This window comes from Chrysemys picta, chromosome 1 (genome assembly GCF_011386835.1).
Source record: "Chrysemys picta bellii isolate R12L10 chromosome 1, ASM1138683v2, whole genome shotgun sequence".
Lineage (NCBI taxonomy): Eukaryota > Metazoa > Chordata > Testudines > Emydidae > Chrysemys > Chrysemys picta.
The window spans coordinates 95,408,970-95,478,675 of NC_088791.1; the positions used below are offsets into that span (position 1 = coordinate 95,408,970).

The 69,706-nt window shown below is 53.6% G+C and overlaps 3 protein-coding genes across 3 annotated transcripts; 2 read left to right on the forward strand and 1 right to left on the reverse strand.

Moving 5' to 3' along the window:
• Positions 1–2,678: 2,678 nt before the first annotated feature.
• On the reverse strand, positions 2,679–35,449 carry CYTH4 (cytohesin 4). Its single transcript, XM_005302457.4, has 13 exons — positions 35,296–35,449; positions 27,212–27,294; positions 23,224–23,288; positions 22,652–22,718; positions 20,390–20,508; positions 19,795–19,875; positions 18,664–18,776; positions 15,919–16,067; positions 8,492–8,603; positions 8,067–8,143; positions 7,605–7,676; positions 4,411–4,565; positions 2,679–3,864 (listed from the first exon to the last, which is right to left on the reverse strand). Exons 1-13 carry the CDS (start codon positions 35,312–35,314, stop codon positions 3,792–3,794), a joined length of 1,185 nt encoding a protein of 394 aa, XP_005302514.1. The 5' UTR covers positions 35,315–35,449; the 3' UTR covers positions 2,679–3,791.
• Positions 35,450–45,478: 10,029 nt separating this feature from the next.
• Positions 45,479–55,185, forward strand: RAC2 (Rac family small GTPase 2). Its single transcript, XM_005302456.4, has 7 exons — positions 45,479–45,676; positions 48,580–48,651; positions 50,472–50,589; positions 51,834–51,896; positions 52,699–52,858; positions 54,114–54,246; positions 54,944–55,185. Exons 1-6 carry the CDS (start codon positions 45,642–45,644, stop codon positions 54,242–54,244), a joined length of 579 nt encoding a protein of 192 aa, XP_005302513.1. The 5' UTR covers positions 45,479–45,641; the 3' UTR covers positions 54,245–54,246; positions 54,944–55,185.
• A 3,450-nt stretch (positions 55,186–58,635) lies between these two features.
• On the forward strand, positions 58,636–64,582 carry SSTR3 (somatostatin receptor 3). The gene is made up of 2 exons (XM_005302455.4): positions 58,636–59,185; positions 62,528–64,582. The coding sequence occupies exon 2, from the start codon at positions 62,565–62,567 to the stop codon at positions 63,792–63,794; it is 1,230 nt and encodes a 409-aa protein (XP_005302512.1). The 5' UTR covers positions 58,636–59,185; positions 62,528–62,564; the 3' UTR covers positions 63,795–64,582.
• The last annotated feature ends 5,124 nt before the right edge of the window (positions 64,583–69,706 follow it).

The following is a 69,706-nucleotide window of genomic DNA, read 5'->3' on the forward strand; positions in this document are numbered from 1 at the left end:
GGGCGCCTATGGTGCTGTCCATTCAGGAACCTCGGCCCGGTGCTCCCCCCACCTCCGGGAGCCAGCCTCCCCTGGGGGGTGGGGAAAGCCGCTCAGACCCTGTGACATTCAGGAATGGGAGGGGTGCGTGGCTCATAGTACGACTGAGCACCACCCTCAACCCCTGCCCCAGGCAGATCCTCCCCTTTCCCCCTGTGCTGCACCCCTTCCCCTAAAATGCAGATTCTTCCACTTCAAAAACAAAAAGCACCCACCTCCCTGCCAAAGGAGAAACTCATTTGTTTTCGGCAGTACGGGGCATATGACACATAGTTGAGCAGTGCTGATTCCACCCAGTAGGGGGCTAACATGTGACAGCAGCACTGAGATACTGCAGCGAGGGGCACTCTAGCAAGGCCTCAGAGAGAAATGCACCAGTCAGCTCATTAGACTGGGGGACAAACCACCCCTGGTGACAAGCTGCAGAACAAAATTTGGTTCAGAATCCAACCCCCCCACGATCTCAGGCATGGCTGGGCTTGAGGATCCAATGTGTCCTTTTTATAGCCATAGGTGCAAATGACATTTGGATCTGGAGCAGAAGGTTAACCCGGAATAGTTTTGGGCCCATCCATCTGTCCAGCTCTCTCATAAGCGTCCCTGCACCTTCCTCTGTGCTGTGCTTTTAGTGTGCTTGCTATATATACACTTCTCTAAGTTGAAGTGCCTGAAACCCCTGGCTTCCCTCCCAGCTGCCACCTCCCTTGCTTGCAAATGATTTCTAGAAAGCCATTTAAAATGTATTATCCTTCCAAGGAGGAGCCGATAAACAGGCTTGGGAGGGGCAGGCGCCGGAGGCACAATGCAGTGAGCTGCCATATTTCCTGGCTTTGCGTTGTTCTCCTCCTGGCCTTTTACCAAGATCGATGGCCATTTATTATGAAAATAAATTACCAGCTGTGTGCAGGAGGCCTTGATGGGAGGGGACAAGTGTCAGCCTTTCCTCTGTGTGGGTCTGCTTGTATGGGTATGTGTGTGCGTCACCCGGTGCCGCTGGTGACGAGAGAGCGGAGCGTTTTTGCTAGCCATCAATCTGTCAAATTTACTATCTAATGGCGTGTGTGCGCGTGCTGTGATTTCTAGCAGCGAGACGCAGGAGGATGGGTGTCTGTGGCCAGTGAGACACAGCAAATGTCCAGTGTCTGGCTGTTGGAGCCACACAAATCATTCATGTAGTGAGTTTGTGGGTGCTGTGAGTGTGTGTGCCAACAGTGTGCTGATTTGGGGTTGGGGGAACTCGAGTTTTGGCTGTCCAGCATGAGGCATCCCCGGCCAGGGGGCCAATATTGACATTTGTGCCCATTCTGTGTGTGCACAGGGCTGGGTTGGGCTCTCGGTAGGCATGTGTTCAGGCAGGGTGTGTGGGTAGCGGGTGTGCCCGTCTAGTGAACTTAGTGCGCCTTGTGTTGTCAGTGGGTGGCATGCACTAGGTGAGTGGTGTAGTGGCGCTGTGCTGGGTAGAGCGGATGGTGCATGAACGACTTGGGAGATGAGATTTTTACACTGGAGCCTTGGAAGGATGACAAACTCTGCCCCCGTCCTCCCCTCCTCAACCCCCTGGAGAAGGGAAACCCACTACCTCCATTCCTGTCTCGCTGGATGAGTTGGATGGAAGAGTTGAATAACTGCCTACTCCATCGCCTTTCGTGTTACCCACCCATTGCCCTTCTCGCCCTCCTCCACCCCGAAATAATCCTGCTCTGGCGCGCATGGGGGGCAATCCAAGGGGAACTGCAGAAGCTAACCAAAGGAGGACTGAGATAAGAGCCCTGCACGAGATTTCTGCACTGGACTCTGGGTCCATGCCCCCGGGAGGAAGGGCAGAACCTGAACTGGAGCCCTGTGGCCCCTGGAGTGGAATATGGCAGGTCTTGGGGCACAAGGCCTGAAAACGATCCGCAGAATCTCTTCTTCTGGGCAAGGCTGGGAAGCTGGTGGCATCTTTTAAAATTCACAGAGGATTTTTGGAGAAGTTCCCAGCTGAGGGCAAGATTCTAAGCCCCTCCCTCCTACCCCACCCCACCCCTGCCCCCCATGATCCAGCCTTCCCCCACTGGAGCCCCTACAGATGAGAGACTCGGAGGTTCAATCCCGGAGACATTAATAAAAGAAACCAGACAAAAACCTTCACGTTCCTTCTCGTGGGTGAGCGCGTGCTTCGACTCCGAGATACAGTCCCTGACTCTTGAAATTAATTCCCCATCCCTGGTGCATCGGCAAAATAACTAATCTGGCAGCGCTGGGCTTGCTGCAGATTTCCTGGTGGACAGAGCCCCCTGCAGGAGGAAAGGGGGAGGAAGGAAGGCACAGCAAGGAGCCAGGGAGAGGTCAGAAAACGGGGTTGGTAGGAGAGAGGAAGAGATGCAGGGGCCCTGCAAACTACAGGGTTGGGAGCATGTATGATTCTAACCTGCAATTCCCCTCCTACCTACCATCCCCCGGCTTGTAGGGACCTCTCCCAGTGGGCATCATTGTCTTCCATGGCTCCCTGCCACTTCTCCCCTGGCCTGTTACCATGCTCACCGCACCCCTCCCGCCTGCATCCAGCTACTCAGTGCCTTTTCGTGTCCCGATACTGCGCTGAATCATCACCCTGGGCGTGCAGCTTTCTAAAGAAGGCAATGTGACATCCTTTGATATCGTCTGTGCAATTCTTATCTTTTAATGATCATTCCACCCTGCGGCTTGTTTGGGGTTTTTACACAAGAGACCAGAGTTCAAAACCCTAGGGCACTGTATGTGCTGGGCATTCCCTGCTCTCCCTGCTTCTGGCCTGAAACGGTGCAGCTGAGTGACCCCTGGGAGCGCTGCAGGCTGGGAGAAGACCCTGAAGATCCACACTAAGGCTTCTCTCCAGAGCCTCAGCCCCTCACAGAAACCTGTTTGCCAGGCCCTGAGTATGAGAGACTTGGGAGGTAGAAGAGCAAAGTGGTTACCCTGGCCCAACAGTACAGTACCAAAGGACACCATTTCTCCTTGTCCCCACGAAACCATCTTGGCTTCCTGCAACCCATTGTCAATGTACACATATATACACATTGGGGACTCCAAACTATTAATGCTGTCTTCAGGGGCACAGTGTGGGGGACCCTGGAATGACTTGGTGCAGAGAGGGCTCCCCGGTGCACGGGGTCATGTCCCTTGGGCTCTGGTTTCACACTGGGGTTCTTAACCCCAGTGACGACCTCTTCATGGTCACAGGCCTCTCACTTCTCAGGTTTACTTGCGTAGAAGAGCTGCAGCTGGTTCTTGAAGTCTGCTGCTGGCCTGTGGACAATCCCAGGGGGAGGAAACCTTTGGGATTCCCCCAGAAGAGCCCACAGGCCCGCTGCCCAGCTCAGTGGCTGGGGAGGAAGTCTGAGAAACCAGACGTCTGCAGGACTGTCCTGGCCAAGTCTGGGGGCTGGAGACCCCTGCAGCCTGTCCAACGTGAGGAGGCCAGTGTGAGGTGTACATAAGGCTATGTCTTGTCATAGAGCCTCTGTCAGTTCAAGTGCGGGAGAGGCTGTGCCCATTGTCCCGGCCTCCAGATCCACGTCCGCATCAACCTACTCCCCTTCAGAATTGAACTCCCGGATTGGAAAGGGAGGAGCCAAATGGGGCTTGTCAGCCTGTCAGTCACCTTCTGACCAGTCAGGAGGTAGGGGAAGGTGCTGCTCCTGAGCGTCCTTTGCTGGTAGAGCCCAGTGGGGGAGGATATGGCCCAGTGATTAAAGATCATCTGGGCAGCAACGAGTGGGCCGGCAGCTGGCTCAGTTTTTGCTGGCGATCTTTTTCTTACGGGCTGAGACCAAGTCATAGAAGGGATCCTGGGTGATGCTGGTCCTGGATAGAGGAGGAACGAGAGAGAGATTCAGGGCTGGGAAACGACATGGAAAGCCACAAGGGTCTCTCTGAACCTGCAAACAATGGACCGCCTCCCTCCCCCGAACAGGGGATCTGCAGGCCCCTCAGCAGCACCCGGCGCCTCCAACTAGTGTAGAGTCAGGCTTTGCAGGCCAGAGGAGGAGCCTGAAGATTCACTGCAAGGGCCTCCAGGCCCTAGATGGCTAATGCACTGGAGCCATAGGGGTGGAGAGGCGAGGGGGTCAGTGATGTCCACAGGGTGTGAACATTTATCTCCCCAGGGGCGATGCCCCTCTGCTCCCTTGCATGTGAAATAGCTGCTGCCCAAGTGCCCCAAAGAGGCAAGGTGAGGCCTCCAGCTCTGCATGCTGGCAGAGCATTGCCATTCACCTCTCTGCCCGCCGGCACACCACAGGCAGCTCTGGCCTCTGCTAGTGCCATGTCTCCCCTGACCTGAGCTCATTCCACCCCATTTCACCCTGCCTGGGGGAGTCCTCTCGTCTCCCTCAGGGCCCGTCCCCTCACCGTATCGCCTCAATCCACAGGTTGCGCTCCTCTGGCGTGGCTGCCGAGATCTTGTAGGACTGGTGCTTGCCTTCTACCACCTTCCCATCCCCGTCTGTCTTGCAGGCTTTGATCTTCTGCCCCTTGCAGTTGGGATTGAAGAGCTCGAAGCAGTTCTGCAGGGAGAGACGTGGAGGGAGTCAGGCAGTAAGTCCATTGTTCCAGGGGCCCAGCTTTGGGAGGTCACACTAAGGGAGTTTGCAGAGGTGGCAGTGGGCTTCTCTGTTCCTGAACTGGGGCCAGGACTTTGCCTGTCATGCTCTGGGGATCTCAGCACTGTTGAGTTAGATGCCAGTAGCTCAGACTTCAAAGTAAAAACCACAACACTCTGCACTCAGTGACTCCTGCACCATTGTGACCACCAAACCATGCTTTACAGAGAGAGAGAACAATGGCCGAGACTCTGGAAAACACCCTGTGGTTTGTGCTGCACCCCAAGCAGCCTACCAGAGACAGTTATACAGGAACACTGCCTAACAGCTTTTGGGCACCTCTGACAGGACAGCATCACCTGTCATACTGCAACCAGCTATGCACAAGGGACAGACAGAAAGGGGGGCAGGTTGAGGTAAGCTTTCTTGGGGAACCTCTCTAACAGCACAGCGCTATTTCTTACTCATAGATTTTAAGTCCAGAAGGGACCATCATGATCATCAATTCTGACCTCCTGCACATTGCAGGCCACAGAACTTTGCTCACCCACTCCTGTAATGGACCCCTAACCTCTGGCTGAGTTACTGGAGTCCCCAAGTCATGCTTTAAAGACTTCAAGTTACAGAAAATCCACCATTTACACTAGTTTAAACCTGCAAGTCACCCCTGCCCTATGCTGCAGAGGAAGGTGAAAAACCCCCAAGGTCTCTGCCAATCTGACCCGGGGGAAAATTCCTTCCTGACCCCAAATATGGAGATCAGTTGGACACTGAGCAAGGCCCACCAGGCAGACACCCGTGAAAGAATCCACTGTAGTAGCTCAGAGCCCTCCCCATCTAGTGTCCCATCACCATCCATTGGAGTTATTTGCTGCTAGCAGTCGCAGATTGGCTACATGCCATTGTAGACAGTCCCGTCATACCATCCCCCCTGCCCCCTAAAGCACAGTCTTGAAGCCAGTTAGGTTTTTGCCCCCACTGTTCCCCTTGGATGGCTGTTCCAGAACGTCACTCCTCTGATGGTAAGAAACCTTCATCTAATTTCAAGCCTAAACTTGCCGCAGACCAGTTTATACACTTCCTCCAAAGTAGCACAGTATGGTGTGGCACAAACTCCTGATGAAGGAACCAAATCTAGAGCTGGGCAGAGAAAGGTCGTTTCGTTTTATGGAGGATTCCAATATTTCAAAATCTGGTTCCATTCAAACTCAGTACAAAACCGAAACATTTCAGCAGTGCCCATGAAAGGGAAAGCCCGGGGTCCCTAACTCTGAAACAGTCTGCCCACCAAGTGAGCTGGAGAGGTGCTGGGTGGGTGAGCTGGCAGGATGCCAGGCAGGTTTTGAAAGCTGCCTGGTTTCTGGAGGAACTCTGTCCATATTGAACCATCGCCACAGGATGTTTCAATTTCAACTAATTGGCAAATTCCCATGAAAAACTTCACTGGAATTTTTCCACCCAGCTCTAACAGAACCATAACTTCCTGGCCTGAAGTCAAGACCCCTGTGCCTTGAGCAATCAGGTCTTGTTCCAGCCCCTGCTCCAGTGGACCCAGAGCTGCTATAGAGAGGGACAGGACTGCTAATAGGCAACTCAAATGTACTGAGTTTGATACTGATCTTCCACCAGTGCAACCCAAGTAAAGGGCCATTGACTAATGTATAACTACTGGTCTATAGCAGCGTAACAAAGACTAGAACTGCAACCTCCAGGACAACCTCAGCAGAGAGGCCAAGCACTGAGCAGGCTATGGGGAATGAACTCCCCCTGCCACCCATAGGGGCAGCCCCTCCTAGACAGACCTGAAGCACATCAGCAGGGCTAAGGTGTGTGGAAAGTTTATCCTGCCGCTGCCCATGCTGTGCCTGCCCCTGTCTTGGAGGTAAAGGGAGGGTTTGGTCTCTGCAGCTGTTGATCCCGTGTTTCTCACCTGCACACATGTGGCGCTTTAAAGAGAATCTGCCTGGGGCTGAGTCCCGGGGTGGGGTAGTTCAGACACTCCGCCTTCCTAGGGTTACCATACGTCCGGATTTTCCCGGACATGTCCGGCTTTTTGGACTCCAAATCCCCGTCCGGGGGGAAATCCCAAAAAGCCGGACATGTCCGGGAAAATCGGACATCTGGCCGGGGGCTCGGGGGCCTGGCCGGCGGTGCCGGGCCGGGGGCTCGGCCGGCGGTGCTCGGGGGGGCCCGGGGCCGGGCGGCTCGGCCGGCGGCTCGGGTGCCGGGCCGGGGGCTCGGCCGGCGGTGCTCGGGGGGGGGGGCCGGGGCCGGGCGGCTCGGCCGGCGGCTCGGGTGCCGGGTGCCGGGCCGGGGGCTCGGCCGGCGGTGCTCGGGGGGGGCCCGGGGCCGGGCGGCTCGGCCGGCGGTGCTCGGGGGGGGGGCCGGGGCCGGGCGGCTCGGCCGGCGGTGCCGGGGGGGGGGGCCCGGGGCCGGGCGGCTCGGCCGGCGGCTCGGGTGCCGGGTGCCGGGCCGGGGGCTCGGCCGGCGGTGCTGGGGGGGCCCGGTGCCGGACCGGGCCGGGGGGCTCGGCCGGCGGCTCGTGTGCCGGGTGCCGGGCCGGGTGCCGGCGGTGCTCGGGGGTGCCGGGTGCCGGGCCGGGAGCTCGGCCGGCGGTGCCGGGCCGGGCCGGGGGCTCGGGGGACGGGCTGGGGACCTGCGGTGCCGGGGGTGGGCCGCGCCTCCTCCCCCCCCCCCACACCCCCCCCCCTCACACCCCCCCCCCTTACCTGCTTCAGGCTTCCCGCGACTCAAATGTTCGCGGGAAGCAGGGGAGGGGGCGGAGACTTTGGGGAGGGGGCGGGGTTGGGGCGGGGCTGGGGGCGGGGCTGGGGCCCCTTTAAAGTGTCCTCCTTTTGGAGGCACTAAATATGGTAACCCTACGCCTTCCAAGACAGCAGAGTGCTGCCTGGGACAATGCTGCTGAGCGGGGCAGGAGGAGATAAACCTGCTAGCGTCTCTGACGACACATGCTTGTCGCAGTACCAAACGGTGGAGACTTACTGGCTTTTTGGGGTCTTCCACTTTCCGAACCGATAGATTCTCCAGGGGGATGATCCCCAGAGGTTCTTTATCCTGGAAGCCAACGAGAAGCAGGTATGAGGGTCTGACATGCTCCCAGCACCCAGACCAATGAAGTGTTGCTCCCCATTGCCCTGGCATGCACCCCAGCGCATTATGGCAAAGCAGGCTCCCAACACAAACACACTAGCAAATCAAAGGGGAGCTTGGTGCCCATGGCTATAGCTGGCCAGAGTTCTGCCTGACAGAACGTATCATATGGTTGATTCTAATCAGTCTGGAATGGCAGCTGTGGGTCATAGCTTGGGGCGGGGGGTGGGAATGGTAGGGCTCAGTCTGACTGCAGTCCAGGGATGACAGAGTGGCGTGTATCCCCATCCCTCATTACCCCTGGAAAATATAGAGCCCCTGGGAGAGAACTCCTTGACTGAAGTGCAGCCTTACCGTGGTGTATTCAAAGTAGTACAGGCAGTTGTCAGTCAGAATGAACCAACGGCGCTTCCAGGTCTTCACCCGGCCTCCTAGGGGCAGCAAGATTCAAAATGTGTCAGTCCCTGACAGCTCCCCCTCACAATCACCCCCTGAAGATTAGTGCCCAGGGATATAACCTCCACCCCATGCTGAACGCACCCCCGGAGCTGGCACAGCTCAGAACTGGGGGGAGGGGAGGCATCCTTCTCAGCAGACTGGCTTTGGGAGGTGCAGGCGTGGGCTGGTTAGAGAACAGCCGGTAAGTTTGAACACCAGGGGTCAGGCTCAACCCGCGGCAGCAGAAGGAAGGGCGGCTGCTGCAGACCTCCACAGGGTTGCATAGGAAACTCTTGGGGTGATGCTCATGGTGGTGAGCTGCACAAGGAGGCGCTTCGTACCCAGTTTAAGGAGCCAGCCCTCACGGCTGGGGTTGAAGAAAGTATGCGTGAGGTCATTGCCATCATCCTCCGGGATGGAAAATGGCTCGTTCTTGATGCTCTCGAACAGATTCTGCCCCAGAGAAAGAGGGAGAGAAATGAAAACGCTGGCATAGGGTGACCTGATTTAACTCACTGACATTCCCTACATATGGATGGACAGGGGTTGAGGCTACGTGGTACCCCTTAATGCTCATCTCACAGGGACAAAATGGGAGTGGTATGTGTGCGTTCAACATCCCTGTGCCGAAACAGGCCCTAGTTACATGTGCACGCACACACACTCAATGGAGAACACTCCTGTAAGTGAGCAATCAGGTGTGGGTACACACACACACGCACACGTATGCCCATGCGGACAGCATGCTATTTTGCACGGCCACGCACAAGCGCAGAGGGTAGCAATGAGAAGCAGACACACCTACATGTGAGCTACCAGGCACACCCCAGTACATTGCACAGCTGTGGGAGGGGATTCTGGTTTCTCGTCCTGTACGGGTATGACATTGTGCTACTTGACATCGCTTATTACGCAAAGTTCTGAGTAAAAGGTTCCTGCAATTTCCTCCAAACAACTGTCAGGAAGCTGAGCCCTTTCCACTGAGGGAGGAGTGGGGCTGAGGGGTGCTACATCAAGCCAGGGCTGCTGCTGGAGTCGGTGGGTGGATGTCGTGAGCAGGACAGAGTCGATACAGGGTTCTGAATGCCAAACAATCACTGTGGCCTGTACGAGCCCCCTGATGCCAACCGGCAAAGGGCGTGTGGTTATGTAACAATAAATCCCAGCAGGCCTGACAAACTCACTACACCCAACACACAGCTGTCAGAATATTTAGCCAAACACTGTCTTGTAAGGTATCATATGAAAACTGGTGCCACGCTGGTCATGAAGATCATTGTGTGATGTATGTATGGGTTGTGTATAAAGAGTTGTGTATGGGCGCTGGCAATATGTTCTTATGCTATGTTGTGGAGGCAGCTGATGAGCAAGCCTGCCTTGGAGAAAGGAATGTGGCTTTACCTGTCAGCATGGATCACGCTCTGAGACAACAGCATGGCTTGATCACAAGCAAAGGCCAAGGAAAGTACATTTGCATCCAAAGTGAGCGAGCCACCCAGAAAGCAAATTGACCAGAGGATGAGGAGCGGGCTTGTCGCCTGCACCCCGAAGAACAAGCAGCCGAGGAGAGGAGCCGTGGGGTTACTTTTCGGAGAATACATTTCAAAGGTTTTTTGGAGTATAAAAAGAAGCAAGGGGACTCCTTTGTTATCCATCACTTAGGGGACCCTGTGAATGGTGGGTCCTCCTGCCGGAGGGGCTGGGGGTGCTGATAGCTTGATGGAGGTGTGAAAGCTGCTGAGGCAGATGGCTGCTTGCTAAGGTTAAGTTTGAGTCACTAGAAAACGTGTGCTTTTTGTGTTGTTTGTAACCATCTCTTTTCCTCCTGCTTCGGGTCTCTTCAGTCTCTGTTCTGTGTTCAGACACTTGGGCTTGGCTTTAAAATTTTATTAAGATGATGTTAAAAAAAATTGACAGGTTTCAGAGTAGCAGCCGTGTTAGTCTGTATCCGCAAAAAGAACAGGAGTCCTTGTGGCACCTTAGAGACTAACAAATTTATTAGAGCATAAGCTTTCGTGGACTACAGCCCACTTCTTCGGATGCATATAGAGTGAAACATATATTGAGGAGATATATATACACACATACAGAGAGCATGAACAAGTGGGAGTTGTCTTACTGTATATGTATATATGTGTGTATATATATCTCCTCAATATATGTTTCACTCTATATGCATCCGAAGAAGTGGGCTGTAGTCCACGAAAGCTTATGCTCTAATAAATTTGTTAGTCTCTAAGGTGCCACAAGGACTCCTGTTCTTTTTTTAAAAAAATTGTGAACAGAGTTTGAGCATAGAAATTTCTAGTTATCAGGGAATAACATACAGATTATCGAGGGTGCAAAGTTTGGTTTAAGATTAGGTGGCATGAGGAATACATAATCTGCAATATGCCCGATTGGGGGTAAAAGGTTGATGGGTCAAAGTACGGACATTGAGATATGAGGGTATGAAGTTCATAGAGTGCTTGTGTTCGGGTGTGGAGTATAATGAGTGGATATGATGATGAGGATTGATTGACCCTCATTTGGTGAGATTTAATGTTTAGGGAGTTTATGGTTCCAGTTCATATGATCCAACGGAGAAGGTCACTTGGTCCCTTTCTCGTAGTGGAAGAATGATGTCATTCTGGCTCACGCCTCCTGGTACTGTCGGTGGCCGGTGATGTGCTCGATGTAGATGTCCCTGGACCATCGGATGGCGTCTGAGACCATGCGGCGCCGCATGAGACGTGCGTAGTGTCGACTTATCCTGCAGGTCCACAGCACACGCTCGTTGCAGGGGTCCCAGGCGCCCAGGGCTCCGACAATCAGGGCGTCCATCTGCACCTCATAGCCCTTTGCTCTCAGGGTGTCAGCCAGGGGGGCGTACTTTTCCAACTTACGAGCTCGGGCTTCGCAAAATGCCGGAGTCCTGTTCTCAAAGGAGACCGTGACGTCGACGAGGATGATCTTTTTCTGGGCCTCGTCGGTGACGACCACGTCAGGTCGTAACTGGCTGTCGGTACTGGGGATGGTGCAGTTCATGGAGATCTCCCCGAGGTGTGGCGCAATGGCTTTCACCAGGCGGTTCTGGATGGCGTTGTGGCGCAGCTGCCAGGCTCTGGAGTGGGGTTTGCAGCTGCACAGGACGTGGGGCAGGGTCTCGTTGGGGTAGCTGCACTTCCTGCAATGCTTGTCTCGGTTCCTGTGGTGGACGGCTCCGTTGAGCGGGACGCAGTTGAGCCGGGCACGGTGGATGAACCGCCAGTTGGCGAAACGGGTGAAGCTGCCCCCGTCGAGGAAGTGGTTGCTGGCGTCCCACTTGCTGGTCAACTCAAAGGCTTTACCCTGGTCCGGTTTACGCTTCAGGGTTTCCGCGTACAGCGAGCGGATGGCGGCCTTCAGAGTCCTCTCCAGCAAGCCCCTGGCCGTCGGGGTAACGACGGTGTTGTCGTCGGACCTGATCTGCGGCACCCAGATTCCCAGCTCCTGGCGCTCCTCGCACCACTCCCAGCGGTAGCCGATGCGCTTCCCCAGGCGACGTGTGGTGTTGCGAGTCTGGAGCCCAACAGCTCTGCCTTACTCTTGGGTAGTTCCAAATCCCTGACAAGGTCATTCAGTTCACCTTGTCTTATGAGGTGTGGTTCTGAGGAGGAGGATGGGAGAAAACGTGGGTCCTGTGACATTGATGGTTCAGGACCAGAAGTTTTATCCTCTTCCTCGTCTGACTCAAGTGAGAATGATTCTGGTGCATCAGGAACCGGCAGTCCTTCTCCGTGGGGTACTGGGCGTATAGCTGATGGAATGTTTGGATAATGCACGGTCCACTTTTTCTTCTTTGACACACCTTTCCCAACTGGAGGCACCATGCAGAAGTAACAATTGCTGGTATGATCTGGTGGCTCTCTCCAAATCATTGGCACTGCAAAAGGCATAGATTTCCTTTTCCTGTTCAATCACTGGCGAAGATTTGTTGCACAAGTGTTGCAGCATATGTGTGGGGCCCACCTCTTGCCCTGATCTCCAATTTTGCAGCCAAAATAGAGGTGATAGGCTTTCTTAACCATAGTGGCTATACTGCGCTTTTGTGATGCAAAAGTCACTTCACCACAAACATAGCAGAAGTTATCTGCACTGTTCACACAAGTACGAGGCATCTCTGCTCACTTTGGCTAAACAGAAATGTGTCCCTTTGCAAAATCAAACACTGACAAATAAGAGAGCAGGACACTGTATGATTTCTAGAGCTGATATAGGGCAATTTGTTCAGCAGAGTGATGTAAGCTTCGTTATGATTGCATCATCCATGACTTCTAGGAATAACATGATGCAATTCATATCATGCATGACGCAATACCAGCTTCAGATTGCATCATTCATTGTTTTGCCTAAAAAGCAAGTACTGTCCAAACCCAGTCATAGATTTATTCATAGATCCAGTCAAAGATGTATTTTAGTCATTTCTGGTTTAAATTGAGATCCCTTCCCTTTATAACTCACTTATCCTCCGCCATTCCCAAGTCAAGGGTCGTATATACTGACCCAATAGCATATCTTGAAAACTAGAGCCAATCAACAATTGTAAGCAGCATTTTCGTTCTCAGTGACCCAGAATTAGTAAAGTTTGACTACATTTATTTCAGAAGCATTTTGGCTGTAGAGCCGTGTAATACGCCGCTGCATCTCAGTGCTGTGTATTAAGGTGAAGAATGTGTCCTTGGTGAGCCAGCTGGCTGGTGTGGATTCTGTCTCTTTGGAGGCACCAGCTGACGTGGTATTTCTGTGGGCATCCAGGGCTGGGACTTGTTGCTGCAGAGGAACATTTTTCCTGGGGGGCTTGAGAACGGGTTCACTGAATGTTACCAGCAAGGACAGGTTAAGACTGGCAGCGTCTTGAGGAGTTTGTTGGTGAGGTGGACAGACAGGGGGGGGGTAACACAGTGGTTTAGAGTTCTGGGCGCCCCAAGAAAGAGTTACAATTGTGGCACTGGGCAGGGCCCCTCTCCACAGGCTAAACCTGAGCAGGAGACACTAGACCAGTGGTTCTCAGACTTTTGCTCTGGTGACCCCTTTCACACAGCAAGCCTCTGAGTGCGACCCCCCCCCTTATCAATTAAAAACACTTGTTTATATATTTAACACCATTATAAATGCTGGCTGCAAAGCGGGGTTTGGGGTGGAGGCTGACAGCTCGTGACCCCCCCATGTAATAACCTCGCGACCCCCTGAGGGGTCCCGACCCCCAGTTTGAGAACCCCTGCACTAAACCTTCCCCGCAGGGCATTGTGTGAGAAGGGAGGAGCTGTCATGCTGCCTTCCCTGAGGCGCAGCCATGCGGTGGCTGGTCTCCACAGCTCTGGGAATTGCACGGGAGAAGCAGGGTATGCACACACTGCTTTGCGGCTGCCAATGCAGGCCAGCGGCAGCATTTGGTCTCTTAGGGCCAGACTTTCTGCCCCCATTTAGGCCCCTGAACAAGGGCCACGGGGTGCTGCTCTGCTCTTTTGGAAACCTGGCCGTTAAGGCTCTTCCTTGCCCAAGCCTAACGATTCCCTTTCGTAAGTACAGATCCCCGTCTGGTCTGAGTACTGATACTGCCAAGTGAGCCAGAGGGTGAACCTGCAGGGGGTGCCACCGGGATCCTCAGCAGAGGGAGGCCTAGCGAGAGGGAGAATGGCCCCCGGGCAATACAGGAATTCACCAGGTAAAATAAATCCCTTGAGACTTTCCGAGGCTGAGGCCAGGGGCACAAGGCCATTCGGGATCAGAGAAACCTGAGCTACAAATAGCACGACGTGTGCAGAAAGAGACGCCAGAGTCCTTCTTTGAGCAAACGCCCCTCAGCGAAGACACATGGCAATCGCAGAGCCAGGCTCTGAGACCCTTATTCACGTCAGCACCTTATGCCGCGAGTCGTTCCCCGGGAGTCAATGGGGATGTTCCTGGGTGCTACTCAGTGTGAGTAAGGGGGTCAGAATTTGGCCCACAATGACATCATCATCATCATCATCATCATCATCAGCAGCAGCAGCAGCAGCAGCATCTTGATGCCCCAGATGTACACACACCATGCCCAGAACAGCTTACAGACAAAGGCTGGGGTTAAGGGAGTCAGGTGCCCAGCTCTCTTGGCAGGTTGCTGGGCGTTGGGTGCCTCGCTCCATTAGGCCCATTAAAAGACCCAGCCCGACAAAGGCAGACATCCCCACACACAGATACACACTCGCAGACACGCACACCACCCACACATCCCCAACAGACACACCCACCGCTAACCACACTCGCAAAGGCGCATGCAACCCTCACAGATTCGTTCTCTCTCTCTGTTACATACACACACCCACACACCGCACACTCTCCGCCCCACACTCTCCTGGTCTGCAGCACACCCTGGCCAGCAAGGTCACATTGGCAGGCTCTCTCCAATGTACCTTCCCTGTCCCCTGGCCAAAGCACATGCTCTCATCTTCCAGACACCCATACCCCGCTCCTGGAGCACCCCTGCTACCCCAGTATGGGAGAGTCCACTTATTCCACCTTCCTCAGTAGCTGGGTCACTAGGGTTGCCAACTTTCTACTCGCACAAAACCGAACACCTTTGCCCTGACCCTCCTCTGAGGCCAGTCCTTCCCCACCACTCCTTCGAGGCCCCGCCCCTGCTCACTCCACCCCCCACTCTGTCGCTCGCTCTTCCCACCCTCACTCACTCACTCACTCATTTTCACAGCCTGACTCAGGGGGTTGGGGGTGTGGGAGGGGGTGAGGGCACTGGCTGGGGGTGTGGGCTCCAGGGTGGGGCCGGGGATGAGGGATTTGGGGTGCAGGAAGGGGATCCGTGCTGGGGGATGGAACCGAGGGGTTCGGATTCAGAGTATGGGAGGGGGCTCTGGGCTGAGGCAGGGGGTTGGGGTATGGGAGAGGGTACTGGCTCTCGGCTGGGGATGTGGGTTCTGGGGTGGGGCCAGAAATGAAGGGTTCAGGGTGCGGTAGGGGGCTCTGGGTTGGGGCAGGGAGGTGGGGTGCAGGGGTGAGGGCTCCAGCTGGGGGTGCAGACTCTGTGGTGGGGCTGGGGATGAGGGGTTTGGGGTGCAGGAGAGTACTTCAGGCTGGGATCGAGGGGTTTGGAGGGCAGGAGCGGGATCAGGGTTGGGGCAGCGGGGCGGGGTGTGGGGTGGATGAGGGCGGCAGGCTCCGGGCGACACTTACCTCAGGCAGCTCCCGGAAGCAGCGGCATGTCCTCCCTACATCTCCTATGTGGAGGCGCAGCCAGGCGGCTCTGTGCGCTGCCCTGTCTGCAGGCGCCGCCCCCGCAGATCCCATTGGCCGCGTGGTTCCCGGCCAACGGGAGCTGTGGAGCTGGTGCTTGGAGTGAGGGCAGCGTGCAGAGTCCCCTGGCTGCCCCTACGCCTAGGAGCCGGGGTGGGACATACTGGCTGCTTCTGGGAGCCGCGCAGAGCCACGGTAGACAGGGAGTCTGCCTTGTCTGGCTGTGCTGCCAACCGGACTTTTAATGGTTCTGGTAAAAAAACAGACACCTGATAAGCTTGTGGGGTGATATACCTTGGGCCTAGCAGGCCTTTGTCTCCTTGCACTGTCAGAGCCACGGAGGAGGGAGGAATACTTGGACTTTCCCACTCATGGGGACCATGGATGCTCCAGGAAGGGACCGCCCAGAAATCAGTGCGATGCCTCAGGGAGACGTATCGATGATGCCTTTGGCTGGGTCGGGTATTTCTCCCAGCTCAGCACCCGGCAGCAGGCCAGGCGAGCGGGCAGGAGCACTTACCCGCAGGAGCTCTTCAGGCAGGTCCCCTCCATTGTTGATGCCTCGGTTCATGGCCACGAACCTCTCGAAGGGGGGCTTGTCCTTCACGTTGGGGTTGTGCAGGCTGGTGTTCAGCATGATGACGGAGAAGGAGAGCACGTAGCACGTATCTGCCAGCAAGCGAGAGAGTGCAGAGGGGTGTGGGTGACTGGCAGCATCGCCACGCCAGACACCCCTGCAGGGGGAACCGTGCCCCTGGGGTTCTGGGGGGAGGTGGGTGGGAGGTTTCCCTGTTCCCATTGAGGCTCTAGAAAGGTTCCCCCTGCAGTGGGAGGAGGCTGTCTCCCTTTGCTGGCCCTCGGATTGCCTGTTCCTTTGGGCTCCAGTACTGAGCGCTTGGATCCCATGGAGTCCTTGGAAAGCGGGGGAGGGTGCTCACCCCACTGGGGTCTGATGGCTGGTACACGGGGCCTGTCAAGGGCCAGCATCGTGCATGTGGAGGGAACACAAGTCCCAGGTGGAGGGGGTGACATTTATTTGCCTCCTTAACCTTGCGCCATTATGTGACGGCGCTGATTTAAGACAGGTGGCTGTCGATGCTCATAGACATTACGGTCAGAAGGGACCATTGTGATCACGAGTGGTTCTCAACTTGCAGCCATCAGCACACAGCTGTGGGTCATGTGACATCCTCAGGGCCATACAGATAGTATTGGATGCGGCCCACAATGGTAAATCGGTTGAGAACCACTGTCTGACCTCCGGCACAGATGCTGATTTAGGACAGCATCGCGGCGGGAGGACACAGTCGCTGGGACACAGTTTTTGTGCCCATCACAACCCACATGAAATGCTGGAACGTGAAGCATGACAGGTGGGAGCTAGGAATACACGGACAGAGGGGTGGCCTGGGCCTATCATTCCAGAGAGTGGAGCTGTGGGCCGGAGACACAAGCCTGATGGTGGTGACAGGCTTTTTCACTGCTGGGACAGGATGGTTGGGTTGGCATTACAATGGCTCAGCTATCTGAGTGCAGATCACTGACAGCACTGCCACTGTTAGATGACCAGGAGCCACTATCCTAAGGTGTCGGGTGCTGATAGGGCTTCTGGAGCCAACTGCCTGAAGAGGGACAGTGATGATGGAGAGTGACACGAGGGGAAAGGAAGGAGAGTGGCAAGAAGGAGGAGAAGAGGAGATTGGCCAGGGGAAAGAAGGAAGAAGAGATCAGAGATAATGGGGAGGAAAAGGGAAATCAAGACAACAAGCGGCAACTCCTTTTGTAGGTAAGAGACTAGAAACTTGGGCTAGATCATAGAATCATAGAAGATTAGGTTTGGAAGAGACCTCAGGAGATTATCTAGTCCAACCCCCTGCTCAAAGCAGGACAAACACCAACTAAAGCATCCCAGTCAGGGTTTTGTCAAGCTGGGCCTTAAAAACCTCTAAGGATGGAGATTCCACCACCTCCCTAGGTAACCCATTCCAGTGCTTCACTGCCCTCCTAGTGAAATAGTGTTTCCTAATCTCCAACCTAGACCTCCCGCACTGCAACTTGAGACCATTGCTCCTTGTTCTGTCATCTGCCACCACTGAGAACAGCCGAGCTCCATCCTCTTTGGAACCCCCCTTCAGATAGTTGAAGCAGGGCCGGCTCTAATGTTTTTGCCACCCCAAGCACACACCAAAAAAAAAAAAAAAAAAAGCCGTGATCGGCAGCAATTCGGAGGCAGGTCCTTCGCTCCGAGAGGGAGTGACAGCCCCACCGCCGAATTGCCGCCGAACAGCTGGACCTGCTGCCCCCCTCTTCATTGGCCACCCTAGGCACCTGCTTGCTACGCTGGTGCCTGGAGCCGGCCCTGAGTTGAAGGCTGCTATCAAATCCCCCCTCACTCTTCTCTTCTGCAGAATAAATAACCCCAGTTCCCTCAGCCTCTCCTCATAAGTCATGTGCCCCAGCCCCTAAACATTTTCATTGCCTTCCACTGGACTCTCTCCAATTTGTCCACATCCTTTCTGTAGTGGGGGGGGCCCCAAAACTGGACACAATACTCCAGATGTGGCCTGACCAGTGCCGAATAGAGGGGAATAATCACTTCCCTCAATCTACTAATGCAGCCCAATATGTGGTTAGCCTTCTTGGCAACAAGGGCACACTGTTGACTCATATCCAGCTTCTCATTCACTGTAATCCCCTTGTCCTTTTCTGCAGAACTGCCACTTAACCAGTCGGTCCCCAGGCTGTAGCAGTGCATGGGATTCTTCCGTCCTAAGTGCAGGACTCTGCACTTGTCCTTGTTGAACCTCATCCGATTTCTTTTGGCCCAATCCTCCAATTTGTCTAGGTCACTCTGGACCCTATCCCTACCTCCAATGTATCTACCACTCCCCCCAGCTTAGTGTCATCCACGAACTTGCTAAGGGTGAAATCCATCCCACCATCTAGATCATTAATGATCCCCAGATGGGGTCAATCCATGTAGACTCCACTGGCTTTCCCGCAGTTGAGTGGGTTCACACCAGCTGTGGACATGGCCCAGTGGGTTTCTGTCAGTGAAATGGAGATCAGCATTGTCCCTTGTCTCTAGAAAAACCACCTACAGGTAGGAACTGGCAGAAGTGATATGGGACCAGGGCCAAATCACCTGACCTAAGGGAAGCTAAAGCTGGAGGCGCTGCCTCTACTGTTCAAACACTACATTTTGTGAGTGGTGGATCATGCAAACATCTGGCAGCTCATTCCCACTCCCCTCCTCTGCAGCTACCTGTCGACTGGAAGACTCCCGGGTTACACTGGCAGTACCAGTTGGCGAAGGCCTCCATCATCCGATCAATCTTCTGGGCCTCCCCGGGCAGCCGGAAGCTCCACAGGAACTGCCTGCAAGGACACCGGGCCCGTGGGCGAGTCATGCAATGGCCAGGCAGGCTTCATGCCCCTAATGCCCAGGGGTGCCCTCCTTCCTCCCATGGACGTGCGGGTGTCCTCCCTCCACACAGGGAAGGCAACAGGACGTCCTTATGTGTAACAGGGTCCCCTTTCTTCCCAAGACGGGTGCGATGGGACACCCAGCCTAGGACCCAGGCAGCTTTCCCCTCAGCACCCAATGAGACACCCAGCCTGGGAAACAGGGAACCCTCCCTCAGCTCCTAGGGCAACAACTAGACACCATCCCTCAGAAACGGGGACCTTCCCCAAAACAAGAGAGCAGGACAGGACACCTGCTCCAAAGCCCGGGGCCTCTCTGCCCACCACATGGGCGTCCAGCAGGACGCAGTCTTAGCAAACGGGGACCCCTCTCCCCAGTGCACAGCCTCAAACGAGATGCCTCCCCCAAGGACACAGGCTCCCTCTGCTGCTAGTGCACAAGAGCCCGACGAGAAGCCCGCATGGGCAATGTGAGAGCTCAATGAGATGCCCTTGAAACGGGGGGGGGAGGGTGTGTCTCTCTCCCACAGCACACGGACACTACCCAGGTGGACACCTCTGGAAATAGCAGGTCCTCTCCCCCCCAAGCTGGGACACCCCAGGAGGAAGGAGGGGGGCCAATCTATGAAAGAGTAGGATGCACTCCTATGACATATAGGTGATTCTTCCCTAACACAGGGAACTGCAGCAAGATGCCCCCCAGGGAAACGGGGGTCACGCTCCCCAACGCACCGCACTGCAATGGGACACCGCCCTGGGAAGTGGCTTCCCTGCATTGGTGCAGTCGGACACTCAAGTATGAAAATGGGGGCGGGGGTCCCCTCCCAGATGAATGCTTGGGAAGCTCTGTCCTGGCTCTGAGCTGTCTCCCTAGCCCCGTGCCCTCTGGCATGCGTTCACTTGCCTTTTTCAGCCAGGCTGAGCACCCACTCCCAGGCCTCTGCTGCGCTCTGTCCGGATGCTCACTCACCTTAGTGCCTGCACCAGGTTGAGGTTGGCGAACGGGTGGCATTCCACAAAGGCCTGAAGGATCTGCAGGTTCACTGGGTCCCTGGTAGAGGAAACAGGGCCGAGTGGGAGGGTGTGGGGAGAGAAGGAGACTGTGACTCGGTGCTTTATGATGCAGCCTTACTATGTGACCTAGAGCAGAGCTGGGCTCAGACCCCTCAGAGCTTTGATTCCCCCAGGAACATCTCTGCACACCCCCTCTCCCTGCTTTCCAAATCTAGCTCCGTTTCCCCCCATGAAAAGACACCAGGACCTTTGGCAAGGTTGTTACACTGATGCCTTGTGTGCACCGGGGGTTCGCCCCAAGTACAGCCATCAGCAACCAGTGCAGCTGCCCCAGTGCTAACCCCTTGCACCTGCAGGGTAACCAGCCGGAAGCGGAGCAAGACACGGCTTATCTCCCTTTGAAGCAGGGCCGAGCTCCCCCAGTGCAAGTAGCAGCTCTGCCTGTCTATGCTAGGGGCTGCTACAGTTCAGCTGCACTGGCGGCTGAAATTGGGTTTAACCCCCACTGTAGACAAGGCCTAAGAGAGTTAGATCAGCTAGGGGAGGCTCACCTCTCTCCCAGGTAATCCCCGATGGCTGTCTTGTTCAGGCCTTCTCCCTTGTAGAGGAACCTGGCGATCTCTCGCAAGTCTGAGGTCAGCACCTTGTGCTCGGTCAAGTACTGGATCCCCTGGGGGAAGAGCACACCCAGGCTATGAGTGAGGACATTCTGGTGGGCCAGGGAAGGGCAATTTAATGGGGGTCCAGCCCGACCATCTCGGGACATCATGTTTCCCCAGCTCTGCAGGCCTCCTCCCAAATCCAGCTACTCCCCCTGCCCCTCGGACCGCAGCTGGGGAGCACACAGCCAGACTTGCCATCTTAATCCCTCCCCTCATGTTCCACAAAGGAGCTAACGCTGTACCTATCCTGGTCTGGCCCGGGACACCTACTGTCGGGGAGCTGCCAGGTTCCTGAGCAGAGCTGTGCGGAGAACAGAAATTCCGTTTCAAGCAGGATTTTGCGATTTCAAAGTTTTCTTTGTTTCGATCCAACGGAACCCGAAAATTTCAAAATTCTCCACGGAAGAAAATGACACCTCCCCCTCTCCCCCCAAATTCATTTTGGGCTGAGCAAAATGCTTTGTGCCCACAAAATTGGTTTGGTTCCGTTCTGACTTTTAAAAAAAAGGCATATTCTATTATAATGTACAGCGTCGTGCACAGTTTAAAACATTCCGAAAGGAAACATCCTTTCGAAAGGAAACATGGAAACGTTCCATTCTGAATGTGTCCAAATGGGGTGTTTCAACACTATCAGAACTCCCCTCCCTTCCCCCCACTACGCCTTTTTTTCTCTGAAGCAGAATTTCGATGAAATCGACATGATTTTGTGATGCGTTTTGATTTCAACAGAGCTGTGTTTTCCAATGGAAAATAGCTCCCTCTAAGTTTTTCCAACCAGCTCTATCCCAAAGTCACACCCACTGCCCTCCTCCCGCCCCATCACCCCTGGGCGGAGTCTGCACTCTCAATGGGTGCAACCCCCTCTGCGCACAGGGACCAGCACAAAGACCAGGCATCACTAAAGTCCCACTTAGGGCCTCAAAACAGGGCTTGATTTAACTCTACATAAGAGACCGCAAGGGGCCGGATTGCCAGGTGGGATGTAAATAGAAAGAAGTCCTAATGCTGGTTTGCTGATGCTCTGGAGTGAATGTCACCCAGACTGTTCTCCCCCTTTGGTGGGCTGGTGGGTATTGCCAGCAGTTGCTGCGATGGTACTGAAGTGCAGAGGCAGTGCTAGCCCACTGGGGGCCCTAAGCAGGAATATCCTCCCCCTCACCACATACAACACATAATAAAAAGGGAATGCGGGGCCCCCTGGAGCTGCTCGGGGCCCTAAGCAATTGCTTAGTCTGCCTAGCACCGGCTCGGCTGGAGGGTCCTCTTTTGCGAGCCAGTGGGAGGGGGCGGAGGCGTGATGGAAAGTTGGTCAGAGCAGCAGCAGTTGAGCCGGAGCCAGTGAGACGGTTGCTGTGGTTAAAATGATGGGGGCTGATATTACTGTTGCAGCTTGTGGTTTTCTTTGCTGAGCACAGACTGAGTGGTCCAGCAGAGCGGGGGAGGGGAGAGAAAGCGGCCCTTAGGTCTCTTCTTGTTATTCACATTCACCTCTGCCTTTACATCCTGCTCTGAGTCTCCTGCTAGTGGGGCGGGTTGCACTGGAGGGTGGGGGGAGTTATCCAGCGGGTGGGAGACCCGGACTTGCTTTGCAGACTCTTGTTTCCAAGCCAGCAGCAGGGGCGGCCTGGCTTGGCCAGGCCTGCTCTGAGTGCGAGAAAGCCTCACATCCTGTCGGGTGACCTCCCTCCCTACCCAGGCAACCCAGGAATAGGTTTTAGAGAAATCTATATCAAACCTCAGCTGACGGGGGTGAGAGAGCCTGGGCTGGGGACTCTCCGGATTTGTGCTCCCTTGACAGACAGAAGAGTTAGTGGTTGGATTAAGTCTGGCCCTGTCTCTCCTCCTTCCATTTCTCTTCTGCTTTGGGGGTGCTTTGATTGACACGTGTCAGCACAACGTGTCATGGGGAGGCACCATTGCTCAGAGCTCTCAGAAGATATCGTGGCGTGGAGCGTTGCCTGACAGTGCTCTGTCGGGCTGAGAAACCAGCCTCCCCCACCCCGTTGTCAGTTCCTGGGGCCCACCCCGCGTGTGTCTGCCCCGATGGCAGAATGAATGTCTTTGGGGTGGGTAACTCGCATCTGATCTGTAGTAAAGAGGGGTCCATATGGGATGCCAACAAGCAGCAGTCAGAACAGTACACCTTACCTTTGTAGGGTCCATGTTGAATTTCTTCCGGCCCACGCACAGATCTTTGTCCCTCTGGACCATTTTGCTGCAGATGCAAAGGTGGAGAATCAAGCCTGGCACAAAGAGAAGCGGCCGGCCGTATTCCCCTCCAGGGTGGGGCAGGAGGGGGGCTGAGTTCCCAACAGGAGTTTCCTGATCTCAGCTCTGGCTTGCTCCAGGGCCGGGAAGAGAAGCCACTCACCCGCCTGCCTGTGCCCATCCTAAGGCAGGGGGTGTTAACCCCCATGGAGCCTAGAATCATTCAAGGGGCTGGTGTTTTACTGAACTCACTGCTCTCTAGTAAAGAGAAATCTCATGAGAGAGAGAGTGCGCAAGCCAGCTGTCTCCATCATTTCCCTTGTGCCCAGAAAGATTCCCCTCTCCTGGGACATGAGCCAACCCCCATTGATGTCAATGGAAAGGCTCCAGCTAGGGCATTAAAGCAGGCCCCTGGTTCCTTCTCCACCCTGAAGAAGAGCCATGCCACCTATGCACCAAAGGAACAACCATGCAATCGCCACATCCCTGCAGGCACATGGCTGGATCCTCACCTCTCTTCTGCACTTTGGAAGCAATCTATCTCCGCAAACACTTGCGCAATCTCCACCTTCAGCTTCTGTGGGAGGAAGAGACAGGGGTGAGAGCGATCCAGGGGATGGGAGAGAGACCAGATGTCTCACCTCACCTCTGGGCGGCTGCCAAGCCCTGCTGGCATGGGCAGGGCCAGCCCAGTTCACTGGCCATTGTAATGGGACCAGCCAGGGTGTCTTATCAAAAAGGGCGCTGATCTCAGGTCGCCTTCTCCACCCATGTTGGACACTGGCTGAAGGCGGGGGTGCGGAGCAAATGTTCTGAAAAGTCGAGTGCAGACCGAGCCAGGGAGCAGGAGAACAGGAACCCATGTCTGTGCCCACTCTGGAATGGATCCTGGGTGCTGCGCCGTGCCCCTTTCCCTGCTGTAGCCCAGCCATGCAGCTGGGAAAGGTGTGCAGAGAGGCAGTGGAACCAGCTACCAAGCAGGGGGAGTCACCTTGGGCTTGGGTGTGCTGATCCTGTATCGGGGGAGCTGCTTGTGCCCCTGTCATTCAGCAGTTGCTGCACAGACTGATGAGCTGGTGGGGCTGCTCCTCGTTATATTCTATCATTTAAACATGGAATTCAGCTCCTTTGGACACCTGGTAGTTCCCGGCCCCTAATCGGCTGCCTCTGGGTTACAAAGGGAGCCAAGTTCTTGGGGTTCTCTCCATGCCTCTGTTTCCCCTCCCACCCTTTGCCCAGTGAGTTGATTTAGATTTTAAGCCCTTCAGGGCAGGGACTGTCCCTGAGAACATGTTTGTACAGCACCTAGCACAACAGAGCCCTGAGCTTGGCTACTGTGATACAAATGATTTACTGTTATTATTCCTATTTCTTGGCACTATCCTTCAGCTGCTCAATAGGCAATTTGAGATCTCCCAGCTGTTTAACCCCGGTGATAATGCACCAAGACTGCTAAAGAAATTCCCCAGGGGATGAATCTCCATCCTGGGATCCTGTTACCTAAGCACCTCCTGCCCCAGTGGGCAGTGACTGGTTACCAACCAGTTTTGGGAAGACGATTGATTCAGACTATTGGCCCATCTAGTCCAGTATCTTGTCTCCTGCCATACTGGGTCAGCCCTCTGGTCCATCTACTCAGGTTTCCTGCCTCCTACGTTGGCAGTGGGACGGCAAACAAACAATGCACATGGACAGTTGTGCAAAGCTGTACCTGGAAGGGGGGAGGGGGCTTGCATTCCTGACTCTATGGCAATCACTTCACACCACGAAGCACGAGATGGGATTATTTATCTGGTAGCACTTGGCGTAACCTTCTGTCCTAGTCAAGGCACTCGTCACCTGCGCATCTGGGCACCTGCAGATCGTGGGCCAGCTCCTCAGCTGATGCAAATCAACATAGTGCCATCGAGCTGGCTTAATAAGCTCTTCAGGGTGTGATGCTGGCAGGCCAGGTGCCAGGTCATGGCAAGGCCCCTAGGCCTCACGGAACACTGACAAATGCATAGCTGGAAACCAGTCTGGCTCACTTGGGTATTAGTATTGTTAAAATGGGTATTAGATTTAGAGAGATGTGTTTGGACTTTATGGAACGCTTGTGAGTTGCCGCATGCATTCATCTCACTGGCAATATCTGTACCGCAAGCTATAAGGTAATATTTAAGTGTTTGCTATGAAACTGGAAACCCCCACAGTCAGAAAAGAAGCATTACCAAGCGTGAAATACTAGTTTATCACAAGAGGTGTCATCTCCTGCTCAACAGAAGAAGGCCCATAGACACCAGATAAACCACCGTGGAACATCAGTGGACAAAAGACTTTGCTGATTGTTCCCCCCACACCCATGAAGAGGGGACCTGCACAAACCCTCATCCCATTCCAGTTTGAACTCTGGGGGAAGGGAATAAAAATCCCTGACCAGAAGGATCTGTATCACTGTGCTGCTTGGAATTTGGAGAGGGCAGTATTTCTAAGCATAAGCAAGGGATCCCCAAGGTGCTTAGCTGGATTAACCCTAAGGACAGCTAGCGCTTGAACATTACAGCAGCTTCTATTTTTGAAACCTACGATGGTAACTCATGTGGGTGTGTGTGTTTACCTGCTTTAACCTTGTCATACCTCCCTTATTTCTTTTTCCTAATTAATAAACCTTTAGTTAGTTTAATATAGGTAGGGCCCTACCAAATTCACAGTCTATTCTGGTCAATTTCACAACCAGAGGGTTTTTAAATGGGTCAATTTCACAATTTCAGATGTTTACATCTGAAATTTCAGGGTTTGTAACCAGGGGGGTCCCCACCCAAAATGGGATCATGGGGGATGAGAGGGGTTGCAAAGTTGTAGGTGGGTCCCAAGATGGCCACCTTCACTTCTGTGCTACCTTCAGAGCTGGGCTCTGAAGGCAGCACCCTCCCAGCTTCCTGCAGTTAGAGGTTCCCAGAGGTGGAGGTGGGTAGGATCTCCCCCAATGCTGCTGGGAGTGCCCCAGCTGGGGGCTCCTAGCTGCTAGTCCATGCCAGGGACAGATTAAGGCAGGGGCCCCATGCCAATCTGTGGGCCCACCAGGAAAAATGGTTGCCCCAGCCCTGGAAGAAGTGCCAGGGCAGAAGCCCCTACCAGGTCACCCCGAGTCCCGGCAGGAGCCGCAGGGGAAGAAGCCTGGAGCCTAGGTGCCCCGACTGCAGATGGAGGGCTGAAGCCTCGAGCCCAGACTGCCCCAAGCTCCAGCTGGAGCGGGGGGGGGGGGGGGGCGGAGGTTGCTCCAGCTGCAGCCGCTGTGAGCAAAAGCTCCCAGCCTGGCAGGAGCCACTGTGGGAGGAAGCCTCAAGCTTGGCGCCTGGTGCTGCGGCAGGACCCGTGGCCGGGGGGGTGGGGTGGGGGGTGGAAGGCCTGGAGCCCAGCTCCCAGGCTGCTGCACTGCAGAAGGGAGGGGTGTACCACCCTCATTTCTGTGCTGCTTCTGGAGGTGGGTCTGATTTCCCCACCAAGAGCAGCTGTGCAGGGGAAGGACAACTCCTGTCCCTCCCCAGTGCGGCTGGACTAACAGTTAGGAGCCCTGGGCTCCTAGCAGCAGTGGAGATCAGGTTTCTTGGGGGAGGGCTGATTTCATGGTCCATGACACGTTTTTCATGGCCGTGAAATTGGTAGGGCCCTAAATATAGGATTGGCTAAAAGCATTGTCTTTGGTATTGGATTTAAGGTACAAATGACCTGGGGTAAGTAACTGGTCCTTTGGAACTGGGAATAACCTGAATATTGTGATTTTTGGTGTAAGGGACCATCTGTCACAAAGGCAGGCTTGCCTGGGTGGCAAGATAGACTGAAGTGCCCAAGAGGACTGTCTGTGACTCCATGTTAAGGCTGTTATAGTGCCTGTGGAATTCACACTTGATGGGTGGTTAAATCTAATGATAAAAACACACAACCAGTTTGGGGGTTGTGCCCTGGTTTGTAGCTGTCCTGAGGTTTCGTGAGCCACTCCAGAGAGCTTGACACAGGGCAGGGGCTAAGATGCCATGACAATGGGCATGGAATAGAACAGAAACGATCAGTTTTGGTTTTGTACACTGCCATGCACAGCTATGGTACTAGACAAGTAATACATGCTAATTAACAGTAACTCCACATATTGGGACAGCTGCTGTAATTTGGCATAGATCCATTCATGTCAACAAAGCTACCTCGATTTATCCCAGCTGAGGAGCTGGGTTTATAGTAATATTGCTCATAAAGTTTGCCAGCCTTTTCAAAATGTCCAGTTATAGTGTTTGCTTTGATGATCTCTTTCAACAGAGAGTTCCCCAGGCTGGATGCTGCTTATTGGTAGGACTGGTGCCATATGAACCTCAGCATTCCAGATCTGATGGTGCTTGGGAAAGTATCTCCTGCCAGGCCAGGGAACTGTTCTAGATGGGATGGGATGTTTGTAAAGAGTTCCCCCAGAGAGCAGGTTCTGGGAAGATCTGCCTGTCCAGAGATGGGAAGAGGCGGGGTGGCCCATACCTGAATGTCCTCCAGGAGTGCCATCCTGTGCCGCTTGATGGTGTCTATTTCAGCCTCTTCAGCCTCGCTCAGATCAGATGACCCTGGAAATACCAAAGGGAAAATGAATGCCAGTGAGAATGGGAGCTGTCTCACGGCAAGCGGAGCCCCACAACATTGTAGGCAGGACAAAGCAACCCCTGCCATTCCAGTCCTGAGCTGCTCCTTCCCGTAACATTCTGCCATGGCACCTGCCTCCTGCCCTGCACCCTGCCCTCCTATTCCATTCCTGGGACCCAATCCCAGCTCTGCCAATGCTCCTCCTGACCCTGCAGCACCCCCTGACACACCAGTCCTGAGCACTACACCTCAATGCCAATGTTCCTCAGCCCTGATCTTGCAACAATCCCCCCCCCCCCCGTTTCACTCCCAGGACTCTCTCAAGCAGCAGTGTTCAATCTTGCCAAATTTTGTTTTGTGGTTTCTCATACAAACGAGCGTCTTTCACGAGCAAGATCAGGACAAATGAACTTGATAAAGCAGTGACCTAAATACAAAATCTAACCCAATCAAAAGCCATTGACTCGATCTCTCTCGGTCTCTCAGAAATTCAAGCTCTTCTATTAAATGCAGAAACAGATGCAAGAAACAAATGCAAATGGGACACAGAGAAATGGTTTAAAAGAGAGTCTAAGTTGATGCCATTTTGAGGGGAGGGAATTTGGGGGGTCATCTGAGGAAGAGGAGTGATGGGGCTGGGAAGATATTCCAATGACCACAGGCTAAACATAGGGCTGCTCTTGCTTCCTCTCTTCACAGGAAGACAAGTGATGACAGAGATGAGAAGACCACAGAATGATTCATAAAAGACCTAGAAGAAGAAATGGAGCAACAGCAGACCAGCTAAATACACTCCGGCCAGAGCGAGCATTCAGCAAGAATCAGAGGAGAAATAGGAAGCTGCAGCAGCAGAAACTGAGAGTCCATATCAGCGGCAAGGGAAGGCATGGAGTTCAGGGGAACCACAGATCAACCCACATGCACTGGCGTGTCGAGAGCTCTCACTCAGCCCCAGGCCAGGAGCTTCTCTGTAGGCCAACACCTTCCCTGCCCCTGCGTCAGGTCAGTCCAGCAGGTATCCTGCTCCGTTAGTGCACACACCAAATGCCCTGGGCCTCCCGTGTCTGGGGGGAAAGGGGAAGTCTCACCAGCTGTCTTGGAAACTCTCTTAGTGTGCCTCGCATACACGGAACAATGTCTAAAAATAGGGTGGAAAGGGAGAAGGAATCAGCTGTGGCAGGGGAGAGAAAAGAGAAGGGGAAGAAAGAACAGTGATCTCAGAGCACAGGGGCTTGTTTCCTGCAGCTTCCCAGAAGAGGGAGGAATGGGGCAGCCCGATTAGAGTCTGATGCCCCACAGTGCTGCTCACTGAACTCTACTGGTTTCCCTCCAGGCTTCACATGCCCAACACAGACAAAGGGGGCAGAGTCACTCCAAGCAGTAACCCTTACCCAGCTCCTGCAGACAGTTGTATACATGCACACAAATTGCCTTGACTGAGTTGAGGCCACTGAGACTGGGGACAGCTGCGTGGATGGGAGCTTGGAACCTAGGGCTGTGAAGGAGCATATCCCCCAACTCTGGAGGCAGCCTTGGTGGAGACCTGGGGGAAGCTGCATTGTCCAAGCCCCCATGCAACACAGGTAGGATGGGAAAATGCCTGCTCTCATAGACTCATAGATGCTAAAGCCAGAAGGCTAACCATCATGACCAGCTAATCTGATTTCCTGCCCACCACATGCCACAGAACCTCACCCACCCACTCCTGTAGTGGGCCCATGACCTCTGGCTGAGTTACTGAAGCCCTCAAATCTTGATTTAAAGATTTCAAATTACAGAGAATCCACCATTTACTCTAGTTCAACCCTGCAGGTGACCCGCGATGCACACTGCAGAGGAAGGTGAAACCCTCCCACGGGCTCTGCCAATCTGGCGATCACTTAGACCCTGAACATGTGGGCAAAACCCACCAGCCAGACACCTGGGAGAGAATGCTCTGTAGAACTCAGAGCCGTCCCCCATCTAGTGTCCCATCACTAGCCATCGGAGAGATTTGCTAATAGCGGTCATGGATGGGCAATATGACATTGTAGGCAACCTCATCATACCATCCCCTCCATAAACTTATCAATCTCAGTCTTAAAACCAGTTAGGGTGTTTGCTCCCACTCTGCCCTTGGAAGGCTGTTCCAGAACTTCGCTCCTCTGATGGTTAGAAACCTTTGTCTAATTTCTAGCCTAAATTTATTGATAGCCAGTTTCTATCCATTTGTTCTTGTGCCAGCATGGGCCCTTAACTTAAATAGCTCCTCTCCCTCCCTGGTGTTTATCCCTGTGATCAGGGGTGGCTCTATGCTTTTTGCCGCCCCAAGCACGGCAGTCAGGCGGCCTTTGGCGGCATGTCTGTGGGCGGTCCGCAGTCACGCAGATTCGGCGGCGTTTCTGCCGGTCTCGTGGCTTTGGCGTACCCGCCGCCGAATTGCCACCGAAACCGTGGGACCGGCAGACCTCCCACAGGCACGCCGCCGATGGCCGCCTGACTGCCGCCCTCACAGCGACCGGCAGGCCACCCCCCGCGGCTTGCCGCCCCAGGCACGCGCTTGCTGCGCTGGTGCCTGGAGCTGCCCCTGCCTGTGATGTATTTACAGGAAGCACTTTGTTAAGTTAAGCAAGTCAAGCTCCTTAAGTCTCCACTTGGGAGGCAGGTTCTCCATTCCTCTGATCATCCTAGTAGCCCTTCTCTGCACCAGTTTGAATCCAGCTTTCTTAAACATAGGAGACCAGAATTGCACACACTATTCCAGATGAGGTCTCACCAGTGCCTTGTATAACAGTACTAACACTTGCCTATCTCTGCTGGAAACACCTCCCCTCATGCATCCTAGGGCTGCATTAGCAATCTGTGACAACCGGACCTGCAGGCTCGACAAGTGAATTATGATGGCTTACTGCCTGGCAAATGGGCTGCCTAACTCCAATTCAAAATCCCAGCCCCAATCCTGTACCAAGTGCAGCTCAAAAGGGGAAAGGGGCAAAGGTGGCTTGATGTCACTTTTATGCCCCCTTATCCCAGGGTCAACAAGAGACCAGGCCAGCCCCTGGTGCAAGCAAGAGCAGCCTCAGGGCTGCTACAAACTTTGCCTGGGGCTGTTTGGGCAGCCGGGGAGCAGCGGAGGGGCACGTATTCCCTAGCCTCGCCCCCAGCTATGCTCCATACCCTCACGGCTGTGGTGCTGTTATAGCTGAGGGCTGCATCACTGAGGGTATCTTCCACTGACCAGTGAAGCTGGCACTATGGCTGCTTTGCTTTGGTGAAACAGCTTAAAAGCATGTAGCGAGTACAAGGATCTGGCCCCCAGAGGACATCCACTGACCCACGTGGCCAAGCTGAGGCTGGAAATAACAGGGTTCCCTCTCCTTGCGAATGCTGCCAAACAGCCGAAGAAACAAATGAATTCCCTGCCTGCCTTGTTGACAGTGTTTATAAATAATTTGCACTTTCAAAAAAAAAAAAAACCCACCTGTCCTGACTGGAAGAGAAAAGGGTAGACAAATGTAAGAGGACTGTTGTCCCCTTACTAAAACTCAGTGGGGGTGTTTTGGTTGGCTAGCTCCCAGTACCAAGGGGAAATCAGGACCCTGAGACTGACAGTCCCCAGGAACAATCGGCAGAGGCCAATGCTCCAGGTCAGCCTGATTAGCCTGACTGCTCTGTCAATCAGGGCGTCAGGAGGCCACAGGGATCCCGTCCTCCATGTGAGCTGGAATTGCCTGGGTCAGACAGAGTGGGGCTGAGTTAAGGAGAAAGCAGGGCCCGAGCTGAGCTGGGAGCAGAGCTGTGCCAGTCAGAGGGGCCAGAAAAGCAGCCCAGGAAGCAGGTCAGAGCTGGGAGCAGAGTCACAGAAGCAGCCCACAGAGCCAACCTGTGCTGGGAGGGGAGCTGCAGCAACCAGAGCCCGAGGGGGCAGAGAAGCAGCAGCAGCCGTGCTGAGGCAGAGTGGAGCTGGAGCTGAGGCAGAGTGATGGAGCTGGAGCTGGAGCTGGGGCTGGAGCTGTCCGGAGCCGGGTGTGGTAGCAGCTGGGGAGAGCAAGAGGTACCCTGGGCAGCGGGCCCAGCACAGGGAGACACCTCAGCCAAGAGGCTCTGCAGGCCAGACTTGGAGGGGGATCGTAACCCCAACGGGGCGGGGAAGACACTGGGAAGAAGGGTCCTGGCACCTAGAGCCTGAGAGCGTGTGGCTGCTGCCAGAGCAAGTGTCCGACCCGCAGCATCCCTGCAGCACAGCCAGGGACTGAGAAGGAGTCCTGGGACTTGTGAGAAACAGACTGAACTGCCCTGACATTCCAGAGACGCTGGTTGTGACGTCCCCGTGCCACAGAGCGGGGTGACGTGTTTTCCTTTAACCTTTTCCCATTTTTTCCTTATTTTTTAAAATTGATTGCAGTTTAATAAATTGTATTTGCTTTGAACTGTATGTAATGATCAGTGGGTCAGGGAAGCATCCAGTGCAGAGAGAGCACCCCAGAGTGGGGACACCCAAGCCCCTGCCCTAAGTGACCATGACAAGGTTGGGGGTCGAGCCCCCCCAGGAATCCTGGGCCCAGACTTGTTGGGGTTACGAGGACTCTGCCACGGGGGAGAGTGGAAGGGGAGCCCTCAAGGTCAGGCAGGCCTCTGGGTAAAGGAAGTGGGAGCGAGGACACAGATCCTTTCGCTAGCCCATTTCACCAGGGTAATGTATAAGCCAGGAAAGTTCCCCACAATAGCAGGACCATTCCCCCGCTTGCACAAGGATGGGGGCAGGGAGAAAGTGATGGACCGACTGAGTCAGACATGGAAGGGGAGACAAGGGGAATAAAGATGAGAGTGAGCAAGAAACGGGGCAGGTGGGTCAGATTTACAAAGGGATTTAGGCACCTAAAGATGCAGAGCGGTGTCTAGTGGGATTTTCAGAAGCACCTAAGCAGGTGAGGTGCCTAACTCCAATTGGAAGTAACTTAATAAGTACGTGAATTTAATGTATGCGCCTCTCTTTCATTGTGCTTCCCTAGCAAGCATCCCAAACCTCTGCATTTTGGTAGCGGAGACACAAGATGGCTAGTTTGAATCCTTTGTTGCCTGCTTTGGATTCTGTAGTTAAATAGGTGGGGAAAGGAGAGAAAATATCCTAAAATTCACCCTTTTGCCCACAAAATCCTGCAATGAGCCCGAATCGAGTGGTTTATTTGAAGAACTGCCCATTGAATCAATTGAATGGTTAAATGAGGGCAATTATTCTACTTAGATTATAAACTCATTGGGGCATGGGCCATCTTTTGGTTCAGTGTTTGTACAGCACCTAGCACAGTGGGGTCCTGGTCCATGCTTAGTGCTCCTAGGCACTGTGGTAATAAATAATAATAATGTGCATAGACTCCAGGGCAGGCAGCTGGCCTCTATTTTCCCAACAGCAGAGGAGGTTGATAGCAGCACAATGGTTCCCCTGCTTTTATAGAAAACGGAGCCTGAGAACTTGGGAAGGGAGAGTCCCAGTGGCTCTTTGCTTTGGCCCACTCCAATACCTTAAAGATGAGCCTGGGCGTAGCACTGTGATCACAGGGTGAAGAAGGTCACATCTGGTACAGAGGACCCACCCAGAGTCTAGGCACCAGCTAAGTTCCACATAAGCCCTATGTTGAGGACTTAACTGGGACATAAATGATGCATAGACCATGTCTGCCCAGGGGTAAATTTCACCCACACTGAACAGGAATTAGTTAAGTCAAGTCCAATGCACCAGTGAGTCAGTGCCCCCAAAGGTTTCATCAACTTCTATCATCTCCCCAAGATAGGCTCAGACCTGTATTTTCAAAACCCACGTCCAGCGTGGATGGTGCAAATTTGGTGACCACACAGCACACATGCCAAATAATGAACACAATGATTTAACTAGCCAGACCCACCGAAAACCACATGCTGTAGCTAGGCATCTAAATGCATACCGCTGCAGACACGAACAACTGCACCTGCAATTTCCTCCCTCCATCAGTAATGGGTACAAAACTGTGCTGGCAATACTAGAAGCCAGGCTAAATGCAGGCTGCACAATACACAGGCCTTTGGTCTACCTCGGTATGAGGCTGAGTTTACAGCCAATGAGAGGCAGTAGCAGACCCCAGAGCTCCTCACCTTCCTCCTCGCATGGATCCCTCTCCCAGCCTCACCACTGTTCTGATTCTGACATGATCATCTCACCATACTTCAGCCTATGAGCGCAGGCTCCATCGCCCAGCCCAGCCCATGGCCCTGCCGGTGTAGCTCTCTCCCACATAGGAACACACAAGATGAAGTCGCTCACCTCACCCCCCCCTCCCAAGGGAAAGGGGTGGGAGTTACCACCTTTCAGGCTCGCCCTGTCCATGGACTGTGAGGGAGGAGAAGAAGTAGAACATTTTCTCCACAGAAACAGACAATGGGCTTGGTTCCCCGGAGCTGGCCCAGAGAGGTGCAAATGGCATCCCCCAGCACCGGCAGGTGTCACTGCGCCCCAGTGGGATTCACTCCAGGCAGAGGACAAGGGAGTATTCACACCCCCACCCCTCACTGGAGTCATGCTACGGGCTGGGCAACCTTAAACTGCAGAAGCTTCCTCACTGAAAGCTGCCTGAGGGACACACTCAATTGGGCAAACTCTTGGCCCTCTGACCACGCCTCCTCTCCAGGCAGCGCAGCTGACTTTTGAACCGGTGCCAGCCAGCTGTGTGTCCCCAGACGGGATGGGGTTGGGGGTGGGTACCTTTCACTGCTCCAAAGGCCTCAAGGCAGATTTCCTGCCAATGAAGACCCTTCCCCAAATGTCTGCCAGTGTCAAACCAAGCCCTAAGACCAATAGCTCAGCTCGGCAATAAAATCATAGGCCTAGATATATCCATGCAAATCACAGAAATACAACGACTCCACTTAAGCTGCTCAGGGCAAGGACTTTTTGTTGTGTGTTTGCACAGCACCTAGCACTGTGGCCCCTGGTTTACAATTGGGGCCCCAGGCACTACTGCAGTACAAAGCAGAACAATATTAATAATGTCAAGTAACTCACTGTGGCTATTAACAACATTAGATCAACCATATTTTCGTGCTGGACAACCAATTTTGAGATCCACCTTTTCCTTGGACAATTGACCTTGCCATGGTGAGGCCAGCCAGGATCCCTTTCTCTGTCAGCTCCCCTCCTTGTTGCCCACCACTTACCAAACCAGGAAATAAGTTTTTATCTTGCTCATCGCCTCTCGGCTACTTCTGTCTTTCTAGCTTCTTTTGGAGTCGGTCGCGTTTCTGTGGTTCGCAGGGATATGTCCAGGCCTATGATTTTATTGCTGAGCTGAGTCTTTGGGCTCCCTCTCCCCCACCCCCCATTTCCAGCTGGTGGGGAGAGGGCAATAGCTGTGGGCCATTCCCTGTCTCCTCTGATTTACTGTGCCCCACAGGCCGTCATTTACACCAGTGCCACGCACTGCCCAGTCAGAACGTTTACACACACTCACTTTGCACTAGCCCCAGCTGGAGCAGGGAAGTGAAGGCTTTCACAATTTCGCTCTTGAACTTGCAAGTCATGCTTTTGCACCTCTGTTCCTGTCACACCGAGGCTGCATCAAAGGAATCTGTTGTTTACAGTCAGAGCCCCATGCACCTCTGATGCCCCAGGCTGGGCCTGGCATACTCCACGCCTCCTTGTTATCTAGCTAGTCTGAGGGTCACTGACATGAGGGATTTAACCTTCCTCCTCAGAGATGTCCTGTCTGTACAAAGCTCAGTAACGGCTTGATCCTGGTCCCATTAATGTCAGTGGGACATCTGCAGGGAGCTGGATCAGGTCCTGAATAACTGGGAGGGATGGAGGGAGGTGAAAACAGCACAACACCTGAAAGCTATAAATCCCACCCAAAGCATCTGGGGAACTCCTCGTCTCCCCTTTCCTCCCCAGCACCCCACTCCAGCTGGTGACACTGCCCTGGCAGAGCCTAGTGGGTTAGCAACACTTGCAGCAACAAGACAGGAGAAAGACTTACCGGTGGGACAAATCTCCATCCTGAGACCTGCTGAAAGGACAATTCTTCCAACAGCCGTCAGTTTCTCTTTCCCCACTGCTCTTGTGAGTGCCTGCCACAATTAGCACTACTTCAATCTAAAAGTGTGTCAGCTGCATGGACTGCGTTGTTTAGAGGCTCCACCCCCATCTCCTTCCCATATTGCTCATATTGGTGACGGCAGTGATGAACTCATGTTTCTCAGAGCGTACAAACCCTTCTTGGTTACTTCCTAAAAATAAAACGGACCAAGCCACGAGCAAAAGCCATGCTGTTTTAACATGGGCAGCCATTCAGGTCTTTGCTGCGGTGTTGGTCTCGAGATTCACTGTCATCTGGTTTGATCCAGCGTGCTCTGGGCAGAGAGGAAGAGGGAAGTTGGCAACTCAAAGAGCCAACTTGTTTAGTGGATGGTTTTGTGCTGGGAAACATTCCCCCCCTGCACCAGCCCCAAACCCTGCGCTAAGCTCCCAAAAGAAATCAGCAATAGGTGGCGGGTGGGTGAGAATTCCAAAATCAGTGTGTGCTGGGTCCTGAACTGCCCCCTGCTGACAGCTGATGGACTTGTATCCAGACCAGGTTCCTTTCTCCCCATCCCACACTGGCCCCTTTTGGGCAGGCCCCTCAGCAAGGATTGACTGGGCCATGGTGAGTGAGCTCCCCTCTCATCCCTAGAGTCGCTCCCTCCCTTGTGGAAGCCTTGCCCCGGCAGGGCAGTGGAGGGTACTTGCCTTGGCCCTGCCTGTGCTGTGTCTGTTCTGGAGAGTATAGGACTTTAACCACCGGGGCTGTCAGTGTCAAGCTCTCTCTTCCCCTCCCCCCAGCCCCGGAAAGCTGCACACTTCCCCTTGAGGTAATTGCACTTGGTTGCCACGTCTGTTGTCTATTGTACATGATTGCCCTGACATGCTCTGAGAGGGAAGGAGGGGAGGGCATTGTGCCCACAGGGGGAGCTCGACAGCTGGCATCAACATTCCGAGAGCCTCTTGGAGGGCAAGGGATTCACAGGGCCTTACACAGTTCATTGTAGAAGTGATCTGGTGGCCTGGGCACAGGATTCCTCTCACTTACTTCTCTGTCAGGCTTATGGCTGAGGATGGTGAGACAATGCCAGCTATCCCGAAGCCGAGCACAACGTGAGCAGGTGCCTGGCAGGCTTCTCCTCCACACATCCGACAGCTCTGCCAGAGCACCTCGCTCCTGCCCAGCAGCACTCTGTGCTTCTTCAGTTCTGCCTCCCAGCTCTCCCCGGGCCCCTCACTCCGGCCCTGCAGCACCCCCTGCTATTCCAGCCTTGAGCCCACCCCCAGCTCCGCCTATGCACCTCACTGCTGCATGCTGTGCTGTTCCAATTCTGCCCTCCACCAACTGTGCCCATGCCCCTCGGTCCAAGAGCACCCCCTGCTACTGCATTAACATTACCTCTCTTGAGCAGCTTGCAAAGCCATTTCCCCAATCCCTGCCTGCTATACTCACTGCACCGTGCACGGGACTGGCCATCGGGTTGTGGGGAGGGTTTGCAAGATGGTTCCATGGGGCAACCCCAAAGCTAGCTGGCTCATTTTATATAAAACGAGGAGATTGGAAAGCTCCTCAGGTCACCCTCGGCCTCCTACTGCAGAGCTACAGTCTGGCCGCTTGGGCTGGACTCTGTGCACAGTTGCTACCGTGTAAAACAGGTTTTCAAGGGACAATTTTCCAAATACACTGGAGGATTGGGGCTCACTGAAGGGGAAGGGAGCTTGTGGCAGCCCAGGTGGGGCCTGGGGTCCTCCCACAAATCCAGCGCCCCACAGCTGTGGATTACAGGTGTCCCAAAGGCTAAACCCAAGCAGCCACGGGCAGGGGGATGATCATGAATAACCCACGATTTTTAGGAAGAAGCAGTGACAAATCCCCTCCCCCCTCAGGTTTACATGTCCAAGGCCATTTTCACAAGGCAAACGGCTAGAAACTTATTGTTTGGGGCTTTTATTAAATGCAAGCTGAGATTTCTAGGTCCCCCAACCCAGGGGAGGAGCCTCTGTACGAAACCCACACAGTGCAGGCAATGCAGCTCAGTCCTGACCTTCAGCACCCTCCCTCGCTTCAGCCCCAGAGCCCCTGGCCGAGTTCTGCCAATGAGCCTCATTCAGACCTGCTCTCCAGACCTCCCACAGCTCTGTATCCTGGCTTGCAGCACCCCTTCCTATCCCAGTACTGGGATCCCCACACGGCTCTTCAGAGGCACTTCCCTGGCCTGCAGCTCTCCCTGCTCATCCAGTGCTAGCTGCTGACACAGCTCCGCCACTGCCCCTCGACTCTGCCCTGCAGTTCCCCTCGCTCTTGGCCCCCTCACCAACTCTGCCAGTGTCCCCTCTGCTATTCCAGTTCCAGGTTCTTTCCTCATTGGAGGTGGCCAGTCTTGGGGAATCGGTGTTGCGGCTAAACATCCAGGAATCACTGGTCTGAGAACCCCCTGCACTCATTTCACTAGTGACCTTATGTCTGAATTCAACCCAGGCGAAACGAACACGTCAGTTAATCAAAGACCACAGAAAGCGAGCGGTCGAGCAGGAAAGAGCCGCAGGAGGGGAGGAAGTAAAGGAAGAACAAAAAGCAGGAGGCAGTTGATGGGAAGTTGAGCTGGTGGGGAAGTGAGGCAGACAAAAGGGGAATAGAGCTGGGACTGCTCTTGGCCTAAGCTGGGGCTGGAACCCATCACGCTGCCCTTCTGCACTGGCCAGGCACGCAGTCAAGGATGCCCCAGTTCCCCGGGGTGGGGTGGGATGTGAGAAGGCTGCATCGCTCCTTGTGAAGTAATTGCCATTTGAGCCCTGGGTACACATATCTTCCCCCCCTTGATTGGTAGAGTCCTCTCTCTCATGTCCCTGTGCCGGGATACAAGACACCCCCTCCTCATCTATTCCCACTTTCCTTTCCAATCCCCTGGGCTAGGGTTCAGGCCTCTTCATCTGCTCCCACTTCCTGCTTTCCCCATGTCTCTGTGCTGGGCTAGGAGTTCCCCTTCCCAGTCATTCCTACAGTCCCCCCGGAAGAGCCTTTCTCCGCCGCCACGCATGCTGTTCCTGGCCCGGGGAGCTGTCAGGGGATGACAGGACAGGGTACACTGAGGTAAGAAGGAAGGACAGGGACAACGGTTGGGCGATGGGGCAGGGTGACATCTGGGATGACTGGAAAGGGGAGCAATGGAGTAATTCAAGTTTCTCCCCTCCCTTGGATTTGTAGGCTGGGGAAGCCTCATATTTGAACCCCCATCTTCTCCGCCGCCTGACCCCTGCTCCCCTTTGGGTTCCGCAGCAATCCCACCTCCTGTGGGTCACCAAGCTGCAGAGACGATACAGCAAGGCCTGGGTGAGTCTGTCAGAGCACAGCCATCTCACCGACAAATTCCTCTTCCTCTTCCTCCTAGCTTCTTCCTCAAACTCTGTAAGAGAAACAAGACATGCCGGAAGCCAGCCTCCCCTTCCCCCCCTTACGTCCAGGGCAGCAAACCCTGGCCAAGAGCACCCCTTGGTGGCTGGAGAGGGGCACAAGGCAAATCATAGCGTGCTGAGGATGTAGCTGCGCCAAGTAATTCCAGGATATAAGCCTCTTCCGCCCATGGGCCTCCAAGCCCATGGCACCTGCGCTAGTAGGTCTCAAGGGGGCAGATGCCACCAATTCTCCTAGTCTAATGTTGGCCTGTCTTAACACTGCTGTGCTTGACTTTGCAACCTTAATGTTCTTTTAGCACAGATTTTTCAGAATATAAATTTCTAAGTTTTTTAAACATTTAAAAGCCAATAATTTCTTCACATGGAACCATACTGACTGTCCTTCCCACCACCCTATGGGTCATCAGCAGGGTTGGAATCTTTAGATTCACAGCACAGTCCTCTAGGCTGGAAGTAATGGCGTAACTGGTAGCAGTAGAAGTCTGTTATCTTCTCTGTGGATCTGCCAGTAGAGGGGGATGGAGACACATACTTTGCCATGGGGTTTCACAGCTATTTGTTAGACAGCAGAGGAATGGTGAAACTCTGGACTCTTGGGTTCTGTGAACTTTCAGATTCTGTAGGGGAGTGTGCTCTAGTGGTTACAGATATTTTTCCCCAGCCTCTCTCTGTTCCCTTCTATCCTTATTCCCATTCCTGCCCCTGACCTCTCCTTTGTTGCTATCCCCCTGGCTTCTTGCTCTCCCTCTGTCCAACTCCTGTCCCTGTCCCCCAATTCCAGTCCTCCCCTGGCTCGTATCCTTGCCTCATCCTCCCACTCCTGCCCTTGTCCCCAGCTCCTGCACATCTTCCCCACCCCGTCCCACTCTTATCCTCCCATTTCCATGGCTCTTGTCGTCCCCCTCTGCCGTGCTTTTACCCTCCCTCATCCTTGGTTCCTGCCCTTCTCCACCCTTGCTCCTATCCCCCCACATCTGTCCCTCTCTGCTCCTACTCCTACCCCCCACCACACTCCTTTGTATTTGAGACAGACAGCTTCCTCCTTCTCCTCCATCCTGCATCGGTGCCAGTAGAGGGAGCACTGTGGCCCTGCTCTCAGCTCCTGTGCCTGGAGCCACAGGGTATGTGTGCGCTGCAGCTGGGAAGTGCAATTTCCAGCTCAGGTAGATGTATACGTAGGGTGACCAGACAGCAAATGTGAACAATCAGGATGGGGGTGAAGTGGAGTAATAGGCATCTATATAAGAAAAATCCCCGCATATCAGGATTGTCCCTATGAAATCAGGACATCTGGTCACCCTACACATATGTGCTAGCTTTAGGGTGACCAGATAGCCTCACCTGGATCGATCGGTCTTCAGCTGTCGTTAAGACTGCGCCGATCACAACACATCCGCCATTCTTCTCGCATTCTTGCCTTTCTTCTCCACGTTCGTCCGAAACGTTTAACAATGTCATCTTCCATCTTCTTGGAGGCCGACCAGGTGGTCTTTTCTGTTCTCGTGGGTACCACTCAGTAATGATTGCGGTCCACCTATTGTCCGTGAACCGTGCTATGTGGCCCGCCCATCGTATCTTATAATATCTGCTTTCCACGACAATATCTTTCACACCACTGCGTTCTCTGATCATTTCATTTGGGATATGATCCAGAAGGGAAATTCCCAACAGAGCTTGTTCCATTGCCCTTTCAGCTACCGACAGCGGCTGTTCTTCTCTCTTCGTCAGTGCCCACGTTCAGGGCCGGCTTTAAGCCGATTCGGCCGATTCCCCGGAATGGGGCCCCACGCCTAAGAGGGCCCCGCAACGTCCGGGGCTGCCGGCAGAGCGGGAAATAAAAAAAAAAAAAGGCCGTGTCCTGCTTCTCCCCCCTCCCTCCAGCGCTTGCGCCACCATACAGCTGATCAGCGCAAGCCTGGGAGGGAGAGGTGAGGAGGAGGAATGCAGCGTGCTTGGGGAAGAGGCGGGGCCAGGGCAGGGATTTGGGGAGGGATCCAATGGGCTAGGGAGGGGGCGGAGTCGGGGCGGGGCTGGGCGGAGTTGGGGCAGGGGGGCGTGAGACAATTCACATCCCAGCATGAGGCCCCGCACCTGCTAAAGCCGGCCCTGCCCATGTTTCACTGCCATACAGCATGGCTGGCAGCACTGTTGAATTGAAGATATTTGTACGTGTGGTCTTGTCGATTTTTCCTTTGAGGATGTCCCTGATGGAATTAAACGCACACCATCCTGCCCGAATCCTTCGCGAGCGTTCTCCGTTCATGTCTTGGCGAATATTAACTTCTTGGCCCAAATATATGTACTGTTCCACTTCTTCAATTTCTTCTCCTGTTACCGTTATTCGGGCTTTTCGTAAGACATCTGATCGCATGTATTTCGTTTTGCAACGGTTCATTTTCAGACCGATCTGACTGCTTTTCTTGTCGAGTCTTTGTAGCATGCTCTGTAGTTGGTTGGTGCTTTCGGCAATTAGTACGATGTCGTCTGCGAATCTGAGATTAACACCACTCCTCCAACTGATCTTGTTCATAACCATTTCAAGGCAGGCGGTAAATAGTTTAGGTGAAATCGTATCGCCTTGCTTTACACCTTTCTCGATTGGGATGCAGAGGGGAGTTTCGAGGAGAGTAATGTCTGTTGTACATCCAGTATTCGCCTCCTTCAACAAACTGATGTACTGCGTGTTAATGCCCTGCTCTGCGAGCGCCTTTAATATTGCGTTGAACTCGACGCTATCGAAGGCCTTTTCATAGTCGACGAAAGCAATGCACAGCGGGAGTTTGTATTCCTCACTCTTTCTAGGAGCTGGCTAAGGGTAAATATATGGTCGATCGTGCTGAAATTTCTTCGAAACCCTGCCTGCTCTCTCGGCTGTTGTTCATCCAGACTCTGCGAGAGTCGGTTCGTTATCACCTTTGTAAAGAGTTTATAGATATGAGAGAGCAGGCATATAGGATGATAGTTCTTAAGATTTTCTCGATCCCCCTTCTTGTACAGCAAGATGGTGTTGAACTCCTTCCAGCTTGATGGTATTTTTCCTTCTTCAAGATATCAACTGAATCTTAAAGCGAGGGCCTTTCAAAGTTTTTCACCTCCTGCGGAAATCATTTCTGACGTTATTCCATCTTTGCCGAGAGCTTTCCCCTTCTTCATCTGGTGTAGTGTGCTTCGGATTTCGCTGACGATTATTGGGGGGATGCGTTCTTCTGACTCTTGGAGCATTGGGAGAGGGACGTTGATTCTTGATTTGAGCAGTTCTGTATAGAAGTCCTTGCAGACCTCCTTCATCCCTGCTCTGTCAATTACTGTCTCTCCGTCCTTGTTCTTCAATGCTGTTACACTCAATCTATACTGCGCCAATTCCCCAGATAGCAAGTATGAAAAATCGGGACAGGGGGTGGGGTGTAATAGGAGCCCATATAAAAAAAGCCCCAAATATCAGGACTGTCCCTATAAAATTGGGGCATCTGGTCACCCTTGTAGTAAGAGGAGGCCCTGAGATATAAACCTCGGAATCAGAGGCCCGGTGTGAGGCCTAAGGCCTGAACTAAAGTAATGGTCATGACTTCGCTAACATAAAGCAAAGTTAGGCTGTGAGCCAGAGGCAGGCCCTGCTCACAGAAGCTGGCAAGGAAAGGGCTGATGCTGCAAAAAGAGACATACCTAAAAGGTACTGGACACCAGATATCAGAACATACACTATACCGGAACATTCCACAGATAACATGGAACAGGCCGACCCATCCCAATGACAGGGGCAAAAGGGTAAAATGATGGATAGAGTTGTTTTGATCGAACCAACATGTACAAGGTGAGAGGCGGCACCTTGCTACGTAGAGGGGTTGCACCTCAATATGTCAGGAGTGATGTGTAACTTGTTTGTACCTGTGTATAAGAATGTATCCCTAGGGTGGTGTCTTTGTCCAGCCGTAGGGGCAGTGGAAAGTCCCGCCACTGACTGAACTGAGTCCATTGCCAAGAGGCACTTTCTCGTAGTATGCCCTGACTTAGGCTAAGAAACCTACAGGGAACTGCAATTGTGTCAGGGTCGCAATAAACCTGGCTGAGGTGCCTTCGTACCTTACTAGAGTCTGTGGTTATTGGAGGTTCTCGTCGGGTTTGCTGTGTCAGCTATCTGCAGAGCTGGGGCAGCACACAGAGGGATCACACGCACGCAGCCGAGTGATATCAACATAGGAGAAAGCAGAGCACCACACCGGTAGCATCTGACACAACCCTAGCTAGCTTTGCTCAAGCTAGTGTGTTAAAAATAGCGGTGCAGCGGCTGGGCTAGCCCACTGAATATACATCTGCTATCTCCGATGGGGCTGCCATCACCTGTCATCAGCATGCCAGTGCTGCGTGAGCTGGAATGTGTATGTCTGCCTGAGCTGGGAATGAGACCGGCCAGCTCCAGTATAGACATAACCATAGCTGGTAGCTCCACCTACAATAAGTAACCAGGAGTTGTGGAAGGGTTGCACTCCATCATGCTTCAGCACTAATGCCAACCTCTAGCAACTGGAGAAACTTCCCCTGGGGGCAGGTTATCTCGTGACTGCCTACCTGCTGGGATTCTTGCACCTCGCTTGGGAAGATCAGTGACTGGCCACTGTGGGAGGCAGGACACCGGAGAACAACCTTCCCAAGGCCCAGTCTTGCTAACCCCAAAAGTTCAAGAATCCTGACAAATCAGGAGATTAGCCCCAAAATTAGGAGATTTTTTTTATAGCTAATATTGTGGTTTTGGTCTGTCTGCTGGTTTTTGAACTCCCCCGGCCCAGCCCCAGTGTAGTTTGTGTGTGTGTGTGTGGGGGGGGGGTGCAGTAAATTTATATACTAAGATGGCCTTTGTCCCCACCACAGGGCTACCTCTGGCTGCCTGATGGTGCCCCAAAATTATAATTAATTAATTCTGTGCCCCCCCCTCCCCCCCGCCCAGTCCCACACCTGCCCCTTGCCCCTCAGTGAACCACTGCCCTCCCCCACCGGCAGCTCCAGGCATCCCATGCCGCCTTCCAGGCCTGAGAATGCACCAGGTATGGGAGTGGGGGAGGAGGAGCAGAGAGCAGACTGACCCATTGTTCATAGGAGGGGGGGAGGAAGGTGAAGAAGTGCCCTGAGCTGCTAGGTGCTTTCTAGTCCCTCCTCTCCTGCTGTGAGAATGGTGTTGGCTAATCCCTCACACTGTTCCCCTACCCAAAAACTCCTTTGGAGTGGGGGAAAGCTCTGCCTGCTTGCTGCAGCAGTTGTGATTGGCTGCTCTTTCCCAGAAGCAGCCAATCAGAGGGGGCTCTACCATCCACCCCAGGCTGAAATTCCAATGCGGGTGGCAAGGCTGGCTATTGGTAACACTGCAGTCCCTGCCCCCATGCGGCTTGGTTCTCAAGATGCTGCATTGTACAGACTACCAGGAAGGAGTCCTTGGGCCCTCTGAGAGAGAGACACAGAGCATCATCTGAGACCCAGCATCCAAGGGTCTGTCCTGCCCTGCTGGGGAGGAGATTAGGGCATGTGATACTGGCTGGGACAATGGCAGGAGGTTTGAGATGCTTATATAGCTAGTGAACCGCCAACCCCTGCATTATTTGGTTTGTTATATTTTCACTGAATGGCTCACAGTCTGGCCCTCTATGGATGTGTGCGTGTATTTCACAGACTAAGCTAATTTCCCCTTTTGTTATATAATCATGTCCCTTCCAGCCAGCTGAGGGTCCCTTGTTTAAGAATAATGCGAGCAGATTGGATAGAAGGGAGACCATCTGCTCAGGGCAAAGTGGCTGGAAGGGGGTCTGAAATATGTTCACGTGCAATTATGCTGTTCAGCCACTAGATGTCTCTGTGGATTGTATCATGTTCCAGGCAGGGAGGTGGTTCCTGGTAAACAAAGGAGACAAAGCTGGGGCTCAAGCTGCAGGGAAGCCTGGTTTTGCTGTAGTTGTAGCTGACTTGTTTAATAAAAGTCTCCTGTTTAAGATGGACTGGGTCTCCATATAGCATGAAGGAGGCACTTAGATACCACAGTGACAGGCACAGTATAGGAATTTAGCTGGGACAGATAGATCTTCCTTTAGGGGAAAGGAGATGGATAGGAGACACCTCTTCTTCCTCCATCAGGAGCTGCTACTGCTGCCCCACCTATAGGTGAGTACTGTTTCTCCACAGTAGCAAGCCGAGCAGGAGGGGGAGTGGGGAAGGTTCTAGGCAGAAGCTGAGCAGTGAAGCAGAGGGAGAGGCAGAGTAGCGGTAGGGATAACGCTGCTTTCCCAATTCCAGTAAAGTTCCTTGTTCAGCTTTCTCTGTGATTCTTTACCACGCTCACCTGAGAACAGGAAGGCTGGGAAGCCCTGAAACTCCTCAGTCAGGAGCCGGCTCCTCCTCCAGCACCCACAGCAGATTACCCTGAGTGGTGAGTCCTCACTGCACCTGCCCGAGAGGAAAGGGAGCTCTGGGGAAGCCAGGAAGAAAAGGAGGACCCCTCCCTCTTCTCTCTGCAAAGGGGAGGGAATGGTGTTCCCCCTTTCTCCTCCTTAATTTAACCCCTGGCTGGATGCAGCACAGCACCCCCTGCTGCTCAAAGCTGGGGACAGGAAGCATAGAAAAGAAATTACTTGAGTCATCTGGTGCATGAAACTGTCTTTCAAACTGCATGTTTGCACATGCCCCGCCTTCAGCCAGTGGCCTGGACTACCAGAGGGGAGGGACTGACGAGAAAGGGAGGGTTAAGTAACAGTCTCTCTTCCACTTCCTCCCTCCCCACGATCTGCTGCTCCCTTCAACGCTAGATTTGACATTACATTTGTACAGGTCTTTCCTCTGGTCCCCTGAGAGCATTAGCTCTGCCTGACTCCTCCTGCCACAGGAGCCGCCCTCCTCCGTGAGGCCAGAGAAATGCAGGCCATCAAGTGTGTGGTGGTGGGAGATGGGTACGTACCCTTCTATTTTGGGGGCGGGGGGGCAGAGAAGGGGGAAGGTAGTTTCTTGGTGACATTTCACCTTCTTTGCTTTTGACTTCCTCTGAACTGCTTTCGCTCTCTTTCTCTGCCAGGCAGGGCGTGCAGGGGGGCAGTCTGCGATGGAGGTTGTGCGTTATGTCGGGATGGGGGACGGGCATTTTCCGGGGAAGGCCCGCTGAAGGACGAACTATTTGTAGGTTGGCCGATCTCCCCTAGATGAAGGTGTCCCCTCTACAGTGCCTCCCCCGCTGCAGCTATTGCTGGTAGAACTGGAGTCAGGTTTAACACACAGTGGGGGAGATTGTGGTTTCCCTTCTACTGGGCCACGCCACAAGCCATGGGTGGGGGGCGGTGACTGACACATGGCAGTGGTGCATGGATGGCACTGTGGGTCCTCTTCTGTGCATCTCAGAACCCACGCTCTCTCCATGAGTTGTCCCGGAGATCATTCAGTGGGACTTCCATGGGCGCAGCAGGGAGAAGATGTTCCTTTCCCTTCACCCCTGAGACACGCGATGCCCTCTCTCTGCCTTAGGTATGTGAGGCAATGAAACCCTGGGCATCTGAACCCAGAATAATCATTGCCTGGCTTATCCACCGCTTGGCCAGCGTGCACCCTGCTGTCAGTGGATATGGCCCAGCCAAGGCCTTCAACAGCAGGAGCTTCCTCAAGGTGGGCTCCAGTGGGCTGCTGCCCCACAGGGGCACTGGGAGACAAGCAGCCAGGGCCCAGGAGAGCTGTGAGGCGAGAGTAGTGTCTGGCACTGTGAGGGTTAAGCCACTTCCAGGCTAGGAGCTGGTGATGCTGTTATCTGGGGCAGCTATCGGTAGCAGATGAAGTGACATTTGCAGAGGCCCAGCACCCTGCAGTCACTTCCTCCTTTCAACTGGCCCCAGGAGGAAGTTTGCAAACAAACGATCAAATTATAGAAACCACCTTGGAGGCAGGGGCAGGCAAGAGGGTGGGGGAGGGACAAAGAAATACAGAGCAAACCCCAAACAAATGTTGGTACCTGCCAGGAAAGTACCGTAAAGACCAGAAAGTAAGGGCTACAGAGCAGTACCTGAAACCACCTGCACAGGAAACACCCTGGGACTAACCCCACAGCCGCCCCACAACCTCTCCCCAGAATTCTGTTAACCCCTCAACCCTCCCCCAACACAACGCCAGTACTCTGCCCCATAACTCTACCAGCCCCAGAGCCTCCCCCATAACTGTTAACCCCATAAACCCTATAGCTCTGCTAGCCCCATATCTCTCCCCACTGACCCCATCATGGCCCTCCAACACAATAATCCCATAACCCTCCCCCATAGCTTTGCCACCCCATATCCCTCCTTCAGCTCAATGGCTCTATCCCCATAACCGGCCCCCAGCACAGTAACCCTATAACCCTCCTCCAGAACTCTGCTAATTCCATTGCTTTAAGGTGCTGCCACCCACCTGGGAGGCAGGTCAGTATTGTTATCTCCATTTTAAAGATGGGGAAATGGAGGCACAGTAAGGTTATATAACTTTCCCAAGGTCACCCAGCGAGCAGAGCTGGGAAAGGCCAGGCCATTAGCCACTAGGCCATCCTTCCCCTGTTTGTCTTGGCTGTGATTCCTTTCCCTCTCTGTAATCTCTTTGTTCCTTCACAGTTGGCTCCCTTGCCCTTCATTAGAGATGGTTGGAAACTTTTCCGTGGAACCTTTTTTTGTGTGACAGAAAATGCCAATTCATTGGAATGGTGTGTCAGGTCCAGGATGGAATTTCTGGACACAGCCTAGTGGTTTGAGCACTCAGTCTGTGGGAGACATAGGTTCAAGTGCCTGGTCTCTCTCCCACTAGCGCCCTCTTTTGGGGTTGGAATGCTCTGGCCACCTAGTTCTCCACCATGTTCCACTGAAAGCTGGGTGGTGCCGGTGGCCTGCGAGGGTAGGTCTGCACAGCAAAGAAAAACCCATGGCTGCCTGTGCCAGCCGACTCTGGCTCACAGGGCTGTTTCATTGCTGTGTAGACTTCTGGCCTCGGGCTGGACCCTGGGCTCTGGACCCTCCCACTGTGCTCCAGCCCGAGCCTGGACGTCTACACAGCAAAGAAACAGCCCTGCTCCGTGAGCCTGAGTCGGCGGGCACAGGCCAGCTGCAGGTGTCTAGTTGCTGTGTTATACAGGAAGTCAGACTAGATGATCTGATGGCCCCTTCTGGCTTTAAACCTTATGACTCTATGAGAGGAGAAGGGGAGGAGGGGGGAGGAAGCTTTGGCTGCTTGCTCTGAAGCCCCAAGAGCAGCCTCGCTGCCGGCAGCCCCGCTCATGAGGGCCATGTCAGATGGAAGGAGCGTGCGATGACGCTTGGTAGGTAGCCTCAGGGAAGCCAATATGGTGCCGTGCTCATATAGCATGAGGTGTCCTTTCCCTGGTACATGTCCCATCGTGGCATTAGAGGGTGCTATCCTGTTGGGGGTGCCATCTGGGCTATTGCATTTGGTTACTCTACGTTGTCACTGCTGTATCAAACGGATACATATATTCCTCCGTTTCCTGTCAGAAATTCTTTGTTGCTGTGCACTGATAAACAGCTGCTGTGCTCCAGCCCAGAGTGACTGCATTTCAGCTGAGTGATCCTTGTGTAAGGTCCGTAAAATGCCTCGACTTTTAGGCTAGAAGACACGAGTGCAATGTAACATCCTCTCTCCTTCCCTTTCCCTCTAACACTCTAACCCTGCTTGTGCAGTGATTAGGGCTGAGAATCTGGATTCTCTGTTCTTCTCCTCCAGCCCTCTGCTACGTCTGGCTTTCTGGTCAGGGAAGGCATGATAACCTCCTCCCCCCCCCCCCCCAGCAGGAATCACAGTAACAGGTCCTGGGTGTGTTTTCTGTCTCTTTCAGAGCTGTGGGTAAAACCTGTCTCCTCATCAGCTACACCACCAATGCCTTCCCAGGCGAATACATCCCCACTGTGTGAGTATCCAGCAGATGGGGGGCTGGGGGGCCAGGCAGAGGGCAAGCAGGAGGGCAGAGAGACACACAACCATCGGGAGTACTAGCTTTCTGCACCCATAAGTCAGTACTGGGTCAAGTCTCGACACCAGAAAGCTGTTCGTTTATAGGCTATGGGGCTGTCTGGTGTCTGGATAGTCCCAGCCTTCAGTTCACCAGCTGTGAAATGGACAAGGGGCCTACTTCATCATTGCCCTGTGATTCCTTTACACCAGGGAGCCTGACCTAAAGGGACCACAAGGAAGACATAAGCACTGGCACAGGGAGCCTTCATACCTGGTGCAGAGCCAACCCTCTGCTGCCTCGGGGGGGGGGGGGGGCCCTAGCTGTAGGGGACAGGGTAAAGGATGCAAGGAGTGTGTCCAGGCAGCAAGGTGCAAGGCTGGGACAGATCTGCACCACTGCAAACTCCTATAGGGGCCACTGAAGCAGGGATGCAATTTAGGATGGCCCCAAGTGCAGGCTACTAGCAGCTCTTGATTAGGGATGGTACAAGCTGACGTTCCTCTCTCCCTTCACCACCGTTGGCATGTATGTGAGCACATGCCCTTGTTCTCAGTGAATAGCGCGTTACTGCACAAGAAGTCCCACTGAAGTCACTCCATGTGTGTGGGGGTAAGGCTGTCAGAATCTGGCCCTTAGGGTTCCAGCTCCCTGGAAGAGACAGGTGTGTGTTGCTGTTATACCACAGTAGCAAAGCAAAGCGTCCTGGGAAGCTGCATATAAATCACTGTGCAAACAGGGCAGGGAGCACCTTAAATCTCACCCTTTGCCATGGTCAATTTGAGCCGAGCTTTGGGCTGCGAGAAGCCGCCTCTTCTTGGTGGCCGGATTGTGCTGCGATACTGTCACCTCCCGTGTGCCAAACGGTGTGGTGTGTGTAGCTGTGCAACGCCTTCTACTTGCTGTGCACCACACCAGTTCCTATCTAGGACCCCTGCCCTGTGTGCCGAGAGAGGCAGCCATTTTGTTCTCTGAGTTGGGGCAGCCTGTTACAGAGGAGACATGCACAGGGTGTGCTCCCTCACAGGGACTTTACTTTGGTTCTTTCTTGTTGCTCTTTTCCTTCACTTTAGACTGAGAGCTTATGGTTGCTCTCTGCACAGGGAAAAATATAACAAATGGGTTCAGGATGGGAGACCTACAAGAAGCACCTGCATGGGTGGCAACTGTTCTCTGAACTGCCAGTGACCCTGTGTTCCAGCACGGCGCCAGGGGACGCTCTGCCCCAAGACAGGAGAGCCTCACTGGCTATAGGCATTAGAGATACCACAGCATGTTTTGTACGAGTAGGGGTGCAAACCATGGCGTCCTTACCAATTCCAGCGGGGAGCTTGGCAGGGAGCACGGTCCTGAGTGGTACAGAGAAGGCGGATGGCGTGAAACTGTTTAAGAGGGCAATCTGGCTTCTAAAACAAAAGGGTGCAGATGAAGGCTTAGAGAGCGCAGAGCTGGAGCGGAGAGTGGGGAGGGCTTGGCAAGGGGAACTTGAGGAGAAGCAACAGATTGGGGCTTCGCTGGCAGGATGGAGCCCCAAAGGCAGTGGGATAAGCTGGAGCTGGGAAGGAATTCGGGCCAGCTGGGCTATAGGGAGGTAGGTTGCGGTGGGACGGGTGCAGGTATTCGGTGAGCCAGCAGCACTGAAGCACTGCAGGGGGGTGTCTCTTCCCCCCCGCCCGGGTGCGCGAGAAAGAGGTGCGTTGTGGCCATGGCCTCCTGCCCCCTGAACATTCATCTCCCTAGTTTGAGGAACCGACTCTCTCTCTCTCTTTGCGTTGCAGGTTCGATAACTATTCTGCCAACGTGATGGTTGACAGCAAGCCCGTAAACCTGGGGCTGTGGGATACAGCTGGGCAGGAGGATTATGACCGGTTGAGGCCCCTCTCCTATCCGCAGACGGTGGGTCATTCCTCACTGTGCCCTGCTCCCCACTCATTGCACCCAGGGCGCATTCCCTTGACGACATCTCCCTGTGCTGGAGAAGTCGGACTTAGTATCGGCCTGAGATGGCGCTAGAGTTCCTCTCTTAATTTGCCCCTCTCTGAGAGCTTACCAGCCCCCGAAGACCCCATCCCCGTTATTTTATATGCTATGCATCTGGGGATCCAAAAGGGTGAAGGGATTATGGGGAATATTTTGGAGAGTGATCTAAATATCATATGGTATTATTCAGCACTAAGGTATCTCTCACAGGATTTGAATGACTCTGGGGATTTGCAAATGAGGTATGGAGACTTTCATGTCTTCTTGTGTCCTGATTGTGAGAGTGGAGTGTTCTGAGTCCACGAAACAGAGCTTTTTATGTTTAAACAGGGTCTGATGGGCGGGGGGCAGGGGAGAGAATGGTGGTACTCTACTCAAGCTCCATCCACAGTCTGCTAAAACAATCAGCAGTGAAATAGTTAATTGTGTTCATATGGTCATCAGTAGGATTCAGAGTCAACACACATCAGTGCTATTATCCCCAAGCAGTCTGGTTGCTGATTCAGGAAGACAACACTGCATCAGTTCACATTTAACAGGTTTCCTTCACAACTTGGAAGGGCTAGAAACATAGGCTCAGTGTTTGGGTTTTTTTTAAACTAAAGTTTAAATTCTGCAGTGATGGGGCCACCAGAGAAGTATTTTTCTGAGTACCCGAGTACCAGCTAGGTCTCACTCCTGCATTTATTGTGACCAGTTGGAATCTGGCCCCACCTTGGCAGAAACCAAAACCGTCCCCATCTGATGATTGGTTGATGATCTGTGGGAAATGAGTGAGGGGCAGTCAGTCCATTTCCCCAGCAGGACAGGAGTCCACATCACAAAAATTCCACCGCCACACTTAGCAATGATAGATTCCCTCAGTAACCGTGTCAGTGTTACCAAGGGCTGGCTGGGCCAGGAGACTGAACAACCTTCTCTCCCATCCAGGCACTCACAAATGTCAGGACTGAGTTGCACAGATTGGGAGGGATGGAGGGAAGGTGCACAGTGCTGTACCTTTTTTTGGGGGGGATAACAAGAGAGCTTGAGTTTCCAGTGCTGTCAATCCAGCACCTTTCACCAGCCCACCCCTCTCCTATGCTGGACAGAATGCTCCAGCATGGTGCTGGGAGGGGTCCCCCTCAGCCTAATCCCCGAATGCTGCTGTGTCCTTACAGGACGTCTTCCTGATCTGCTTCTCTCTGGTCAGCCCGGCCTCTTATGAAAACGTCCGCGCCAAGGTAAGCGCATTGTGGCTGGTGTGGAGGTGTCTCTGTGCAGAGAGCAGAGGTATGCACTAACTCGCCACGTGCAGCTCAAGGAGCCAGCGAGAGCCGCACGAACAGGCAATGGCCTTGAAAAAGGAACGCTTGTGCAGTGAGCGTGGGCGGTAACGGTTGATGGATTATCTGGATCCTGAGAGCTATTTTCCTTTGTGTCTCTCTCAGGAGTAGCTAGAATATTGGCCTCCCACAGCCTCTGGGTTGTCCAAGAGAGATTAACGAACAAACCAGGCTAGATTCTAGGGCCCACCAAATGTGCTGCTCCAGGACACTGTTCCCCGTTCCCACCTGGGTGCTTCCTTAGCACCTGCCCCCCACTCCTGCCCCTTCACTGCTCTGGCCCCAGCAGCTTTCACTGCTGCAGCCTGCACGTTCAGAGGGCAACTTTCAACGAAGACCAGCTCAGCACAGCTCTTATGTGTGGGTAATTTATGGGGTGTGGGGATATATTCCCCCAACATTCAGCGGGGGGAGGGACCAACAGTGTATTTGCCCCCCTTTTTACAGCTCCCACCTAAAGGGGAGGGAGTCAGCTGGGGGGCAGCCTGAGGCTGTTGCATAGCTCTCTCCCTTCCGCCGCTCCGGTGTCTCAGCTCCTGGGGGAGGGAAGTCCCACTTTGGGCTCCCTCGTCAGGGGTTTTGCCTCTGGACCCCACCCACAGGACAGTGCAGGAGGGAACAGTGGCAGCTGGATTTTATTTGGTGTGTGGGTGTGTGTCTTTCTCTCTCTCCTCCCGGCCCCTTCTCGACCTGCCTCTAGTGGTTCCCTGAGGTCCGACACCACTGCCCCAGCACCCCCATCATCCTCGTGGGCACCAAGCTGGATCTCCGTGACGACAAGGATACAATCGAGAAGCTGAAGGAGAAGAAGTTGTCGCCCATCACATACCCGCAGGGCCTCGCGCTGGCCAAGGAGATCGGTAGGTAGAAGGCCATACTGGCAATACGCTGAGGCCGCTGGGGGAGAGGACGGGTGTGTGTGTATGTGCTCTCCACCAGTTTGGCATGTGCTTCCTTGGCAGGGGATGGGGAACATGGGCAGGATCCCATGAAGCTGAGTGGGAGCTGCTACCGGGCACCTGGAAGAAATGCCAAGGGGTGTGTGACAGAACAGGGTATTGAGGGCTCAGGAAGGGCAGGCCTGGCCTTTTCTTTTTGTGACACCCTTTGTGAGGGAGTCCCACCCCTCAGCTCCCTGTCTTCTGCCCCTCTTCTGGCCAAGATCTTTTGCCGACCCATCCCCCACCAGCTATCCCTCCCTGGCCTCTTCTAGCTGGTCAGTCTTTGCTGTGAAAGCCACAGCTGCTCTGTTGGCAGAACCCTCCTCCCCAAGTCCGGAAGTAGGAGGGACAGTGAGGTCTTTAACTTGTCTCAGAGAGACCCAACCGCTGCTTCCTCTTCCTGTCCCCGTGATCTGGGGTTTGTGCGAGCAACTCGGGGAAGATGGTAGCTCTGCCTCACCCTTTTTTGTTCATCTATGTCCATCTCTTTCCCCTGCTCCGCCATACAGTACAGCACTTCCTTGCCTCGTGTAGCCCCTAAACCTGAGCTGCAGCTAGGTGAGAGGAGAGGGGGAGATGCAGAGGCACAGGGTAGGGAGAAATGAGGTGTTTTCAGCTGGGATTTCAGAGAAGAGGGGGCTAGTCAGTGGAGCACAGCCGTTCCCCCAGGGACGAATCACAAGCACTCGCCCCCAACCTACCTCCCATTTCCGCACAGCCACCACATCCTCCCCTCTCAGAGCGAGGATGCTCTCCGCTCCACCAGCCTGGCCACATATTTTGACAGCCCGACCGGGGTTGAGGATCCATCAAATCTGTCTCCTATGGCTGTGAAGCCGTTTTGGCAGGGCTGGGGCCAAGTCAGTCTCTCTGAGCCTCAGTTCCCCAACCGTGAAATGGGGGTGATAGCACTGCCCTACCTCACAGGGGTGTTGTGAGGACCAATACGTTACTGACTGCGAGATGCTCAGCCACGGCAGAGTTGGGGGCCAGAGCAGACAGACAGAGAGACAGATGGATGCATCTGTTCTGGCTGACATTGGCCCTGCCCTGAGATTTCTTCATTGGCGTCTCTTCTGGGTGAGGACCCTTCACAGTTGCAGGACTGGGATGGGGCCTTCCTGGATTCACTCCCATTTCCTCCCAGTGATGGTGCCGACTTCTCTCCTGGCAGATTCTGTGAAATACCTCGAGTGCTCGGCGCTGACACAACGTGGCCTGAAAACGGTGTTTGACGAGGCGATCCGAGCGGTTCTCTGCCCCCAGCCCACCAGACCGAAAAAACGGGGCTGCAGCCTCCTCTAGGGGTAGGTGAGAAAGGGCTCCTCTCCCCTCCAGACCCCAGTCTATCAGCACTAAGGGGATTCAAATCTGTTGATAGCCCCTTCTCTCCCTTGAAAGGACCCTGGTGCTTCCTAGGGGGAGCCCTCTGCCCTGAAGAAAGACCACTTGCAGGACTCCCCTTCCTGCCGCACCACTCTCCTCCTGGACTTCCTGACTCTACCCTGAAGAGAAGCTGCTGTCGCCAGCTTCCCCCAATGGGACCCCAAAACCTGCCTCTGACCTGGGACCTCAGTGCTTCCTTGGAGGCAGGGGTGACCTGTTGTGGGGGTCGTGGAGCTTAAGTCCCTCCCCTTAAAAATTGACTCACCATATACGGAAAACTGCAAAAAAGCCCCTCCCCCTGCATTTTTCCTGCTTGGCCACTAGGGACTGCTTTGTGGCTGCCCATTACCAGGCAGTTGTTGCCTCTCCTCCCCCTTCACATTGCTTCCCCTGCTCTTCCCCCGCCCTCCGCATAAGGTCGCAGGGAGGCAGGAGAGAGGCACAGAGTGGCCAGGGACAGGAGACAGAGCTGATCAGGGCCAAGTGAGGGAGAGAAAAGGCTCTCTTCTCTCCTCACATCACAGCTGGGCTGGAATGAGAGGGATGGATGACGTGGGGTAGGAGGGTGGAAGGGTAGGAGCTGGCTTCACAACCTGCTTCCTCTTGTTCTGGACACAGATTCCAGCCCCAGCCCTCAGCTCGCTCCCGACACCAGGCTCTGCCGATGCAACAGGGGTTGAAGGTGTCAGCGTCTTGGACCTTGATACCTCTGGTGGTCACAGCGCTTGTTTGTTTCTGCTGCCTAGAAGGACCAATATGGATCTGTAGCACTCGTTTGTCCATTTGCACAACCTCCCTCCCTCCTCCTGTCAATTTCTGTATAGGGAATGAGAGTCAATAAACCACCTGTACCTTCCTGACATCAGTGTCTTGTGTCCCTTCTCTGGCACTTCGCTGCAAGCTTGGCTGTCCGGGTTTGATGCTGTGGCTGCACCATGCTGGCTGTGGCATCTCTGGCCACTCGGAGGGACCGCAGCCAACCAGCTGAATCCCTTCTGCAGCCGTCAGACTGGCTGGGCATCACCGCAGCTGAGATTCAAGCTGGGGATGATGGCGGGGGGGGTTCTGAAGGCAGGGTCAGCTGAAAGGGAGCGGCCTCCTATCTCAGGCTGAGCTGGTAGGTGCCTTCATTTAGCTATTGCTAACCTTCCTTCAGATCTGCCTGTGTCTGTGGGAGAAAGTCTCCTCTCCTCAGGGACCTACCAGCCAAAGGGCCTCGCCTGACAGAGCCCAGGCAAGCCTCTTCCCCAAAGGCAGTGGAAAGGTAAGGCCAGCAAGTCTGTTGTGTGGGGCACAGGAAAGGAGCCTAGGACAACCTGAACTTATGGATCCTCTAGAGCGCCTGCTAATACGGTCTGTCAGAGCTTGCATACTTTCCCCAAGGGACCTGTAGACACCGTCACTTATGCCTACACCCATACACACACCTATACATACATTGGCACTCACTTACATAGCCAGACACACAGTGAGGTAAGCAGGAAGGCGGGGTGGGAATGAGTCACCAACCAAGGCAAATAGCCCACGGATCTGCTGAAATCAAACAGATGAGAGCTGCCCCAGCAGGGCGATGGAATCTGCAGCTGCCGGCACCTGGATGACTGTTTCACTGCAGGGGGGGCCAGGAGCCTTGGCTGCTGCTAAGAATAGGGAAAGCAACATTACATGATGGCTGCTAGGGCAGATTCCAGAGCATACTTCTCCTGAGCACTGCAGATCTGTGCTCACCCAGGCTTCCCTTCTCCCCACCCCCACTACCAGGAGCCTCACAAGCTGGAGGAGGGTTCAGGACAAAGCAAATGGTAAAGAAAAATCCAGAGGCAGTAACAAGAAAGGGCAGGAGGACTGGATTGAACCAGCTTTCCACTCTGCAACAAGCCTGCGTCTGAGCTCCACAGGTTCTACCTTGCGTCAAAGAGTTTCACAGGTTAATGTCGGCTAGGGCCTGTAACAGAAAATTCCGTGGGTGGTGGTGAGTTCCACAGGTTAACTTCAGGGGTAGCTCAGAGAGGCCAGGCTCACCTCAGAGACAGCCTGTGGCACGATGTTTCATGCATTAACCCCGATAACGTTCTGCGGCGGTGGGTTCCGCAGTTACCTGCACTGTGAGATGAGGTGCCTGAGCCCAATTCACAGCTGGTGTGCGTGCTGTAGGCACAACACAATGGAGTCTGGTCTCAGGTTCCCTACACACGCATATGTATGGGGGGTGTAAATGCCAGAATCTATCGCCAACCCCAAGCTTTCAAAACTCATGAGTCAGGCTCCCTAAAATCATGAGAGTGGCTTAAAATCTGAGGACCCGTCCCAGACCGAGGTATTGACAGAGGAGGTTTGGGAACTAATCAATAAATTAAACAATGACTTTTTCACCCCCCCTGAGCGACATAGCTGTGCTGATCTACATTTTAAGTGTAAACCAGGCCTAAGCCAGCATTGCAGTCCTTTTATTGCAGCTCAGCTGACACAAAAAGGTTCCAGCAGAGCCCAGAACTGGGATCCCAGTCTGTAGGCGGCAAGCAAGCTGGGAGGGGTTGCAAGCACTTTGCAGGATAGGATTAGAATTCAAAACGCCCTTGTCAAATTGGAGAATTGGTCTGAAATCAAGCTGAAATTCAATGAAGACAAGTGCCAAATACTACACATAGGAAGGGAAAATCAAATGCACAACTACAAAATGGGGATTAACGGACTAGGCGGTAGTACTGCAGAAAAGGATCTGGGGTTATAGTGGATCACAAATTAAATATGAGTCAGCAGTGTGATGCCGTTGCAAAAAAAGGCTAATCTCACTCGGGGGTGTATTAACAGGAATGTTGTACGTTAAAACATGAGAGGTAACTGTCCTCCATTCTGTACGGGTGAGGCCTCACCTGGAGAACTGAGTTCTGGGCGCCACACTTTAGGAAAGATGTGGACAAACTGGAGAGAGTCCAGAGGAGAGCAACAAAGAGGATAGGTTTAGAAACCCTGTCCTATGAGGAAAGGTTGGAAAAACTGGGTATGTTTAGTCTTGAGAAAAGAAGACTGAGGAGGGACCTGATAACAGTCTTCAGATGTGTTAAGGGCTGTTATACAGAGGATGGTGATCAATTGTTTTCCATGTTCACTCAAGGCAGGACAAGAAGTAATGGCCTTTATCTGCAGCCAGGGAGATTTAGGTTAGATATCTGGAAAAACTTGCTAACTACAAGGGTTGTTAGGCTCTGGAACAGGCTTCCAAGGGAGGTTGTGGAATCCCCATCACTGGAGGTTTTTAAGAGCAGGCTGGACAAACACCTGTCAGGGATGGTCTAGGATTACTTGGCCCTGCCTCAGCACAAGGGGCTGGAGTCGATGATGTCTCAAGGTCCCCTCCAGCCCCACATTTCTGTGATTCTATGTTCAGTCGATGGAGTTGCACTTGCACTCATTCGTATCAGGTCCGAATTTGGCCCTAGGAGCTCAAATACTGAAGGTGGGAAGTGGCAACCAGCAGGATCTCAAAGGCTGAGTGAGAGGGAAATGCGCCCCCAGAGAGGAATAGGAAACAAACAGAAATCACTCTCGTGAAGGAGGTGAGGAAGGGAGCTGGGGCAAGAGAAGCAGTTAGTGGGAGGAGCACAGCAGGAACGATGCTTGGCAATGTGGGGTTATTGTTTTTATCCAGAGGGATGTGTTTGCAGAGGGGGCTGGATTTCTCCCCTTGGAGCCAATCCCTTTCTGTGCCCGAGATCAGATCACCTGTTCGCAGAAGTGAGGCAATGGGCGGCGGGGGGGGGGGGGGGGGAGCTCTCCTTCCCTAGGAGAGCTCCAGCAGGGAAATGGCCCCAGATAGGTAGGTGGTAGAGACAGAAAGATCCCTACTCCCCCATTCACTCTCCCTTGTCCTATTGGAGATGCTTGTGGGACAGAGGAGGGGAGAAGGGTGCAGTGGAAGTTGGGGTTCGTGCCCCCCCCCGGGACCCCTATAAATACCAATGCACTGTGATCATGATGAAGCCCTGTGGGCACCAATTGTGCCTGCCTAGACTGTAAGCTCCTTGGGGCAGGGAACACCTCTCCTGTGCATCTGTAATCCCTCACCCCGCCTGCGGCCCTATAAAAAAACTCCCCCTGGAGAGCAGGGCTCAGCCACCTGCTCCATCCAGCCTGCCTCCCCTGCACTGCGTTCTCACAGCACCCAGCCGCTCTCTGCATCTCTCCTTTCCTGCTTTCACTCTCCTCCACTCCCCCTCATTCCTTCTCCCTCTCTGGCTTGCCCTCCGTCACCATCTGTCACAACCACCCCCTCATTCTCGTTCTCTCTCTCTCCCTCCCCCCCTCCCTCCCTCTCTCTCTCCATCACAATCACTCTGGCACTCCTCTCTTTTCCTTCTCCCCGTTCTCCCTCTGCTACCATTCACTCTCTCTCTCTCTCTCTCATGCTCGCTCTCTTCCCCCCACCCCCCCACCCAAGTCTATGCTGATTGGCTGGTGGGATCATTCCCGGGAGTAACTGACACGCTTGATCTACCTAACCCTGTCCTCCAAGCCCCCACTTCAGCGGATGGAGAGCTGGAGAGGGGAGTCCTGGCTCCACTGAGCAGTGCTGGGAGCTGGGTCTGGTCCCTGCAGCAGGCAAGCCCTGGAGACCAGATGGGAGAATGTGAACAGGCAGATGTGGCAGTGCTGGAAGAAGGCAGAAAAGTCCCACCACCTCTGGAGCAGCAGAAGAGGTGAGGGCAGCAGGCACCTCTGGAGAAGTGTGACAAGCAATTCCAGCCCCTCAAGGACTCAAACCACACGGAGATTTCATTGGGAAATTTTTTTTAAAGGGGAAGAAACAATATGACACACATTCTCCCGGCGCGTGGAGGAACACGTAAATCCCATTGACGTGTAAGTACCAGGCAGATCTGCCTCCTCTTTCCACCCTCTCCTCCAGGCGCTCTCATGTGCAGAAGTTGGTTCTGCAGTCCCCCCAAATGGAACCTGCTGCCTCTCCTGCCCCGCTCTGTCCCCACAGACTGGTGGCTGGTGATGGCCATGGTGTCTGTACCCAGTGCAGGGGGTGAGCGAGTCATGAACTGGAGTAGGAATGAATGGGTGCAAGTCAAGGTGGGAGGGATGGAGAAGGTGCAGGATTCAAGAGAGAGGCTATGTACATTGCTTCAGGGAATTCTAGGTGGGTTTCCCATCACTTACAAAGCTGATCTATGCTTGGGTGATTCCGCTCTCTGCTACACTCCCCCCCCCCCCCCCCCCGCCCGACAATTTCTCCCTCGTTTCCCACTGTCAGTGTGGTTTCTTATTCCTAAAGAGTTTGGATTTCTTGGATAAAGATAGAAATTGGCACTTAACTCACAAACCCCCACCTCCCTGGGACCCCAACCCCTAATCACAAACACACTCGTACCGTTGTTATGGTTTATTTGCATTACTGGAGCACCTAGAGGCCCCATCAGGTGCCCCAATACAAAAAGACCCGGCCCCAAAGAGCTTATAAGCTAAGTAGCCAGGTTCTTGATCCTATTCCCCAGTCATCTCCCAATAGTTTCCTCAACCCCATTGGGTCCACCACATCTGCACCCCTCTCCCAGACGTCCAGCTGCACCAATACTCCCATGAGGCCCCATGCCTGCAGTCAGAGCACTCACTGAGATCCCTTGCCTCTACCTGCCGCTCTTTATGGGACTTAGATTTCACCACTCCTTACTTCCTGCCATCAGCCTATTCCTATTCTCTAGGTATGTCTACATGGCACACTATGTCTGGGCACTGACTCAGGTTTGAGCCCAAGCCCCCTTCTGCCCCACACAAATCAGCCTGCCTCGGGTCAGCAAGCATTCAGGAGCTGGGTGGGTCAGAGCCTGGGTCCATCTGAGACTCAGGTCCAAGCCCTGTCATTTTGCAGTGGGGAGGCAGGTCAAGTCACAGACCTGAGTCAGAAGATCTGCGAAGCACAGTATGGACGTGTTAGCACGGCTGTGAGACTTGGGGCCAGCAATTGTAAACCCAGGCTTACAATGCAGTGTGGATGCTCAAGTGCGGTCTTGGAAACACTGAGTCCCCAAGCCCGGGTCCCACAGACCTGGGCTTTACCGTGCAGTGGGGACATACCCTCTATCACTGTACCTGGCCCCCGTGCCTGCCACTCCCCGGAAAAAATTAACACCTATGTACAGCACTGAGAGGGCTCTGGAAAAGATTGGAGAAGAGCTCAAAGAATCATAAAGGTTAGAAATTGGAAAGGCTTGAATCATAGAACCAGAAGGTTAGAAGGGACCACAGGGGTCATCTAGTCTAACCCCCTGCCAAGATGCAGGATACGCTTTCTATTCAGTCCATCTTTCCTGGCCAGTGCAGGGCGGTTCCTTACAGTGTATTTTCAGGGCTTTGCCTGCCTCGTATTAAGTGGCCCAAGTGATGGGGCTTCCATTGCAAAGGTTATTCCACAGCCCAATGGACTTCACTGTCAGGAAACCTTTCCTGATATTCAGCCTGAGCTTCCCATTGTTCAATTTCATCCCATTTACACCCCTCTCGGACTTCCCTAAACAGTTCAGCTCCCTCTCTGGGCATTTCCACTCCTCCCCCTGTCATAAACCAGAAGCTCATTCAACACAGATAACAAGGATAACGTAACAATGTCCTAGCTGTGTTTGGTAGAGAACCAGGGCAGAGGGGGCCCACTGGAATGTGGGCACAAGTAGAAGGTGTGAAACATGGGAGGTATCTCTGTGGGGTTCCTCACAACATGTTCCGATATTATAAGAACCAACCCAAACCTCAGACTTTGCCTGAGGCTTCCAGAAGTTTGATTAATGTTCAGGGTTTTTTTAGATTTTTAATATCAAATCTTTGCCTGCCCTGGTTTTGTACGGTTTGAAAAACACCATGAGGCAAAATAGGTCTCAGCATATTTCTGAGCTGCTGGAGGTGGGTAGGACTGGAAATCGTGTCCTTTGAGATGCCGAGCCTCGTTACTAGGGAAAAGCTGGGATAAGCTTTGAAACATTGAGGGGTCTCCTGGCCCAAACCCTCAGGTGAGACTGGGGTGGGGAAGGTGCCGTGGTGGCTAAGCATCCATCCCCTTCCATGCAAGTCCTCCCCACTTACAATATGGCTATTTGAGGAGCTAATCAAGCAGTGGGATCAATACACCAAGGGGTGACAAAGGCATGGGGCTGCCATTTGAAATCTCACAGGGGCTCTTCCAGACCCCTGATAATCCAAGAGCATCGCCAACTTGCCACCATAGACTCCCCCGGCATAGCTTGGGGCAAGAGGCTGTGTCTCCACATTTTGCCCTGTGCTGAGCTGCGGCTCCCACATGGCCCCAGCCCCGCCCCAAAGAGGCGACGGACAAGAACCACGTCCCTCCCGTCCCATGTTCAATCTCTGCCATTGTCAGTGGACAGCTGGCACACACACAAGCTGCCTGTTTGTACAGGGTTCACTCTGAGCGTTTCTTTGCCAAAGCCTGATGTGACGGGCAGTTGGGCATAAAAAGATTAAGAGGGCTTGAAGTTTGTTTTGGTGCTGTGGAGTGGTGAGGCAGGGTCTGCCCCTTCCATTAGCAACCTGGATTCGAGAAGGCTGAGAGCTGCTGCTGGGGTGCAGAGAGAGTGAGAGCGGGTGGTAGTTGGATGTATAACTCCATCTGCCTCCAGTGGGAATGTTATAAATACTCCAACTCCTCCTTTATTCATGTGCAGGGATGATGCAAAACCTGCCTCTCCTTCTTCCAGGGCACTAAGCCAAGCTTCTGACCTTTGCTCTGGGCTTCAAGGGGATTTTTCAGCCTCAGTAGTGGGCGGGGGGTGGACAATAATGTCCTGGTGACTTACAGCAGGATCGGGTCCAATGTAAAGAGGCTTCAGCATACATGAGAATCAGGGCCCCTGAAATTAACTTCACCAGCCCCGGAGCCATTTTCAATAGGAAATGGAGGTCTGTGATTGCTCCCTTGGGCTCTTTCCCCTGGGAAGTCACTTGGCTGTATCAGGCCATTTTCCTGCTTGTCTCAAACACCCAATGGTGGGTTCTTAAACAGCTGGTCACATCTGACATTCTCCCATATGCTCTAGAGACTCCGGCATCTGAACCCCCCTCTCCTTCCCACCTGTGTCTGTGCCCACATGTCGTTATGCCTGCTATTTTACATGTGGCTTGTTCGGCTCTGACTTTTAAAGTGTAAATGCCTTTCTTCTTCCTCTCCTCCTGCCTCCAACTCTCCAGTTGATCCAGTGGGAGATCGCCCCATCCTTCCTTTGCCATGGACTCTCCTGCTTTCACCTCCCCCACTCCTGTGGCTTCGGAGGAGAGGAACATCTCCACCAGCTGGGCAAGTTCCATCCTGGGGAACCTATCCACAACTGCCAGCCCGGGCATGGATGTCAGCGGAGTCCTCATCCCCCTGGTCTACCTCATTGTCTGCGTGGTTGGGCTGGTTGGGAACTCCCTGGTCATCTACGTGGTCCTGCGCCACTCGGTGAACGAATCGGTGACCAATGTCTATATCCTCAACCTGGCGCTGGCGGATGAGCTGTTCATGCTGGGGCTGCCCTTCCTGGCTGCACAGAACGCACTCTCCTACTGGCCCTTCGGCTCCTTCATGTGCCGCCTGGTGATGGCCGTGGATGCCATAAACCAGTTCACCAGCATCTTCTGCCTGACTGTGATGAGCGTCGACCGCTACCTGGCCGTGGTGCACCCAGGGAAATCGTCAAAGTGGCGGACGGCCCGCGTGGCCAAGGCCGTTAGCGCCACGGTGTGGGTGCTGTCGTCAGTGGTGGTGCTGCCGGTGGTGGTGTTCTCGAACGTCCCCTTGGGGATGAGCACCTGCCACATCCAGTGGCCCGAGCCAGCCTCCGTGTGGAGAGCTGGCTTTATCATCTACACAGCCGCGCTGGGCTTCTTTGGGCCACTGCTGGTGATCTGCCTCTGCTACCTGCTCATCGTTGTCAAGGTCCGCTCTTCCGGCCGGAGGGTGCGGGCCCTTTCATCCAAGCGCAAGCGGTCAGAGCGCAGGGTCACTCGCATGGTGGTGGCCGTGGTGGCTGTCTTCGTGCTCTGCTGGCTTCCCTTCTACGTGCTCAACATCATCAACGTGGTCTGCCCATTGCCCGAAGAGCCGTCTCTCTTCGGGGTCTATTTCCTCGTTGTGGTGCTCCCCTACGCCAACAGCTGCGCCAACCCCATCATCTATGGCTTCCTCTCCTACCGGTTCAAGCAGGGTTTCCGCAGGGCCATCCTGAGGCCGTCCCGCCGGGTGCAGAGCCAGGAGGTGGTGGCACGTCCCCCAGAGAAGACTGAAGAGGAGGAAGAGGAAGAGGAGGAGGAGGAAGCGGAGGACTGCGGGGTCAGCAAGATTGCCCAGAATGGCAATGGTAGACAGGAGTGTCCCCTGACCAGTGGAGCAGCAGGAGGTAGTGAGCAGAAGCCGCTCCCGGAGGAGCCCGGGAGCTGTGATAAACCCAATGCACTGCACATCAGTTATTTGTAGTGAATGGAAAGGGGAGGCTCTGTCCCTCTGTCTCCTGGACACTCCAGTCTGTATCCGGGGGGGGGGAGGGTTGCGGACTGTGAGGCAGCCAGGTCCAAGGCTCCACTTGGAGATGGGGCGAGCTCGAGGAGTGTCTGGAAGGGCAGAGCACCTCCTGTGACTTCAGAAATCCCCGTGGGAGGGGCAGGGCGACAGTATCTGGGTTGGGCTCGGAAGGGGGACTGGATAAGGGCAGAGGCGGGTGCGGAGCTGCAGAGAGGAGTCCAGCACTGAATCCCCCTACAACCAACATAGAGTATTACGAGTGGTTGCTAATTACTCTAGTGCCCTCGTCAGGTGCCCAAGCTGTCCCAGTGTCCATGGGAACCAGACGCTCTGGGTCAGGATCATGGGGACAATTCCGCCCCCCCCCAACAAACACATAGAGCCCGCCCCTAGGGTTGTCCTCCCCACACCTCCAGCTGCTCTAGTGTCTCTTGGGGACAGCTCCCCACCTCCTGTGTGACCTGATACTATCTCAACCCCATGGAATATCCTCGTTCTTTAAAGGGTTCTGATGTCCCACCTGCAGACTGGTCTCATAGGGCTGGTTTAGGACAGTGGGGCAGGGTATGAGACACACCCTTTCCCACCTCTAGCTCCCAGGGTTTCATGGTGGTATTGTGCCCTGGTGGATGACTGAAGACCAAGACGCCATGGGCTGGGGGCAGGGCTTTCTGCAAGCTGTAATTTCCACCACCCTCCTCCAGCTTATCATGAATAAACATAAAGATTTAGGACTCTGTGAACAATGTCAAAAGATCAGTCTGTGTGTGAGTACAATTGTGCTGGGAGGATGAGGGTGCAGGTGTGAAAAATGGGGGTGTCTGTGGGCGGGGGCAGCTATGTGGGAATTATGGTTGCCAAGTGTCTGGTTTTCGACTGAAAAGTCCGGTCAAAAGGGGACCTGTGCAGTGTCTGGTTAGTACGACTGACCAGACACCAAAAGTCTGGTTCCCACAGTGACCAGCCTCTGCTGCAGGGAGGGTGGGAAGGGCAGCTGCTGCTGGAGGAGCTCAGCTGATGGACTGGAGAGAAGCTTAGGAACTGGCTCCCAGCTCCAGCGGAGAAGAGGTAGGTACCGCCTTCTCAGCCGGGGCCCGGCTCTCTATGGCCCCTCGCTCCGGTGACCAACCCCACCCCCCCGTCTTGCTATGCCCCCTGACTCTTGCTCCAGGGACCAAATCCCCCTCTGCTGGCCCCCCGATTAGCCCCTGCCCTGCCATGCCCCAATTGGGCAAGCAGGCAGGCACCGCGACAGCTCCTCCCAGCCCAGCTCTGCAGGTGGCAGGTGAGTCCCATGGGAGGGGGGAGCGAGTGACTGGGAGGGGGCTGTAGTGTCCAGTTTTAAAAAAATTGGAAAACTGGCAACCATACTGGGAGTGAGGGTAGGAATTTTTGTGAATATGGTAATTCCCATATAGGTGTATGGTGGGCAGATGAGAGAGTGTGTGTGTGTGTGTGTGTGTGTGTGTGTGTGTGTGTGTGTGTGTGTACAGGGGTTCAGGACTGGTTTTTCTGTGGGTAGGTGTATGTGAAATTTTTGTACAGGTACAGGGACTGATTTTGTCTCTGTGGGGGTATCTGTACAGGTGCAGGGGGTTGATATGTCTCTGTGGGGTTGTCTGTATGGGTGCAGGGGTTGATTTGTCTCTGGCGGTGTCCGTGGGGTGTCCATGCAGGGGTGGGTCTGCATGGGTACGAAGGTGGATTTGTCTGCATGTGTGTGGTGGAAAGGTGGCTGCATAGGGGGGTGTATGTGTGAGCATCTCTCCCTCTACCTTGCTCCATTCCTGCAGGCTCTGATAAATGCCTCTCTCCATACCTTGAACTTTTCTATAAATGCTGTTGCTAAGATACAGCGATCAGTAAGAGTGACTTATCCAGAGTCTTCAGTAGGATTCTTGGCACCTTCCTCCAGGGGGCGGCTTTGGGGAAATTGGAGGCGGCGTAGGTGTGTGTGTGTTAAAGACCAGCCAAAAGGAGAAAGTGCTCCAAGAGATAAGGAAGGATCCTGTGGGATGTGTAAATGGTGTCTCTCTAGGGCAGAAATACTTTTCAGCTCAAGGGGCACCTCCGAGAGGGAGGGAGCGAGACTGTGAGGGGCTAGTTGTGTCGTCGTAGGGAGCAGCCACAAGACCAAAAACACAGAACAGATTTGAAGCCGAAGTAGAAAAATGCAGTGGGAACAGCAGAGAAAGGAGGCTTGAATGGTGAGACCAACCGCACAATGGAATCACGTTCCTGAGGAGCAAATTCACTCAGAATCAGTATGTGGCTAAATGAGAAAGCAGCCAGCGCTGGGCAAGGAGTGTACTACGGTAGGTGTCTTCCAGTGCTGGACTGGCTGTCAGGGAGGGTTAACAGATACTGACCACCCAGCTGTCTTGGTGCTGGACTGTCTGTGACTGGGGGTGGGATTGGGGCTGATACCCCTAACCCCGCAGTCCCAGCACTGGACTTTCTGTGAGTAATAACCCTCTCTCCGCCCCAGACCCATCCTTTCTTCTCCCTGGACCCAGTATCTTGGTACCAGACAATCCATGAGTGAAGGCTAATCCCCAGAAATCCCCTTTTCTGATTCCTGAAGCATCCATCCTTGTACCAGTTATTGTACGTCTCTCTTTGGTGAAATGCATTCCCTTTGCTTGGCCGGGAAAGGGGTGCACATATAAAGATAGGTATATATCACAACGTGAGATTTCAGGGCCTTAGTATCTGATCTCTTTCCTTGTAAATCACTTGTTGTGGTGGCTTTTCATGTCTCCTCCTTTCTCCTATACCTTTGGAGGCTCAATCCATGCAGAGATACACGCTCATGGACTCTAATGCAGTCTGCAGTCTAAGGCGCAAATCCACAGCAACTGCAGGGAGTTAGCCAATCTCAGTGGCTAGACCAAAAAGGCCATTCTGATTGTGGAAAAAGTTCCAGCTGTCATCTGGTCACCAGGAAGAGAAGGGATCATGACAAACTTTCAGAGCTCCCGTCTATGGCATGGTACAAAAGGCAACAGGTACCGGAGAGGAAAGGGCCTAGATCCCACAATGATAGAGGTAAATAGGTAGATGTCTTGATCCTGCTATTAGGTGGCATCACAGCAAGGGCAATGCTGGGTAATTCTGAAGCAGGAAGCACAGCTGGAGGACGCAGTGGAGATGGCATTGACCTTCTGGGAAGGGAGGCAGCTGGTGGCTTATTCCTGAGCAGTGAGAGTAACAGCCAGAAGAGGATGCAGCTGGAGAGAGGAGGCTCAGAGTACAGGGGGAGCAGACACATGAAGGTTTTCCATCTCCTTTTAGACTGGCTACATGACTGCTCTAGCTCCTGCCTTAGGGAGGGAGGGATCCCTGGCTGTCAATTATATTATCAATCTACTATACATGCCACCTTGGCCTTGGCCATAGGATGAAGTAGAAACCCTTTGCCAGGTTGATGGATTAGGGGGAGCTCATGGTCAACCTCTGCAGCCCCCTCCCCTACAAGAGATCAGGAATGAAACCTCAAAGACATGTTTGCCTGCAACACCTAGGTGCAGAAACGCTAGGCTGCTCTGCCCTGCAGACGGGACTCAGAGTGCTGTCGATTTCACTAGGCTGTTCAGTGCCTCCCACCATGGAGCTGGCTGAAAAATGGTATGTTTGAGGGGACATGTTCAACGGTTTTTATTTTTTCAAGATATTTCGTGGAAAATTGCAACACGTTCTAATTTTTGCACTGAAACAAGCTCGCCCTCCCATGTTTTCTATCTTTCCCTCCCTGTTCCCCCCTTTTTTCCAGTTGCAAAATGGGGGGAGAAAACAAATAGAAAATGAAAATGGGAAAACAAATCTTTTTTTTTTTACTTTTTTCATCAAAAGTCCAAAAAAAAATTTAGTACCAAAAATTGTCTGCAGAATTTTTCCTTGTTGATGAAAAGTCTGTTTTTCATCGGGGGCGGGGGTAAGGGGAGTGAAAATTTTCAACTAGTCTGTCCCACAGCCCTACCTCCCCCGCCCCCTGGTGAGTTCACGGCTGCAGTCTGCTCCTGTTGCCGTGTGCAAACTGCATTCATGTGGCTGGCCCTGTGCATCCCTTCTGGTTTGGGCCCTGCAGTGAGCTGGCTCTGGGAACGATAAGGGCTGAAGTCATGCACAGCAGCTAGTTGAATTCTGAACATGTTCAGGGGGATTTGTTCTAATCAGACGTGGAAATGGATTTTTCTATTCTGGCTGCAGAGACCCAGAGATAAGGGTGCCATCAAACCCTCCGTCACACAAAAGGGTTTCATTCTTATCACGTAGAGACCAGAGCTACAAGTCTAGCAGAGGCCACAGCGCTTCCAGCAGCCCCTGAAATGCCTCTTCCCTGCTTGTGTTTGATCACAGTCAGGATGCTTAGAAATAGAAGGACCCCATTCTGCTGGCACTGCAAGAATGTGTGTGTGTGCGCACCAGCACACGCATGTGTGTATGCATTCAAAGCTGGGCTCTGATTACTGACCTTGAAAATATACTCACAACACAACACCCTATGTACCCCCCCTAAGCCTAATGATACACAGTCTGTACCCACACAATCACTGAGCTGTACCTGCTCTCTGCTTGACCATACCCTGCTGCTGTAAGTTCTTTGAAGAGAACTCAGCAGAGATGAAAAGGGCCACATGGAGGGGTTTGGCCTAACTGAAGGGAGGGCACGTTACAAGGCTGCGTTGCTTACACAGCCTGCACTTGATGTCCTTCTCGGCTATTTTCAGGAAGCCATTGTTTACACGATCCGTATGGTAAAACAGCAGCTCCGATAAGGTGAATGGCAAACCTACGCAGGCACATGGCGTGTGCCTTCGCTTCTGAATTGTTTGGGAGCATGGGTCAAGGCTGCAGGCTGGGGGTGGTTTCTAAACATTTCTTGGTGCAGGGGAACCAAACAGATAAAAATGCAGAGAGATGTGAACAGATTCAATGCTCCCTGCTCTCCTGGGGATGCAATAGAAAACTGAAACTCTTTATCTGCTTGAACGAGTGGAAAATATGCAAATATTTGCTCATGAAAACTTAATGTTCTTTGCCTTCCCAAGCTTAAAATATGCAAACGCACACATAAGGCACCCACCTCGCACAGATCTCATACCCAGACAGACAAAACGCCCACCACAGAAACACAGTCACAGCGCCCATCTAAACACATGCACACTCAGCGTAACATGTACCATCTAATACGTGTACGCGCCGCCTGTGGGACACAAATAGGGTGACCAGACAGCAAATGTGAAAAATCGGGACAGAAGGGTGGGGGGTAATAGGAGCCTATATAAGAAAAAGACCCAAAAATCTAGACTGTCCCTATAAAATCGGTAAAAAGCAACAGCGGGTCCTGTGGCACCTTTGAGACTAACAGAAGTACTGGGAGCATAAGCTTTCGTGGGTAAGAACCTCACTTCTTCAGATGCAACCCTATAAAATCGGGTTTACTCTAGACACAAATGCAACCCTAAAAACATACACGCGGATGCATACATGTAAAACATATATGTGCATGCTGACTCATGTATGGTACCTATGCGGGCATTTAGAAACATACTTGCAACACATCCTGTTCCCTGCAAATGGTGTTATATCAGCATCTCCTGTTAAATTAGGAGCAAGGGGCTGTGGGTCAGACTGCAGTACAGGACGACACCTTGCCTAGCACATTCTGTGTCTGTTGTCAGCCATAGGTACAGCTGCACCCATGTTTTTAAGTGCTGCAGTAGGCAGGGCTAACCTGCGTGGGCACCATGGCTTCATCTGACACTCACTGCAATAAGTGGTAGTCTTTCCATTGACCGTAGTGGGATTTGGGCTGGGCCCCATACAAAGAAGACTTATAGCGTTGCCAACACAGGCAGCTGCAC

Bases quoted from the DNA above. Each gene is read 5' to 3' on its own strand.
- CYTH4 (XM_005302457.4), bottom strand. The intron at 8,144-8,491 runs GTACGAAGCGCC...TGCTGCCCCTAG, and splicing joins GGGCTGGCTCCTTAAACTGG to GAGGCCGGGTGAAGACCTGG. The intron at 7,677-8,066 runs GTAAGGCTGCAC...GTTGGCTTCCAG, and splicing joins ACTACTTTGAATACACCACG to GATAAAGAACCTCTGGGGAT.
- RAC2 (XM_005302456.4), top strand. From the start codon at position 45,642: ATGCAGGCCATCAAGTGTGTGGTGGTGGGAGATGG. The intron at 50,590-51,833 runs GTGGGTCATTCC...GTGTCCTTACAG, and splicing joins CCCTCTCCTATCCGCAGACG to GACGTCTTCCTGATCTGCTT. The intron at 52,859-54,113 runs GTAGGTAGAAGG...CTCTCCTGGCAG, and splicing joins CGCGCTGGCCAAGGAGATCG to ATTCTGTGAAATACCTCGAG.
- SSTR3 (XM_005302455.4), top strand. From the start codon at position 62,565: ATGGACTCTCCTGCTTTCACCTCCCCCACTCCTGTGGCTTCGGAGGAG.